Genomic DNA, 72089 nt, shown 5'->3' with positions numbered 1-72089 from the left:
TAGGGCTAGATAGGTCTTCCTTTATGTACTGTCTTCTTTTTAAATATATTATTATTAATGAAAAATGAATGTTTGATTGCATCTAATCTTTTTGGTATGTTGTGTTTTTGAATAATTTATTTTAATCTATTGTGGTTGATTAAGTATAAAAGCCAATGGTATAATCATCGATTGCTATGAAAATAAAAGTCGAAGACGAAAGAAGTAAAAGTTACACAATGGAAATATTTTCATTAATAGAAGCCCGTGATGGGGCGAGGATTACAAGCAAACGACTTAGTAGTCGTTATCAGTTTTATCCCTTAAGAAGGAGTTCTCCATCTTCAACTCCTTCACTTCTTCCTGCAGCTCATCTATTTTGTCTTCAAGGCGGTCGTTTCGCCTTTCAAGCATCCTTATCCTCGCCTGAAGCTCGGTGATGAGGACCTGAAGTTCGCCTAAGGTTGGGCGAGGAGGAGGCGGAGGAACCGCGTTCGGATCTGGCATAAGTGGCGGAGGATCAGACTCCACTGCCCTATCAAACTCGGCGAGAAGATCTTTAGCAGACATGGTGAGATGGTGATGAAGAAGTGAGAAAAAGTAAACTGAGATGAAACTCTATTTATAGAAAACAAGAGACTCTCTGAATTCTGACTTCGTTTTCAGTGAAATACAAAAGAATCATGTTTTGATGAGTAAAGTTAATGTGTTTAAATTCAATTTACTTATGATGCTAAAAGTGAATTACTGACAGCTGTGAAAAACTACCAGGATCCAAAATACTGATGATGTCAAATATGATTCTATAAGAGAATCATGTCTTTAAGGATTAAATACTGATGACGTTTATTTGATTATACAATAGAATCATGTGTTAAGATTTAAATACTGTCAGGATCCAAAAATACTGATGATTTAAATTTGATTCTACAAGAGAATCATGTCTTTTGAACATACAGAATATGTTAAAAATCAATTACTGATGATGTTAGTTTGATTCTATAAGAGAATCATGTCTTAAGGATTAAATACTGTCAGGATTGGAAATACTGATGACATGAATTTCATTCTACAAGGGAATCATGTCTTAAAAGTAAAATACTGATGATGACAATTTGGTTCTACAAGAGAACCATGTGTTAAGAGTTAAAATACATATATGTAATACTGTCAGGATCAAAATACTGATGATTTATAATTTGACAGATTTGAAACACAGTGAGTATCCAAGTACTGTTTGGAATGGACATATTGATGCAACACAATTAACCAAGCTTAAACAAAATATTTTTACAAGCTCAGTCCACTTCTGATTCACAAATTTAATTCTACAAGAGAATTATGTGTTAAGAGTTATTTACATGTATGAAACTGTCAGGATCAATGTAGATTGCATTCTCATATTTAATTAAATGAGAACCAAGTCCAGCTTTTGTGGAATGACTAATCAATTTTAAGTCAGAAATTCTAATCTTTGAGGTTGCTCCTTTAATAGAAGGCATTTCAGTCATCATTCCTCCAGAGATGAAGTTTATTTGTCTCTGAGCCATGCTGTCATTATTCATTTCTCTGTTTCTACGCCTTCTATCTTTTAGTATCTTTTCTGCTCTGGGGCAGTGACTCATTGGGAGGTCAGATTTCAGCCTAGAAGGATCATCCCAGATCTTGCGATTTGATTTCAACACTTTACGCAGATAAAAATTTTCATTCGCCCGAACCTTTCTTTGAATTTCTCTTTCTCGTTTGTCAACTTTCTTCACTTCTACATCATCTTCTTCATAATAGCTTTCTAGATATACATAAGCCACTATGGTCTCAATACTTTTCATGTAGTCAGCATCCTTAATAACACCATGAATATTCCCAGAATCTTTAACATTTTGTTGTACCGCGTCAGTAACTTTGTAGTGAGCAACTGAAGTCACATCTTCAATTACTTTGACAGTTTTTGCCTGTATGACAAGTCCAATTACTAAAACAGTTTCAGCATCAGAAATATTTTTGGGAATTAAATCAGTTACCAAATCATTAGCAAATAAGTTGTCATTAAACGTGCCAAGTTTTAATAATTGTATTTTACCTGAATTTCAGGATCATTGCCCAACTCAGTTTCAGCATGAGGAACATTTTCATGGACAATTTCTTCACCAGCATCCAAAATATCTTTAGAAATTGGCTTTTCAGGATCTGAGGTTATTTCAGGATTGTGAAGAGAAGCATTTTGCTGTACGCCAAGTGCAATGAACAACATATTATTAGTATCAGGAATACTGTCAGGATTGGAAATACTGTTGATGTCAATTTCATTCTATAAGAGAATCATGTCTTAAGAGTGAAATACTGTGAGGATTGAGTGAAGTACTGTCAGGATTGGAAATACTGATGATGTCAATTTGATTATATAAGAGAATTATGTATTAAGAGTTAAATACTGTCAGGATTGAGTGAAATAATGTCAGGACTGAAAATACTGATGATGGTCAATTTGATTTAATAAGAGAATTATGTCTTAAGAGTTAAATACTGATGATTTCAATCTAGTTCTATAAGAGAATCATATCTTAAGAGTTAAATGCATATATAAAATACTCCCAAGATCAAAATACTGATGATCTTAATTTGATAGCTGTGAAACACAGTCAGTATCCAAATACTGTCAGGAAAGGAAATACTGATGATGCTAAATATGATTCTAGAAGATATTCATGTATTATTACTTAAAGGAATGGAATGTTTTCCAAATGACTCTAACACAGAATCATAATTTTTTACAAATCAGCATTGATTCATTATAGTCAATAACCATCTGCTATTTGAAAGTAAAATGAATAATTGGATTTACCTGAATTTTAGGATCATTGCCTAATTCAGTTTCAGCATGAGGAACAATTTCAGGGACAATTTCTTCACCAGCATTCAAAATATCTTTAGAAATTGTCTTCTCAGGATCTGAGTTCATATCAGGATTTTGAAGAGAAGCATTTTGCTGTACGCCAAGTGCAATGAATAACATATTATTAGCATCAGGAATATATTCTAGATTGATATGTCCATTAGTAACTGTCAACTCATCAAGAATTTAAATATTATGGTTTACCTGTTTTGAATCTTTTGATTTTCTATTTCTAATCAATTTATTCTGTTCTTCTTCATCAATTGCAACTTCTAAGGCATCATTATATTGAACAATTTTTGGAATTGGAATTGATGTTGAAGGAATTGGATTTTCTTGAGTTGCGATCTTTATTGTAGTACTTGTTTCCTCATTTGGTTCATTTTCTTCGATCTGTTTTTGACCTCTTCCTCTTCCTTTTCCTCTTCCTCTACCTCTCCCTGAGTCCTCCTGACCTTCTCCAGCTTTCAATTCTTTATACCTTTCTTCTTGAAGTCTCCTATATTCTTCCTCAGTCAAGTCTGCATTATCTTCAGCTATAGCAATAATTGTTGCTCTTTGTTCATTTATATTTAAAGCCTTCTCACTGTTTGCATACAGCAACACTTCTTCTCCATCATTAGTTTTGAATTTCTGAAAATACTTGGCGGCCTCTTCAGCATTATCAATTATCTTGTAATCATCCTTAGTACCTTGAATTTATACACAAACTACGTTAACCTCAACATCAATTTTTAATAAAGGCATGATATACATATGCATCTATCGTAGAAGCACAACTACACAAATTTTGATTGCATTACAGAACATTAATTTAAAAAAAAAAAGCATTAATTTCAGACAAAAATTATATCACAAAAGAACATTAATGCTTCTACCCTGGAACCATAATTTTAAAGAATATGATTAACACCCTAAACTTTTAAATAACACACATAAATCAAATTGATTAGATAATTTGTATATAGAATCTATATTATGAAAAAAATTTCAGTCTTAAAAACATATATGCATGTAGAATCATACCAAACCTATAAAACACATACATACGCATTTATCTTATACAACTTTTCACAAAAATACAAGTCAAAATTCAAGGAATAATTAGTACCTTTGAGGAGAACCTTCTCATTTTCCCCCTCGTCTTTATCAATTTTTTGATCATCATTTTTTTGATAACTGATTAAATCCAAACAAACTGGTTCCTCATTTGAATCATTTTGTTTGATTTGTTTCTGACCTCTTCCTCTTCCTCTTCCTCTTCCTCTCCCTCTCCCTTTCCCTCTTCCTGAATCCTTCTGACCTTCTCCAGCTTGCAATTCATTATACCTTTCTTGTTGAAGTATCCTGTATTCTTCCTCACTCATGTCTGGATTATCTTCAGCCATAGCAACAGTTGTTGCTCTTTGTTCATTTATATTCAGAGCCTTCTCACTGTTTGCATACAGCAAGACTTCTTCTCCATCATTGGTTTTGAATTTTTGAAAATAATTGGCGGCCTCTTCAGTATTATAAATTATCTTGTCATCATCATTAGTACCTTGAATTTATACACAAACTACGTTAACCTCAATATCAATTTTTAATAAAGGCATGATATACATATGCATCTATCGTAGAAGCACAACTACACAAATTTTGAGTGCATTACAGAACATTAATTTAAAAAAAAAAGCATTAATTTCAGACAAAAATTATATCACAAAAGAACATTAATGCTTCTACCCTGGAACCATAATTTTAAAGAATATGATTAACACCCTAAACTTTTAAATAACACACATAAATCAAATTGATTAGATAATTTGTATATAGAATCTATATTATGAAAAAAATTTCAGTCTTAAAAACATATATGCATGTAGAATCATACCAAACCTATAAAACACATACATACGTATATATCTTATACAATTTTTCACAAAAATACAAGTCAAAATTCAAGGAATAATTAGTACCTTTGAGGAGAACCTTCTCATTTTCCCCCTCGTCTTTATCAATTTTTTGATCATCATTTTTTGATAACTGATTAAATCCAAACAAACTGGTTCCTCATTTGAATCATTTTGTTTGATTTGTTTCTGACCTCTTCCTCTTCCTCTTCCTCTTCCTCTCCCTCTCCCTTTCCCTCTTCCTGAATCCTTCTGACCTTCTCCAGCTTGCAATTCATTATACCTTTCTTGTTGAAGTATCCTGTATTCTTCCTCACTCATGTCTGGATCATCTTCAGCCATAGCAACAGTTGTTGCTCTTTGTTCATTTATATTCAGAGCCTTCTCACTGTTTGCATACAGCAAGACTTCTTCTCCATCATTGGTTTTGAATTTTTGAAAATAATTGGCGGCCTCTTCAGTATTATAAATTATCTTGTCATCATCATTAGTTCCTTGAATTTATACACAAACTACGTTAACCTCAATATCAATTTTTAATAAAGGCATGATATACATATGCATCTATTGTAGAAGCACAACTACACAAATTTTGAGTGCATTACTGAACATTAATTTTAAAACAAAAAAAAAACATTAATTTCATACATAAATTATTTCACAAAAGAACATTAATGCCTATACCTTGGAACCATAATTTTAAAATATATGATTCACAACCTAAACTTTTAAATAACACACATAAATCAAATTGATTAGATAATTTGTATATAGAATCTAAATTATGAAAATAATTAAATCTTAAAAACATATATGCATGTAGAACATATCAAACCTATAAAACACATACACACGCATATATCTTCTACAACTTTTCACAATAATACAAGTCAGAATTAAAGGAATGATTAGTACCTTTCTGGACATTTTCATCATTTTCCATAAGCTTCTCATGTTCCCCCTCGTCTTTATTAATTGCTTGATCAGCATTATGTTGATAAGAGAATGGGATTAAATCCCAACAAACTGGTTCAGCAGCATCAGTGTTTATTTCCTTTTCAGTTTGAACTCCTGAATCACGCTTTTCAATGCCCTCTGGAGTAACTACCTTCTTGCCTTTGAGCAATTGAAGAATTTCATCAAGTTTCCCTGTAATATCTGTGAACTTTGATTCAAGACTATCTACTCTCATAGACAAAGTGCTCATCTCACTTTTTGTTGCGAAAGTGTTTTCTGAAGATTTGATATTTTCTTGAAGCTTATCTGTTACAGTATGCAAATCTTTGAGCTCAGACCTAAGACCTTGGTGTAGTATTGTTGTTGCTTCCATTTTTTTCTTTAAGTCTGAGCTGTCAAAAGATATTTGCTCTTGCATAAATTTGCTGCTGCTTCCAGAAATACTTTTCCTTGAAATTCTAAGAACTTCAGCCAACTCTGGGTCAGACTCATCTTCAGAGGAATCAGAATTGTCATGGACATCTTCATCTTCGACAATAGGATTTTTTCCCTTGTCATTTTTGTCCGTTTTTGTTGTAGTTGTAGCTTCATCAGGAACTGACATAGAATGAAATTTATGTTAATGAGATGATTATGTTATAGAATCATATAATACAATCATAATTCTGTATATGAATGCTTCTATTACAGAATCTATAAATTGTTTTTAAATTTTTATTCTCCAATACTGATGATCTGTTAACAGTTCCTGATGATTACTCTCATCAGGACTGACAGAGTGAAATTATCTTAATTAGATGATTATATAATAGAGTCATATGATAGAATCAAAATTCTGTATATGAATGCTTCTATTACAGAATCTATAAATTTTTTTTAAATTTGTATTCTACAATACTGATGAGATGTTAACAATTCCTGATGATTAGTCTCATCAGGAACTGACATAAAATGGAATTATCTTAATTAGATGATTATATTATAGAATCATATGATAGAAATAAAATTCTGTATATGAATGCTTCTATTACAGAATCTATAATTTGTTTATAGATTTGTATTCTCCAATACTGATGAGATGTTAACAGTTGCTGATGATTATTCTCATCAGGAGCTGACATAGAATGAAATTATCTTAATTAGGTGATTATATTATATGATCATATGATAGAATCAAAATTCTTTATATGAATGCTTCTATTACAGAATCTATAAATTGTATATAAATTTTTATTCTCCAAAAGTGATGAGCTGTTACCAGTTCCTGATGAATATCCTCATCAGGAACTGACATAGAATGAAATTATCTTAATGAGATGATTATACTATAGAATCATATGAAAAAATCTATAAATACATATAAAATTTGATACTAATAACGGTTTGGCAAAAAGAGTATGCATTGAATCATATAAAATTATCCATTCTATATAAATAAACCATTTAATGAAAATCATGCTTGATATTTAAATTCTTACTTTGAAGATTTTTCTCTACAGGAACTTCATGAATAGGGTTCACACTGATTAGAGGTTGATAAATGACCATATCCAAATTTCCAGCTGCTTCCTGTAATTGAGTTGAAACCTCTTGCGTCATAATCCGTTCTTCAGTGTCAGCAATTTCAGTTGTCTTGTTCATGTCTTGAATCATCATTTCATCAAGTTCAGGAAGGGGATTGACTTTTTCCTCAACAAGTTCATTGAATTGTAATGTAGGAACGTAGTTTGAGCACTTCACAAGTCTTTTCCTCTTATACACATTGGTCTCTGCCTTTTTCCCAGAATTTGCAGGATCAATCGTTTCTGTATTGCTGATATTCACTGAAGGAGGTGTGCTTTCATCACGATCTGAATCAACATCCAGAATTCTAAGCTTCCTTTTTCTAGGAGGTTTCTGCATTTGTGTATCTGTTGAGTCCATCTCTTTTTTTTTATTATCTGATGCCATTCCTGATGCCACAACCTTCTTTTTTTTTACTTTTGATTTCTGTTTAGTGATGTCCTTGATTTTTCTCTTTGGGCTTTGACGAATTGGTGAACTGTCTAGTGCCATATCAGTAGTTGATGATGGAACACTAGTAGTAACCAAATTATATTTTTCTGCCATGTTTGTGCTAAGAAATTGCCACACTTCTTTAGGAACGAAACATTCACCTTCTAAATTATTTTTCTTATCACCATTTATTATGGCTTTAATCCCTGTTTCTGAAATCTTACTAATAGGTACTAATTCGTCATCAGGAAAATCAGCAGAGGGGCACATATGATTGAAAATCAACTGTAAAAACCTAACATAACAGATATACTTAAGCTTATCCTCTTTTCTAGTACCTATCAAGTTAAGGATGAAATTTCCATAATCAAACACAGTGTTGTAGATAAGAGAATACCCAATTTCAAGTGATCCTGATGGAATAGCATCAAAGTTTGAAACCTTGTTCAAGAAGCATCTAGTGATATAATCAAAGTACAAGTTCCATTGCTTCTTCAGGCGAGATCTCTGCAGTACTCCAATCCTGTCAGGATCACCATTATATCCCAGTAATTTCAAAAACGCAATAAGCACATCAGCTGTAATATATTCTGGAGTTTTTTCTTCTAATTTTGGAAGATGCAGTGCTTCCTCCACCACCTCCGGTGTGATGACATACTCCTTGCCATTGTAATTGAACGTCAATTTTGATTTCTCTGTTTGGCCTCCATTTATAAACTTTAAAGTGCTCCAAATTTGCATTACACTTTTGAAAGTAACCTTAGTAGGTTGAGTCAATGCGTAATAAATTGGACTACAAGTCAAAAAGTCTATAATGATATGAAAATCATCAGGAAACACAGATTTCTCTAAAGGTGCACAGAAATTGTTTGGGGCAAACTCGTACCCTTTTATCGAACACTTGGTGTTCATGAAAGGAGAGGTCTGCATTTTGATGAAGTTAGTGAAATGTGATTTAGATTTTACTAGAATTTGAAGATTGAAGATGTTAATCTGAAAGAGATGAGAAAGCTTAGTTGGAGAATTGAATTTGAAAACCGCCGATTGTGTAGTGGAGTGGAAGTTATGAAAGAGTGTGTTAAGTTGGTTCTGTAGTTTCTGATAAATGCTGATTTGTTTTCCCGCTTCTTTGTTTTTTTAAAATTAGCGCAATTTTGTTTGTTTTGAATTATTTGTTTAGGGGAAAGAAATTCTTAATTTATTACTTAAATTTAAATTTTAAATAAATATTATTTAATGAATTTTTTGTAATAATTATTTTTAGCATTTGGTAAATAAGTTTAGTCTTACAGGCAAGAAACCAGTTTAATAAAATTAATTTAAAATCGTTAACATTTGGGGTTTATGGTTTGGGTTTTAGAATAATTAATTCCTACTGTATATTAAATTGCCCGACGGTTAGGGTTTAGGATTGAGGGTGTAGGGCCGGTAGGCCCTACTCCCTCGAGCCTAAACCCTAATTAAGGCGAGGCTGAAGGGCCGAAGGCCCTGAAGCCGAGACGTAGGCGGAATAAATAAATTTAAAATCGTTAACATTTGGGGTTTATGGTTTGGGTTTTAGAATAATCAATTCCTACTGTATATTAAATTGCCCGACGGTTAGGGTTTAGGATTGAGGGTGTAGGGCCGGTAGGCCCTACTCCCTCGAGCCTAAACCCTAATTAAGGCGAGGCTGAAGGGCCGAAGGCCCTGAAGCCGAGACGTAGGCGGAATAAATTAATTTTAAAATCGTTAACATTTGGGGTTTATGGTTTGGGTTTTAGAATAATCAATTCCTACTGTATATTAAATTGCCCGACGGTTAGGGTTTAGGATTGAGGGTGTAGGGCCGGTAGGCCCTACTCCCTCGAGCCTAAACCCTAATTAAGGCGAGGCTGAAGGGCCGAAGGCCCTGAAGCCGAGACGTAGGCGGAATAAATTAATTTTAAAATCGTTAACATTTGGGGTTTATGGTTTGGGTTTTAGAATAATCAATTCCTACTGTATATTAAATTGCCCGACGGTTAGGGTTTAGGATTGAGGGTGTAGGGCCGGTAGGCCCTACTCCCTCGAGCCTAAACCCTAATTAAGGCGAGGCTGAAGGGCCGAAGGCCCTGAAGCCGAGACGTAGGCGGAATAAATTAATTTTAAAATCGTTAACATTTGGGGTTTATGGTTTGGGTTTTAGAATAATTAATTCCTACTGTATATTTTATTATTTAAATAAAAACATTATTACAATTGTTAATAATTTTTTTTGTTTTTTTTGGTTTTAAGAAAGATAAGTTTTAAAACTAAATAAAATCATACATGGTTTTTATTAAATTAGTTGTTTTATTCATAATTACTAATTTAAATCATAGATAATATAAACGGTCGTTTGGATGAAAATGAAAATCAAAATTTTGCTTCTGTTACGGAATCATAATTACTTGCACCAGTATTCATGTTTCTTCCCAATACGTATTGATTAAATGTTCCTCCTCCTTTTAAATAAATGTCTCTTCAGTTCTTTAATACATTTTTCTATAAAAAGGCATGCATGTAAGCGTACTGTAACACTCATATCAGAAACCCTTTCTTCTCTAAAACCTTTCATCTTCTTCTCCAACCCTTTTGTTTTTTGAAAATGTCTCTCTCTGACGGTTCCGTCCGCATCTGCCAGCGCTGCTTCAGCGTCACTGTTTGGGGTGTTCGCTACCATGTTCTCAGCCTCCCTGATGAGGTTGTTGAAGAAATGGACTTCGAGACACATCTCGAGGTCCAGTTTCTGACAATGAACTGTTACCTTCATGAGGAGCGCCTCCGTGAAGAAGCCGAGGCAAGGAGGCTTGCTGCCATCAGACGCCGCGAATGGATCATTCGATTCGCGGGGATGATGTCCAGTATCCTCCACAAGCAGGAGGAGGAGGAGAAGAAGGCAGAGGAAGAGTCTTCTAGTTGATAGGGCTAGATAGGTCTTCCTTTATGTACTGTCTTCTTTTTTAAATATATTATTATTAATGAAAAATGAATGTTTGATTGCATCTAATCTTTTTTGGTATGTTGTGTTTTTGAATAATTTATTTTAATCTATTGTGGTTGATTAAGTATAAAAGCCAATGGTATAATCATCGATTGCTATGAAAATAAAAGTCGAAGACGAAAGAAGTAAAAGTTACACAATGGAAATATTTTCATTAATAGAAGCCCGTGATGGGGCGAGGATTACAAGCAAACGACTTAGTAGTCGTTATCAGTTTTATCCCTTAAGAAGGAGTTCTCCATCTTCAACTCCTTCACTTCTTCCTGCAGCTCATCTATTTTGTCTTCAAGGCGGTCGTTTCGCCTTTCAAGCATCCTTATCCTCGCCTGAAGCTCGGTGATGAGGACCTGAAGTTCGCCTAAGGTTGGGCGAGGAGGAGGCGGAGGAACCGCGTTCGGATCTGGCATAAGTGGCGGAGGATCAGACTCCACTGCCCTATCAAACTCGGCGAGAAGATCTTTAGCAGACATGGTGAGATGGTGATGAAGAAGTGAGAAAAAGTAAACTGAGATGAAACTCTATTTATAGAAAACAAGAGACTCTCTGAATTCTGACTTCGTTTTCAGTGAAATACAAAAGAATCATGTTTTGATGAGTAAAGTTAATGTGTTTAAATTCAATTTACTTATGATGCTAAAAGTGAATTACTGACAGCTGTGAAAAACTACCAGGATCCAAAATACTGATGATGTCAAATATGATTCTATAAGAGAATCATGTCTTTAAGGATTAAATACTGATGACGTTTATTTGATTATACAATAGAATCATGTGTTAAGATTTAAATACTGTCAGGATCCAAAAATACTGATGATTTAAATTTGATTCTACAAGAGAATCATGTCTTTTGAACATACAGAATATGTTAAAAATCAATTACTGATGATGTTAGTTTGATTCTATAAGAGAATCATGTCTTAAGGATTAAATACTGTCAGGATTGGAAATACTGATGACATGAATTTCATTCTACAAGGGAATCATGTCTTAAAAGTAAAATACTGATGATGACAATTTGGTTCTACAAGAGAACCATGTGTTAAGAGTTAAAATACATATATGTAATACTGTCAGGATCAAAATACTGATGATTTATAATTTGACAGATTTGAAACACAGTGAGTATCCAAGTACTGTTTGGAATGGACATATTGATGCAACACAATTAACCAAGCTTAAACAAAATATTTTTACAAGCTCAGTCCACTTCTGATTCACAAATTTAATTCTACAAGAGAATTATGTGTTAAGAGTTATTTACATGTATGAAACTGTCAGGATCAAAATACTGATGATCTTAATATGACAGATGTGAAACGCAGTCAGTATTCAAATACTTCAGGAACAGAAATACTGATGCAACACAATTATCCAAGATTAATCAATATATTTTTACAAGTTCAGTCTAGTCTAGTTCTGATTAACAAACTTTATCTCTGTTTTCATGTGGTCTTTCAAGATGTTTATTTCTGAGTAGACAATCTTTGCAGCATATATTTTTCTTGCCTTCTCCAATTGCCTTTTCTATTCAATACCCTGTAAATATGATTGTCACAAATGGTCATAAAAGAGAAAAAAACACATATCTAATCCAAACTTGAAATTATTTTAGAAACAAAAGTTAGTTTTGCATCCAACCTCCGCAGCAAATTTGCAATCCCAGTTGCGCAGAGTATATCCCATATATGTTTCCATATGATGCATCACAAACACTCCAGAGTCTACATTCTTATTTGAAGTTCTCCATTTCATTTCTAGACGTTGCACTGGAGCATTATTTAAGAACTTGATTTTCCTTGGGCTTTTCTGTGCCATGTATAACCCAAAGTTCTCTTGCTGAAACGTATAGTTAAAAATATAATAGTTGGTTAATATAATCAAATAAAACATAAATTACTATATTTATTTAAAACTGGAAAAAGTTGCATACCAGGGCTTCAGGTATTCCATCATACATGATATCTACACGGTCTCCACTTCGGTTGTCAATTATGTCAACACAAATCTTCCTTAAATTGAAGCATATCAGGTAGAAGTGGTTTCCAGAGAAGATTGGGAAGAAGATCTTTGGTTGAAAAAAAAACAAATATATTTACTCACAATCTAAATATGAAAATAGGAAATAATCTCACATTGTTATAAATGATAAATATGGATAGAGTATATACCAGATCAACATGATTAATATCAACTCTGTGCTTGAACAAAATTGCATCCATGTTGGATTTGAACTTCATGTATGTTATATTTGGATCAGTACTGTTTGCTACCAATTGGCTTCCTTTAACCACATTTCCCATCTACCATTAAAGTCACATATAACAGTTATTAATAAAAATTCTAAACATATAATATGAGTTCTGCAGATATAATATATAACATGGAATATGAAATAACAGACTGTAGATTATTTGTGATTAACTTACTGTCACCATTGTACTGCAGAAAAACCTATAAGGAGACTCTGCTGCTCTGAATTTTTCATCTTCGTTTAGTATGCTTGTATAAGCATCAACAACATGGAACAACACTTCTTTTCCAATTTGTAGGCTTTGAATGTGATGCTTCAAGCAAGTAACGTTGTTCCAGAGGAATATCTCAATCCTGCATGTTTAAAACAGAGTCAATTATTAGCTTTTGCTTTTGCAAAGTATATTGTCAACCATATTAAATACTGTCAGGATTATATATATATGAAATACTGTCAGGATCAAAATACTGATGATTTTTTATTTGACAGCTGTGAAATACAGTCAGTATCCAAATACTGTCATGTATCATTACTTAAAGGAATGGAATGGTTTCCAAATGACTCTAACACTGAATCATAATATTTTATAAATCACGATTGAGTCATTATAGTCAATAACCATCTGCTATTTGAAACTAAAATGTATACTAAATATATACTCACATTGCTCGGTTCTTTCTTCCATTAATCCAGCTCCATACTTCTTCTTCATCTTTGCTGAACCTTTGTGTGTTGAGATCAATCACTCGGATTTTGAATGGAGACTTCTGATGATCAGTTGGTTTGAGTACCCTTTTCAGATGATTGTTGAGTCCATATGCAGCATAGCTTGGCTCATTCCTAGTAATATGTTTTGTGTAAATATTACTATCAACCACCTGACCCCCTAATTTTAAATCATCTAAAAAGTCATCTATGTCGTGCATCTTATTAAAAGCCCTTTCATTTTCCGGGAGCATTAAAATGTCAAATGTTTTCCAGTCTTTGTATGTGAAAAAATCCCAGCCTTTATCAATACTGTTTTGCCAAAGAGTAAAAAAGAATTCTAAGAATCTATCTAAACAAGTTATGTAGTAAAAGTATTATTTAAATCTTTCACCTTCCTGTTGTCATCTCTTCAAACCTCTGTTCATATTCTTTCATTTTATCACTTTCTGGGAACAGCTGTTTCCCCTTGTCAAGTGTTTCACCAAATTCTTTCTTCAGCTTTTCCATTTGTGATAAATGATGCTGTAATCTTGATGATATCTCCTAGTTTCATTAATGTATGTTAGTACTTGCACATAGTTATGAATCTATAGTAAATTACTTGATTCTAATAAATTTTCTTACATCCTCTGTGAGCACCTCAGTGCTATTGTGATTCTGTTCAACATCTCTTGCAATTGACAATATTGATGCATCAACATTGTCTTGTGGAGAAAACAGCCGACTGGGTCCTACGCCCTTCAATGTTTCTTTAGGTGTGGTGAAGTTGCTATTCCCACCCTGTATTATAGAATAAAAACATCATTTATATTCATTTATTTATGGAAATAAACAAAAACTCAAGTTAAAAAGGATACATGATCAAAAACAGTTATATATAATATGGTGGTTCTACTATAGAATCATCTTCATTTTTTATTATTTTTATACCTTGTACAGTTCAGAGTTCACATGATTTTGATTGCTTTCATCAGGAGTTTCAAATTCTGGAACCTGCATAATTATATAAATTATTGGCATTTTATATATTCATGACTATATGTAGAAAGAATATAGACTATCTACTTACAATATCTCCATAACCAAAATTATTATCAAGACCCTCCCTCTTTGCTCTGTCATCAATGCATGAATTCTTCCAGCCAACAAAGGCAGGCCATGTTTTCTTCACTCTAACATCAGGATGGCTTGCCCTAGCTAGATAAAAGTACTACAGACAAAATAGAAAGTCATAAGAGACGATGGCAGAAGTTATACATATATAGTAAAAAAGAGTATCAAATGTTTCAAGGTGTCTTACAAGAAGAAAAACAAAACAACCAGTGTAGTATTGTGTTTTTGGATCATTCCACCATTGTTCATGAGCCTCTTTCAAATTTTGTATCACAAGTTTGCACCAATTGTAGTCTCTTGCATTGTCAAAATTACCACTGAACCTCAGGATTTTGGGGCAAACAAAGGACGTTTTATCTGTTCTGATGAAAAGGTTAGCCATCAGAATCATGAAGTTCTGCTTGAAATGTTCATCGGCATCACGAGACTCTGCAATCTTTTCACGCAACATCTTTTCAGTGATCCTGCTTGGCTGCCTTTCTTTAAATTGTTTGCCCCAGCTTTGGATTTTATCTTTAGAATCTTCAAGTTTAACATCCAATTTCCCTTGGGGTAGACCAATTATGTCAAAAACATCATCCTCTGTTATTTTAAGATTCCGATTTGGGAATAGACCAAACTCACATTTATTGTGCTCGAACCACCATAAGCAATTAACTATTGTCTTGTGTGGCAGTTCCTCACCAAGAGTAAAATGAAGGAGTGCACCAAACCCAGCAGATTTGACCCACTGCCTTTGAGCTTCAGACAGCCTTGAGATTGTTTTTGAAAATGTTGATGGATAAGCACGGATTAAAATCTTTTTTGGTTTCTCATCATCATCTTTTTCTTCTTCTTCTTCCACTTCTTCATCTTCATTCTCTGCTTCCACCTTTTTCTTCAATTTCTTTTCCTTATTATGTTGTACCTGTATCAAATATTTTTAAAGTTCATGTTAGAACATAGCTCAACAGTTCTACTGTGGAATGTAAACCTGAGATGATTACTATCAGTAATCCTGATGCACTCATCAGTAATCCTGATGCACTCATCAGCAATACTGATGTACTTATTATTAATCATTATGATCCATATGAATCAAGTATTTTTAAAGTTCATCTTAGAATAATAGCTTAACAGTGCTACTACCTGAGATGATGACTATCAGTAATCCTGATGCAGTCATCAGTAATCCTGATGTATTCATTAGTAATCATTAATTTTGCTTCTAAAGTGGAACCAACTATAATTATTAAAAAATTGGCACTATTTTACTTATGTTACAGAATCAGACCATTTAAAATGTTTTTACAAATGTGTAACTGTACAATACAATAGAAACCATGTATATTTTATATGTCTACTGTTGTAAAATGGGATGAACAATGAACAAGTACTGTTATAGTGTAACTATGTACCTCTTCTACGGCTTTCCTTTTATTGACACCTTCATTCTTTGTCGCCCTTACTTTTCTTTGTGCTTTTTCTGCTGGTCCCTTCTCTGCATTTTCTCCTCCCTCAGGGTCGACAATATGAATAGAGAAATCTTCTTCATCTTCTTTTATAGGTTGTAGCCTTGGAGATTTTCTCACAGAAGGTGCAGCAGCAGCCAGCTTTTCCTTGCCATCTTTTTCATGAGTGGCAATTGTTTCAGCTGTTTACAAAAACAAACAGTGTTAGACATAAGAAATCTGGATAGCACTATTTATTATACAATATAAAAAATATTATTCTAATTGAAGTTTACATGCAGGTGGTGTTGGTTGGTTGGGTTCTTGCTGCTCCTGTGAGCTCTCTGGAGTGTACACAACTAGTGAACGAATAGGTTCACATTGTACCACCATCTCAGCCTCTTCTTCATCTTTAGAAAGTTTATCAATTTCTTCAGCAGCAATTTCATTATCGACATTTTGGCCATCAACTTCCATATTACTTGAAAGATCTATGCATCAACAAAGACCACAATTGTAATCCAACACAAACTACCACTACACCATAAGTGGCCTATTGTAACAGTCAAAAAAGTGTGAATAAAGCCCAGAAAGTGTTGCTGAAAGTGAAAAAAAGGGCTATGGTAACACTTTTTCAAGAAACAGGATCGTAACTAAAATCGGTGCTACCATAGGGGTCTAGGGTAACACTTTTTCAATTTTCGGTTACACCTGAAAAAGTGTAACTATATACCTCTATGCCTACACTTTGTTTTGTTTTGATAACACTAAAAGAACTGTAACTATAGACCTATGGTAACAGCACTGTGGTATTTGCAACATCACATATGGTGTAACCATAAGACCTATGGTAACACCTATTATATGAACCATTTACAATAATAGCTACACTTTACAGGACTCTTTGCCAACACTTTATAGAAAAAAAGAAGACAATATAACATTTAAAAATAGCACTTCCCATTTCAAAGTTACCAAACAATATTCAGCAACAAACACAATCAAAATACCAAAAACAAAGGTACAAGCCTATACAAACCAGCAAACACACCAATATAAGTACTAGGACATAAACTAAAACTAACTTAGGTCCTCTACAATTTCCTCCTTTTGGGGCAAAATAAGTTCACTATCAACTAGCAAGTATGCTTGTTCAACCAAAGGAGGGTCGGAGTTTGTCATCTGGAACTAGCTTATCCAACAGGGGCAAGCAAATGCTAGAGCTGGAGAAACAATCTTCGACGTATATTGACAGCCACCCTAACTTAATTCATGTCACCTTCCTCCGTTATTAGCCAAAATAAAAGACTGCCTTCGCAACCTGTGGAGGTTGAGCGTTTGGTAAGAATATTCGCAACCTGTCTATGACTGTGTTTCTGTGCTTTAACGATTTGTCCTTTTATGCAATACTGCAGTGGCTGTCTGGCTGCTACGGCAATGCAGCTCATTGATCACACTGCAGAGATGTAGCAGGAAATCAGAAATATCTTTAAGGCCCACTTATTTAAGAAACACAAAAGGCCATGTAAATTCACAAGTAGTTTAAGCCATTGCCCTATATTATATGTCTGTTATGCAAGAGAAGGTTTCGGCACATACCTGTTGTTTGGAAGACACACCTGCTCTCAAGAAAGAAACAGAGACACCTGTTCTCAAGAAACAACAAGAAACAGTTCAAGGATCAAAGAATCAAAAATTTATTGAGGTAGTAGTTCATTTGCATAATTCCAAATTCTTTCAACTCAGTCTGAATTTCTTAACTTATATGTTAATAACACAGCACACTCTATTTGGTCTGTACAGAAGCTAAAAAGTTTTCAAGAACCTGAGAAAGTACAAGAAGAGAAACTTGTTCTCAAGAAACCGCCGAAAACATCCGAAGAATCCAAAAATAAGAAATTTTTTGAGGTAGTTCCTTTACATGATTCCTTGTGTTCTTAGCTCGCGGAGATAAGCCTGAATTTTCATTAAAACAAGGGTGAGAAGTAACTTCCAGAGCTTTTCTTTTGCACAATGGACACCAACTTCTAGGGGAAGAGCATGTTCCATCATTACCAACATGATAACTAGATCTTTCTGATGAGTTCCCGACATCCTTATTGCACTTGTATAGTCACACACAATATTAACATATTCTGTGCACTCGTGTATAACAATTAAGCTACAATAATCTCTAAAAGAGTAAAAAAGAAACTGCCAAAACAGAGTTTAATACAACTGAGATGCATTTTGCGGATAATGTTATGCCAGAATATTGCCATTTAGTCATACAAAAAAAGGATTTACCTTAGACATTGTCAATGGTATTGTATGATGAGTAAATTTGCATTTTTCTCCCTGTGGAAACAGTAAGAAACTAATCAAGCTCTGAATAAATATATGCATGTGTATTCCTAGATTTGCCATTATAAAATTATAACTAAAGAAGACAAAGAAACTCGTGGCTTTGTCCTTTAATAAAGTGTTCACACTCGACATAAAGAGCCTTAGTTTTCAAAAATCTCAAAAAAAAATAAATAAATCAAAACCTCCGAGTCATTTTGTTTATAAGTACATGCGTCACTAACGCAACACATCTGTAATAATAATCTTAAATTAGAAATATGACCGATATATTAACAGTTAAATGCAAATCATCTGATATAGGATTGTCAACAGAAATTCAATATATAAGCCCGAATAAAAGGCTAGATTGCATAGTGAATCAGTAACTAATTTTTTTCTCTAAGCACTCATAAGTTTTGTCACAAAAAACATAAATAAAACACTAATAAGCTAATTATCAAGCGAAACTTTTACTTAAGTCTCATCACAGCCAGACTCACTAGAAATGGATATTTGGTCAGGGCAATAACAAAGACCAGAGGATAATGAATTAACAATTATGAGGTCACATACTATGAAGATCTACAAAAGTATAGGACACTGAGATCCGATCAGAAGCCTACTCTTCTCTGCATCATTGGTTTTGTACATATATATCGAAATTTACATTAATTACATTCCAAAACTGTAGAACACAAATATGCTATCGACATATATACTTCCCAGAATCTTCTAGAAACAAATAATTCTAAAGTATTCTCAGAGACGCATTTTTATGCATAAACACAAAACAGAGACACATCTCTCTTAAACATCTACTAACACAATTGTCTCAACACAGTAAGAGAGACACAAAACACAGTAAAATAACAAATATCAACTAACAAATCAAAACAAGAACACAAATCAAAACAAAAACATGAAATAAAACAAATATATGAAGAAGCATACCTGATTGAGAATATAAATAAACCACAATACCTAATTGAGATAGGCCTAACAGAATCCCTAAAATGAGAAACACCAAAAACCCTAATCAGAAGACCCTGACAAAAGCCCCAAAATCCCAACGCAGATGCCCGATGGAGAGTTTGAAACACCCGTAATTGAAACCCGCTTGCGTCTTTTAGACCCGATACAAGACCCTATAGAAAACCCAAATGAAAACCCGAATTGAAGACTCGATTCCAGACCTAATTGCAACCCTATTGAGAGTGAAGTTCCGTGTGAGTGTGCAAACCCTGATTGTAGATCCGAATGTAGGCCCGATTGAATGTGTTTGGAGAATGGGCGAGTTGTGTTGAGTGCGTGGGTGGGCGATTTTTAGAGAGATGATGGAGGTGAGTTTGAGGTGGGTGTTTGAGTTTGAGGCGGGGTCGAGAGGTAAGGTGAGGGAGTTGGGTTGTGGTGAGTGAAATGAGAGAGGAGCTGAAGTTTGTGTTTGAGTTTGAATTTTGTTTTTAGTTAGTTTAGATTTAGGACAAGGCACAACTGTGTATTATTTCCCCGACATATTTTGTGTTTAATTATATATTTCTCAATCTCCCGCCCGCTTGTTTTCATTCTAGCCGCTCAAACATTTCACTTTTCAGTTACACTTTTTTTAAAACCAACGGTGACATCAAATAAAATGTTACCATAGATGTCTCATCACATCTACGATTACATTAAAGTTTACCTATGGTTACACTAAAAAACGGTGTAGGTATATGTAGATAAAATTCATTTTAAGGCACTTATGGTAACATTTTATCTTGTAACACCAAAATTTTTTGTTACAATAGGCCACTTATGGTGTAGTGTACAAAGTGATTATATTATTCTAAATTAATGAGATTGAATTTTGCATACTCTTTTCCTTGACCACAATTATGTCTTCTGAAGCTTGCATTTGGTCAGTATGCAATTTCTCTGATGATAGATTGTTGAAAAAGTTGTTCATCTCTTCCTCTGTGAACCAACTGCTATTCATCTGTTAAACATTTTAATTTGGTTGTTATTTGTTAACAAAAATATATTATAAATAGTAGAATTAAATAATAATATATACTTACAAAGCCACCATGTTCATTAATGTTGAAGTTTTCTGGACAAGACATCAAAAACTTGAACATATAGTAAAGAACATAGTATCCACATTTTTCACCGTCATCCTGTTGAGGAACCATTGGAATACTCAAATCGAACTGGAAAACATCATCAGTTCCTTGTACTGACTCATTCTTATACATTTGGTACACAAATCTGCATGAAAAAGTTCCTATTAAAACAACACAGTCGTCATAAATAAATCATTAAATTCTAAAATACTAATCAAATAGAGATTGTACTGTTTGATGCACGGTTCTAGGTTCTTTGGTTCTGCATCTTGAAGTGAGTCCAATAACAGCATACATGGACTTTTTTCATTCATCTCCAAATCTTCTCCCAAGTTACAGAGTATGAGAAGATTCCAATGATTACTGTCAAATGATTAAACCCACATTCTTATAGTTAGTGCATTAGGAGCAGTAAAATAATTTAAAGGTCTTACGTTTTTGTTATATACCTTTGGCAGATGGGAACAAAAACATATCTGCAAGCAAATATCTTTTGCTTCTTTATCCACTTCCACACATTGCTTTTCTCAATTGCAGTACAATCTTTTTTCTTTGCCTTTTTAACTGCATCCATATATGATATGAAGAACATAGGGTCGAAAAACGAACATCCTGTCTTCCTTTCTTCTGGTATAATCTTCAAAATCAACCTATAACAAACATGTTATAGGTTACCAAAATTACCAAACTGCCTAATAGTTATAATGTGCCAAATAATTTACCTCATATACTCATCAAATTTTTTTGTGTCCAGTTGTCCTTCATGACGCGTTCTACAGATTATTCGTAGTCGTTTTCCTTTATTTTTATTCTGTCCTGATGCTTTGCTTCCACTCTTCTTTCCGGATTTTATTTTAAGTCCTGCGATGTATTATACAGTCAGTGTGTTGAAAATATTTAATAGAAACTACTACAGATACATTATAATCCTGATGCATTACAATCCTGATGAATTACAGTGATATGCAATTTACACTATCACAAAATCATTGTTTTCCATATAAAACATAGCTATAATCATTACTAATATAATGACTCCACTGTAGAACCATATCTACAATTCTGTTTCATTATAAAAGCATAGTACAGCAATTCTAATTGACTCTGTTACTGAATCATTGTCTTTCACAAAAAACATAGCTCTGAGGATTACTAATACAATTACTCTATTGTAGAACCAGTTAAACATTTCTGATAATCTTACAAAACAAAAAAACAACAAATCAAATTGACTCTACCACAGAATCCTTTTTTTTCACATAACACATAGCTGTCAGGATTACTGATGTTACTCCAGTGTAGAACCAGATCTAAAGTCCTGATGCTTTCAAAAAAACAAATTACAACATATTACATTGACTCTATCACAGAATCATTTGTTTTTCACATAATACCTAGCTGTCAGGATTACTGATGAAATGACTCCACTGTACAACCAGATCTAAAGTCCTGATGCTTTCAAAAGAACAAATTATAATATATTACATTGACTCTATCACAGAATCATTTGTTTTTCACATAATACCTAGCTCTGAGGATTTCCAATCTAATGACTCTACTTTAGAACCAGTTCTACATTCCTGATGCTTTCAAATAACCAAATTACAACAAATCAAATTGACTCTACCACAGAATCCTTTTTTTTCACATAACACATAGCTGTCAGGATTACTGATGAAATGACTCCAGTGTAGAACCAGATCTAAAGTCCTGATGCTTTCAAAAGAACAAATTACAATATATTACATTGACTCTATCACAGAATCATTTGTTTTTCACATAATACCTAGCTCTGAGGATTTCCAATCTAATGACTCTACTTTAGAACCAGTTCTACATTCCTGATGCTTTCAAATAACCAAATTACAACAAATCAAATTGACTCTACCACAGAATCCTTTTTTTTCACATAACACATAGCTGTCAGGATTACTGATGAAATGACTCCAGTGTAGAACCAGATCTAGAGTCCTGATGCTTTCAAAAAAACAAATTACAACATATTACATTGACTCTATCACAGAATCATTTGTTTTTCACATAATACCTAGCTCTGAGGATTTCTAATCTAATGAATCTACAGTAGAACCAGTTCTACATTCCTGATGCTTTTGACAAAAGTGAAGCATATTTAAATTGACTCTATAGCTTAAAAAATTATAGAATCATTATGTTAATTAGGTATTAATGATTAAACACTTAATATATCTGTGTTTCTATAATAGAATCATAGCTTCTTAAACCTAAACTTATAAATTCCTTAATCGACTCGATTTTAGAAGCATAAACACACATGCAACATCAAATCAAAGTCAAATCAAGCTCAAATTATAACAAAACATTCGAAAAATTATTATGCTGAGGTTCTATTACAGAATCAGTAAAAACATTACAATCGAGTGTAAAAACAAGCTGAAATCGTCAATTTCGGTTACCTTTTCCCAGCATTCTGTATCGTGTTTGTGATTCGTAATCTCTGATTGAAATTCGCCTTCTCTTGCTTGCCAGAAATCACGCGCTCGGTCGAATTTCCTTTGTTCTCTTTCTCTTGCTCTCTCTCTCTCTCTCTTCAGTCGTGTGTATAGGTGTGTGTATAACGGTCACGCTGTGTTTGTTTTTGGCTAGTTGATTTCTGTTTTTATATGTTATATCAAAATTAATATCAGCCGTTGGATTAATATTAAAATTTTAAGGGCTGGATAAGGGGTCTCCATGGTTCTCCACATAAACTGATTCTCCATAGAGTGGGACTCATATATATATATATATATATATATATATATATATATATATATATATATATATATATATATATATAAACACATACCATAAACTTTGGAAGAGCAAACGGATGGAGAAAGAATAACCAATAATACACACACATCTATTAAATGGATAATACAATCATTCCAATAAGGATCAATTGATAGAGGAAGAATAACAAATAACCCACACATTTGAATGTTTTTGATAGTGGTGTTAAAACTAAAAAAATAAGAAGAGAAAAGTTTATATAACTTTTTTTTTTTTGAACAAAAAAGTTTATATAACTTAATTTAGTGTTTACAATATTATATCCATCACCTATAAAGTGGAATGTTTATATAGATACAATAAGAAATTTCTGGAACAAACCTGAAGGTGCTAGGAGGTGGATAAGTGACTCAGAGCCCAACCAACCCAACTACATAATGCACAAGTCAAACTAGGCTCAAAAGTTTGAGGTCCATTACATATTCCACATGATTTAGGTGCATTTTATACTTTTTTTTAGTTTAGTGGTGTGTGAAAATTAATATTATTATAAACAAATTATTATACTATACTTGTCTTAAATATAAGTGAATCATAAGTAGTTAATTTTAAATTAATAATTTGTTCACATTTATAATCTTAGTATACTTGTGGCATATACATTGATGAGTTTATAAATTCACAAGTAATTTATAAAAATTTATTACTAAATAATATTTCAACAATATATATATATATGTGTGTACACTTCAAACACTTACTTATAATTCAATAAAAAAGTAGAAATCTTAATTTTGCAAACAAATATATTTATACAAATTTTTGATTATAAATATTAATATTTAAATTGATTAATATGTGTGTGTATGACGTTAGCACGTGCATGTGATAATTCAACAAATAATCCTTCTACATATATTAGGAATAAATATTCGTGATTTACCAATAAATAAATAAAATTTTAGCTTTTATCTAACTATATAAAATATATTAAGTACATAGATACATAAGAAATTTCTTGAACTCACCCGAAGGTGCTAGAGGTGGGTGAATAAGGGAGAGCCTATACAACCCAACTACATAATGCACATGTAAAATTAAGCCCCAAAATTTTTAGGGCCATTACACACAGACATATTAGTTTAGTTAGTGTGTTAAAAATAATATTATTATAAACAAATTATTTGATTATACTTGTTTTGGAAAATAAATGAATTACAAGTAGTTATTTTTTAAATTATTAATGTGTTCACATTTATTAACACTTATGATCTTAGTATATATGTGGTATATACATGGATGAGTTTATAAATTCACAAGTAATTTATATAGTTTGTTACTAAATAATTTTTTTACAATATGTATGTGTGTGTGTGTACGTACTTCAAATATTTATTTAATAATTCAATAAAAAAGTAGAACTCTTACTTTTGCATACAAATATTTTTAGATAAATTTTTGTTTATAAATATTAACAAAAATTTAAATTGATTAATATGGCATGTTCATAATTTAATATTGAATATAATTTTAGTTTCAAACCTCCAAAATTTTACATGGTGTACAATGAATGTATATATATATATAGATATGTATATGTGTGTGTGTGATGTTAGCAAGTGCATGTGATAATTCAACAAATAATCATTGTGCATACTATTAGGAATAAATATTTCTCATTTACAAATAAATAAATAAAAGTTTAGCTTGATTCTAACTATATAAACTAAATTAAGTACATAGAGACTTGTTTTAATTTAATGGAATGAATTTGCATTTTGTCAAAAAAAATAATTTAAATACATAGAATTTTATTGTTGTGTTTTCGAAGATGGGCAAGTCTTAGTGAGGATAGTCTTGTATTCAGGGGCCTATCTTGGGAAATTTTTTTATAGCCCACTTAATTAGTAGTATTGATATAAATTCAGCCCTGTTAAAAATAAAAATTAAAAGCCCCGTTATTCTTTAAGTCCACCCACCACAATCTAGTACAACCCAAATTGTAGAGCCCGGCCATATTAATAAACAAAGCAAAGCAGGAATTCAGGAAACACAAAACAAGCTATGCGCCCCTGATCAAAACTAAAAAGTAAAGCCTGTTAGTTTGCTAAGTAAAAAAAATTTCCACGAGACAAAATTCGAGCATGTGCTTGACCGTTCCCAATTTTCAATTTTAGCTGTATTTCAACGACGCTCCTGGTTCTAACTATATTAACTAAATTAACTATATTAGGAATAAATATTTCTCATTTACAAATAAATAATTTAGCTTGATTCTAACTATATTAACTAAATTAAGTACATAGAATTTTATTGATGTGTTTTCGAAGATATATATGGGCAAGTCTTAGTGAGGATAGTCTTGTAGTTGTATTATCTTTTTATCTTACATTTGGCTTGTATCAATTAGACTATGATATTGTGGAAGTTGTGTGGGTTATAAAGTTCAGGTCAACTGCTCCTGTGCACTAGCAATAGCAATGGTGTTAGGCCGATGTTGTACATGTATTACTTAAACCACCGTTACTAATAGAAATCTGAAGCCCCCTTAAATAGTCTCCTAGCAAATATAAAGGGATCTGCATCTAGGGTTGCACACCCTTTCATTAGAAGTGGTTAGGGGTACTGTGCATTGGTCAATGAAATCGAAATCTAATTTTTTTTTGGTTAATCAAAACTTAATTTTATCAAATTTTCTACTAAATACTGAACCGAATTTATTTCGATTTTATAACCGAACCGAAATTTAAATTTTGGTTATTACTGAAAACCTAATTTATAAACCAATTTTTTTTAAAGTATTCGAAATGTGAAAATCTCCTTCACAAATATGAAATCCACACTTTCACATTATTAGAGATTGAAGTAGAGCAAGTAACAACAAAGCTATTTATTAATTTTATACCAAGACATGCATACTTAAAGACTGTTTTTAAGAGCAGCCTACTGCCTTTAGCATCAAAGCTTTGCCAATTTTATCAATTTGTATATAGCAGACCAGCCTATACTGTCTTTAGCATCACAGCTTTGCCAATTTTATCAATTTGTATATAGCAGATGAGGTCAATTGATTCAATTTTGTTTATTACTTTATACATAAAGATAATTATTATTTAATCAGTTCGTGTAAAACACTAAACACACACACATATTATATATAAACCGAATTTCCTAATCTCTTATAGCTATATAATATTTATATTATCACTTAAAACACTAAATTTCTTATAAGTTATATAGAAATTCCGTTAACTATTCGGTTTTCGGTTAACCGTGATTAATAGACCCGAAAACCGGATGAAGGTAGAAGAGTTTAGGTTTGTATATCTATTCCTGCATAACCATGAATTTGAATCATGCTTTGTCAAGAATAATTTGTCGGAGCCTATGTACCAAAAAACATTGATGGTGAGCGCATATATTAGTTAGACAAGATATGTTATCATTACGAGGTGGAAAGGGTAAGATGACAAGATATCATAGATTACCAGTAGGAAAGAGGTGGTGTACCCAAAAGATTACACCTTATGGTTTATATTTTTATTATATCATTCATAAAGATTCTTTAAATTGATCTTTGTTGTAATTTTTTCATCAGTTGTTTTAATCAAAAGTTTTCTAAACTGTTCTTGGGTTCTTAGAGTAGTATGAAGTTGGTATTATTTCAAATATCATCGATTTGTTGAGTGTTGAAATGAATCTATATATGGAAGGAGCCAGCTGTGTCCTCGACTATGAGATATGTAATGCATCGCCACCAACATTTCGACTATCAAGCAAGCAGACGAGCGATGATGCTCGAATAAGTAGCTCTTCCCGAAGATGTATTACCAGGAATTCTGACCCAACCATATCTCTGGAAAGATATGTTGATGAAGTGTGAGAAAGCTCTATGGAAGATATAAGAGTGGACTTCAGACTAGGAGCTAGTCTAAGGTAAACGACACTGAACCATTGGTAATTGAGTTCAGGACTGTTAATTGAATCATAAACTAAGCATTGCGGAGAGCTCAACTTTTTCTAATGAATGCAATGATTCTGGGTAATTTCCGACTTTAATGAAAAATGAAGAATCGCTCATTAAAGTTGTGGAAGAATGTTCAGAGAAAGGGATGTGTATGCGTGACCAACCCTAGTTCTGAGGTAAAACTGAACTTGCATTTTGAACTTCCTACAAAAGAAGAAAAATATATCCCCGGGTTGGAGACAACTAAATAGCCCTAGTCTCATGTAAGACAACTAAATGCTGAGGGACCAATAGAGCTAGCCTATTTGTTACGGGAAATAAATGCTCCCGACCATATAACTTTGAGAACCTCCCTTTCATTACATCTAAGAGCAAGTCCAAGAGTGTCTTAATGGGTGCCTTATAATAATAATAAAATATGATGTCCTAGTAGTTTAGGACATCACTTTCATACATTCACTCCAACAAGAAGCCTTATCCACAAGCTCTATTATTAAAATAGTAATATATTTAAATGATTATTGGAGGGAAATGAAAAGGAGGGGAAGAGAGAGATGAAATGAAACTAATTTTTTATTGATTGGCATGATTTAGGGCATGCATAGTGGTGCCTCATTAATAGGGCACTTCTTAGTTGTCCTAGTGTTTTAAGGCACCACTAGGACACTGTTGGATCAATAATTTTAGTCAAGTGCTTTATATTATGACTTAGGACACTATATATGGCAGCTGTTGGACTTGCTCTAAGGATCTTAATCATTTATTTTAAGATATTATGGTCATGATTATTTTGATGGTTAACATGACCAACTTATAAACAAACCAGTGTCTAGGGGTGGCAATATTGGACCCGACCCAACAACCCGACACGAATTCGACCCGTAAAGTACGAATTCGGGTTGACCCAAAATCAACCCGGAAAAAAGGGTCATTTTCGGGTTACCCGAAATTACCCGAAAATTAATATATAATAATATAAATATTATATATATATTTATATAAAATACATATATTTTATGTTATTTTTGTAATATTTATTACTTAAATTTAATAAAAAATTATTTAATTTAATATAAATTAATTTATTTGAATTAAAAATAATATTTATTTATTATTTAAAAAATATTTTTATTAATAAATATTATTTTCGGGTCGGGTTTGGGTTTCCCGCGGGTAACGCGGATCGGGTTCGGGTTGGGTATTTTGACCCATTAAAATTTCGGGTCGGGTTCGGGTTGGATAAAATTTTTGACCCGCGACTGTCAACCCGACCTGAAACCCGAAATTATCAGCCCTACCCGTGCCAAGCACGGGCGGGTATATAGCTCGTAATTTATTATTTATAATTTAAATTTTAACATCATTTTACAGTAAAATACAAAGTGTGAGAAAGCTCTATGGAAGATATAAGAGTGGACTTCACACTAGTAGCTAGTCTAAGGTAAACGACACTGAACCATTGGTAATTGAGTTCAGGACTGTTAATTGAATCATAAACTAAGCATTGTGAAGAGCTCAACTTTCTCTAATGAATGCAATGATTCTGGGTAATTTCCGACTTTAATAAAAAACGGAGAATCGCCCATTAAAGTTGTGGAAGAATGTTTAGAGAAAGAGATGTGTATGCGTGACCAGCCCTAGTTCTAAGGTAAAACTGAACTTGCATTTTGAACTTCCTACAAAAGAAGAAAAATATATCCCCCGGTTGGAGACAGCTAAATAGCCCTAGTCTCATGTAAGACAACTAAATGCTGAGGGACCAATAGAGCTAGCCTATTTGTTACGGGAAATAAATGCTCCGACCATATAACTTTGAGAACCTCCCTTTCATTACATCTAAGGATCTTAATCATTTATTTTAAGATATTATGGTCATGATTACTTTGATGGTTAACATGACCAACTTATAAACAAAACCGTGCCTAGGGGTGGCAATATTGGACCCGACCCAACAATTGGACACCAATTCGACCCGTAAAATACGAATTCAGGTTGGAGTTTTTCGGGTTCGGGTCGAATTCGGGTTGACCCAAAATCAACCCGAAAAAAAAGGTCATTTTCGGGTTGAATTCGGGTTACCCGAAATTGATCCGAAATTATCCGAAAATTAATATATAATATAAATATTATATATAGTTATATAAAATACATATATTTTATGTTATTTTTGTAATATTTATTACTTAAATTTAATAAAAATTATTTAATTTAATATAAATTAATTTATTTGAATTAAAAATAATATTTATTTATTATTTAAAAAATATATTTATTAATAATTAATAAATATATTACTTATTATTTATCATTTAAATTTCCAGCCCTACCCGTGCCAAGCACGGGCGGGTATATAGTTCGTAATTTATTATTTATAATTTAAATTTTAACATCATTTTATTAGTATTTTAGTATTAACGGATTGAATTTTATAAATTAAATTATATTATTCAACTGACTATATTTTCTCCCGATTACTTGAAAATGACAAACCCGAATAAATATAAATATAGCCGATCGTGTAATACCTTTGAAAGATTCAGTAATCTAATTTTGTAATCTTGGTTTTTTTGACAACAATAACTTTTTAGATTAGAGTTAGAAAGGGTTATGTAATTTTTTTAATGAAATATTATATGATAATGGATTATTATGAGTGTTTTTAGTACTTGAAACTGTTTAACAATATAATACTAATAGACTCCACATTTGTAGACTTGTAGTACCAAAATGAGAGTACTAAACCAAAAAATATAACTAATACTTGGACTACAAATTATAACCTATAGTATAGATATGGTATAAAATTGTTTAATATAATAAATCTGTCTAGATAAGATTTTTTTATGAATAGGTAAAAGTTTTTTTAATATGTATGAAAGTTGTGTGCATGCATTGTGTAACTTTATATATTGGTAATGCCGTACATTACGAAGACTCTCATAATTTTGACGGATTTTTTTTTTTTAAAATCAGCTAATTTCAATATATTTCTGTCAAATATATATATATTTTTGACACAATAGAGGATATCGAAATTAAGGACATCAATATTAGTCAATCTGTCAAAAATAACTATGTTTGACTTTTAATTTTGACAGAATACCATAGAAACTAAATTTTGATAAATTTTCTCTTAAATATCCAAAATTTGGACATAATTTTTAAATGGATGTCCAAATTAATTTAAACTTTCTCGCTTATCTAAATATTTTCTACTCTATATTGTCAAGATTAAATTCCGTCAAAAATGGGCTGTCGTAATTAACCGTCAATGTTTATATATCAACTTGCAAGATTTCAAAATTCAGAATTAGAAGTTATGCTCATGCATACTTTTTTGTCCGATGACCATATGCATGCATATATAGCTCCCAAGTTCCCAGAACAAATTAAAAGTAACTTTTTGTTTAATATAACCAGACTTTCTATATGGGTACACAGATAATTGATGCATGCTAGTGTACAAGAATGGTGCTAATAGAGTGTTTCACATGGGGTGAAGAATATTATACATGTGCAGCCCCTCCATTTTTCTTCATATACGTAAATGAGTTCCCATAGTGCAAGTACTTGGAGAGTTTATTTTTGTTGTTTAAACCTTTCAACTTTAAGAACCTTATTCAAAATTGACTCATGTGTTTTCTTGTTCTAATAATTTAATAAAGCTAAGTTGATAACATGAGAACATTAAAGCATTCAGTGAACACTCCTATAAATAGTGATCCATAGATCCAAGTTATTTACAAATTATCTAAACCTCGTCTGCATCCTTTCGTGTTTTACAGTAAAGCTGTATTCAATGCAATAAATATATCAATGGCCTCAATCAGTCCCAGATCCCCAGCATTCATTTTTAAGTTTTAGCATCTTGTGTGTTGTTATTTTGTTAAGCTGTATTATTGGGTCCGGCCACTTTGCATGCAATTTATACCGGTATTTTTTTACATTTGTATAACTAGATTTTTTAGAAGAATAAAGGATACAAAATGTTAGAAGAAAAGATTTTGAATTCAAAACATATATCTCTGAAATGAAAAGACTACGGAGAGAGTAGTCTAAACTAGTTTCCATATACATATAACAATGCAATATGAACACTAAGGAGGTGTAATCTAAACATTAGTACTCACAAAATATATTGTTGATTTCAAATATTATATTTAACTTTGAATTATCTCTGTCTCATGTTAATTTTAGTTTTTTTTTAATTTTCTTATCATCGGTGCCTCAATGATGAAAAAAGACTTGTCAAATACTATGTTTTATTATATATATATATATATATATATATATATATAATATTTAAATATGACCGATTAATACTCCAATTTATATCATTCCGATTAATCCATAAATCGTCAATAAATCGCTCGAAGGTACCTTCACCGTCCTAGGACGCCTAGCGATTTTTAGAACACCGCTTTTACATGGATGACTCGATTTGCGTTTAGAAACATTTATTTCATTTCAAATTTTAGATTTAAAATGACATGATTTAAGGTTTTAGTTCAAAGTCTCTAACTTTACACTTGTATTTGAATGTCCTGAATTTCAAATGAAATGCAAATTAAACTTATTCTTAATCTAAACATGTTTTTTGATCAAATACAAAATTTGATATAAGATTCAAATTTACAATAAGCCTTTACAATTTTTGTCTATTATATAATAATAAAACAAAAGTTTTCACAAACCTGAAATACTTTACCAACTTTAATTTTCAGTTAACTTGAATATAATTTCTAAATGTTTATATATAGATGGGTTCATGATCAAATAGAAACCACTCTTAGAATAAAAACTAGAAATCAATACAAGTTAGTGATATTCTCAGTATAATTTAGTGATATTCTTTTTAGGATTTAGTGATATGTGTTGCAGGATTTAGTGAAAACTTACAGAAACTGCTAAGAATCTCCAGAAATGTTCCAGAAACTGCTAAGAATCTCCAGATCTGTTCACATTTTCGATTCTGATGGTGGTGACGGTGGTGGAGATGGTGGAGGTGAAGGTGGAGATGGAGGAAGGATGATTGTAGCGGAGGTCTGGGCGGCTTGAAGTAGGGGGTTGTAGCGTTGCCGGAATAGTGGCGGCTCCGCCGCGTTTTGAAGTTGAGCCGAGGTGGAGAAGGAAGTACGAACGTCGAACGGGGTGAAGGAGGTTGAAGCAGCGACCAAGATGGGGCTGGTGAAGATGGAGGTGGAGATTATGTTGTTAGAGAAATAGTGGAGGTGGTGGTTATCGAAGGGGCCAGCGGCATGGAGGTGGTGGCAGTGGCGATGTGGAGGTGGGGTTGGTGAAGATGGAGGTGGAGATGGGGTTGTTTAAGAATTTAGTGCTATTTACTTTAGGATTTAGTGATATTTCAGCTTGGTTTTTAGTTTCTAGAATAAGAAGGTTTCTATTGGAGTAAGACTCTAGATATATATATGCACTCTCGACTGCCGAAGCCGAATCTTTAGGAGGATATGTCAAGCACTTTGTATGGAATGGGTACTACATGAACTTAAGCAATTCTCTAAAGTGTGTGCAGCTATCTATTTTGACAATAATGCTACAATTACCACAAGTAAAGATCCAGTTCTCAGAGAAGAACCAAGCATATACGCACCAAATATCACTTCATTAAGGACTTAATAAAGAATAAGAAGATTTGTATTAAATATTGCAAGACTCATGAACAAGTTGCACATCTTTACAAAAGCTCTTAAAATGTGACGTGTTTAAGGATTTCAAGATGAAGCTCGACGTCACAACAATTTAGCTTAAAGGGGCTGTTAAAATTATAAGTAAGAATGTTCCTGATTTTTTCATTGTAAAAGAATTAAATTCCATAGGCTCTTGACCTTTAGTATCCCATAGTCGCAAATGAGTATCAATTGAGAGTCTTTTGTAATCTTGTAAGGGTTTGTCTAGTGTGTGCCAATGAGCACATGCTAAGCACTAAATTTTATAGGTTTGAAACATTTTGATTGGTGTGGTTGTTGCATTTGCAGAGGGTCCATCATTATTAAAAAATATGGACCAATCAAAATGAATTAAACTTATAAGTTTTAGTACTTAGTGTGTGCTCATGGGCACACACAAACTGATCCTGTAAATATATATGAAGTACTTTGGAGGAATATATATATATATAGGGGAGGGTTCTCGTACAAACTTACAAACTTACAAACTTTTTTTGTTCAACACATATATAACTTGAGTTTAACATTTTTTTAACATAATTTGTTGAACATCGAATAAAATAGTGGTGGAGAAGTACGTAAACCAATTTTTAAATGTAAGAACTAAGGTAAACATGTTATATAACTAATATTTATGTTTCTAGACCCTACCCAAACCCCAGAGGTATAGTTTAAACATCTTTTTAGATATATTCAACACAATGATAATTAGTGTTCAACACCTGATGTTGAACCCCAGTTATAAATGTGTTGAAAACGCGATTTATTTATGCGTTATTTTTAAAAATTGTGATTTTTTTTGAAGAATTTTCAACATAGATACTTTATATAACTAAGGATTAACACGATTGGAGAATAAAAAAAAGTTTGTAAGTTTGTAACTTAAAAAAGTTTTTATTTGATCCTATCCCTATATATATATATATAACATTCAGACAACAAGTTTCTTCTCTGCATTTGAACTTTTCTCTCTACCAGTTACTTTTCTTCTTTAATTTTTATCTGCACTTCTAATCCTTCAGTATATAACTATTACATTCGTGAATGTTGCTAACGGAATTTAAAATATGCAGCCCCTATAATTTTCTTCATTTGCGTAGTTGAGTTCCCTGATGTATGTACTGGGACAATTTATTTCAACTCTCCTGTATCTTTTCAAAATTGATGTGTTACATTAATTTATTATTCCTAACATAATTGTTTTTGGAACCATTATATTATATGGATTTCTGATAAAAATTATATATCTTTTCTCTTAGTTTACACTATTTATTATATTTGTAACTTTAATTAAAACTATTATTCAAAAGTTTACTATTTATAAATTATATGTGTAAGTTTGTATATAATATTTTTATATTATTTAAATATTAGTAAATAGTACTCCCATTTTAGTTGTCACATTTCTATTTTTGTTGGTTAAATTGACTAATTTTTTTATCTAAGATTATAAGTCACTTTTTCATCATTTTAAAAAACTGAAAATTACATCTTAAAGTAGATTAAAAATTATTTCCGATGACATATTTTTCTTATTTTTTCAATTGATAAAATATTAGTAAATTTCAGTCAAACTTTGGTCAATTTGACGGTTACAATACCAAATGTGATAACTAAAATGGGACGGAGGGAGTATCACATTTCTAAATGACTGCCATACTCGATAACAGTATTAAGTATACCTTCTTTCTTGGTTAAACAAGTCTTCTGAGTACTGGTAATAGATGGCGCACCATTCTCGATTATGGCAAATGAAATCATTTTTTGATCATATTTCTTGGTATTTTGATTTTATTGCCATAGAAAGAGTAGAGTCGTTTTTGGTGAAAAATTAATTACTCTTGTCTTCTAGGTTTTTTCGGTGCACCTACATTTATTTATAATTTTTGTTTGAAAAGGTTTCTTGTAAATTACATGTTAAATTTATTAATATTTCTAGAAAAGTATACAAAATTTTAGTAAGATTGTCTAGTTTGATTATGAGGTGGAAAAAGATAATAGATTACCCAAGATAACAATTACTGAAACAGAACATCAGCTGCCCAGAAGAGAATAACTATATTTTACTGCAAGTGCGATTGAACCATTGCAATTTTGTGCTCAGCTACTCTTAGGTATTTTAGCTTCCGCAACTGGAGCCTCAGGTGAAGTAGCCTACTTAGGACTTGAAGGAAACTCATGTTGGAATTATATTCTAATAATCTAAACTTAGAAAAATAAATTAGTATAATTACTAATTGTTTTACTAGTAGAGGACAAGTTAGAGAAATTGTGGGAGAGTATTGGATTAATATTGGATTAGTAATGAGTGTTTTTAGGATCGTGGAGTAGTAGAGTTTAGTTTCAGGTGGACACTAGTTAGTTGCTATCACTTTGTTGGGTAGTCTTTATATATTATGTGATGTATCTCTTTTAATATATCAGGATACAATGTAGTCTTTGGAGTTCATTTGCTCTTGTACATATATATTCATCTTGTTTAATTTAAAGTCATCAGTTTTATAGTTTAATTTTAACAACTCAAATGTAGGATGGCACAAGATCTGCAATGTCTATGATTCCTACTGTCGACACATTGGATTCTCCGTTTTAACCTCAATCTTTTCCTCCATGGTGCTATCATTCCTGATCATCCTCTACATCATTACTGTATCACCAAGATAAACAAATGACCATGCCACCGACTCATCAAAAATACTGAGATTGGTTTCTTGGCAGGCTCCCTGTATCTTGTATGCATTGTATTACTTTTCACGTTCTTATGCAGTACGTAAAGGAAATTAGTATGCATTAATGTTTTCCATAATAAGTTATTCTTCAAGCTAAGTGAGACATACGTGCACAGGTAGGGGGATATGATATGCCGCAATATATTTTATTAAAAGAGTTAGTACATCCATATTATTGTTTAACACCACCCAAATAAGATAAGGTGCATGCTAACAATGGGTAAAGAATCTGATCATTTTTGATAACCAAACTAATTAATAGTTTTAAAAATGTAAACGGTATTGTTCAGCACTACCAAAATGAACTAATATCCCAAACCCTCAATGAAATATTTGAGCTCGCACAATTGTCCCCTCGGATAATTAAGAAGATCATTATTATATATTATTTAACTTAAATTGTAGTATTCTGGCTTGCAATTCAAACTAGCAATGTCAATCATATAATTTTCATATATGCTAGTATCCGACCATATGGAAGCAACATAATTCATAAATTTTAGCTCTACCAAATGGACTTATTTATTCTCTAGTTTCGATCATCAAAGAATTTTTCAACATCAATCTGCCACTTTAAAAACTCATCCACTTCAAAATTTTAGGGAATTACCCATGCTTCATGATAAAATGAAGTTATGACCAGTATGCAATCATGAACATGTTTACAAATGTAACATATAATATTCATGCACTTTTAATATAATGTTTATGGTCGCCATTCTTCCCATCTTCGTAGAAAATTCTAAAACCTTCTTGTTTGTACCTTTATAAATTCTCATCCTTGTCTTCTTATTGAGTCGTATGATCAAGTTTATTCGAATCTCTAGTCATATAATTTTCCCATGATGATATCATCACCGATGAAAATACTCGAGCCTTTGTTGGATTTCCTCTCAAAATTTATAACATAGTTTATATGGAACTAAAATATGGGATTGTGAAGATTATACTTCTTCAAGAATTTGGTAACATTGTTATATACAAAACATAAAATTGTACCATAATAAATATGTAAATTGGTGTCTTCAATTTACCATAACTATATTTGCTTATATAAGTGAGAATTTTTCTCAGCTGAAATAAAATAGTATGAGCGCGTACAAAGTAAACAAACTTAAGAAAGAGATATACAAAACAGCTACTGAAAATGCTAAATTGGTTTACAACTATTTAGCCATTCCCAGAATCCTATGTGTAATATCTTGAAAAATAGCACTCCCATTGGTTGTGTGGGAATATGATATTCTGCCGCAATCTGAAATATAAATACATAATACAATGATAATTAATAAATATATAATTGTACATAGCTGAGTTAAAAATATACACTAATCAGATTTGTTATACCAGTAGCCCCGCCGTGTGTTCTCCCACACTTAACATATCCAGTGCAAGAGCTCTGGCAACATCACTGAGGATTCATCTAGTATCATGAAAAAGAAAGAACTTAGATGATTATTATTTAGATAATGCATATATAAAATTTTATTACGAGTTTATATATATATATGTGTTTATATATATATATATATATATATATATATGAATGATTCTACTATATACAAAGTCAAAACTAATTTTAATTTTTTATTGAAATTTATATATTAATATGCACATCATTAAAATTAGTATCCATACCTGATATTGATGGGAGCATATTCTTCATTGTTTATAAAGATTGTAATGGAAGGTTATAGTTATATACCTGAAAAAAATATCAATTATAATTTTGTTTAACATATTCGGTAAGTAATGTAATGACAATAAAAAAGTTTTAAATATAAAATTTTTGAACTGAATAGTAATAATTATAAAAATTTTAGATTCATAATTATAGGCTCATTGATAATATCAATATGATATTTTCACATAATTTAACAAAATTGTGACAATATATTTATATTTTCACTAATATCTTACCTAAGCTAAGAAGCAAAATTGACCGTTTTTATCTATCAAGAATTAATATTATATTTCCTCAAGAAAATGACAAAAAACATTTTAAAAAAGGGTTTTTAAGAACTTTTGTTAGAATAAGCACTATTTCTTTCTTAATATGAATGTTCATATACAGACTTCTATCATTGGATAATACAATCATAATCATATATAAACACATAACATAGACTTTTGAAGAGCAAATGGATGGAGAAAGAATAACAAATAATACACACCATCATGAATAATACAATCATTCCAATAGGGATCAATGGATGGAGGAGAAAGAATAACAAATAATCCACACACGTTTGAATGTTTCTGATAGTGGTGTTAAAACTGAAAACGATAATGAGAGAAAAGTTTATATAACTTAATTTAATGTTTAATATTATATCAATCACCTATGAAATGGAGTGTTTATATAGATACATAAGAAGTTTCTCGAACACACCTGAAGGTGCTAGGAGGTACCTGAAGGTGCTAGGAGGTGGATAAATGGAGAGCCCAAACAACCCAACTACATAATGTACAATTCAAATTAGCTAGGCCCAAAATTTTTAGGTCCATTAATAATTACATATCCCATAATAGTTAGGCCCATTATATATTTTTCTATAGTTTAGTTAGTGTGTGAAAAATAATATTATTATAAATAAATATTATATTATACTTGTCTTGGAAAATAGATGAATTATAATTAGTTATGTTTGAAATTATTAATTTGTTCAAATTTATTCACATTCATAATATTAGTATACTGGTGGCATATACATGGATGAGTTTGCAAATTTACACATAATTTATAAAATTCATTACTAGACAATATTTTTACACTATATATATATGTGTATGTATAATTCAAACACTTATTTACTAATTCAATCAAAAAGTAGAAATCTTAATTTTGCATATATACATTTTTAAAAAAAAATTTGTTTAACAAATTTTTGTACCCACATTAAAAAAAACACCATCTTTAGTGACTTGTAAACACTGCAAAAATCATACGAGTTTGTTTGTGTTGATATCTCGATCCCTCACCTCTAAGCAATTTTATCAGAAGGTACCAATATATACATTTTCAACCTCAAAATATTACGTGCTGCATACTTGTTAATATATTAACTTTCAAGATTTCAAAAATTAGAATTAGAAGTCATGCATACTTTTTTGTCCGATGACCAAATGCATAGCTCCCAAGTCCCCTGAACAAAAAGTAATTTTGTTTAATATAACCAGACTTTTCTATAATTGATGCTAGTGTACGTGAATGGTGCTAATAGAGTGTTTCACATGGTGATTAAACATGTGCAGCCCCTCCATTTTTCTTCACATACGTAAATGAGTTCCCTAATGTGAGTACTTGGAGAGTTTATATCTATTGTTTAAACATTTCAACTTTTAGAACAATGTTCAAAATTGATATGCTAAGTGGGTTTCTTCTTATTAAGAAAATATTTCTGGGACCGTTATATTTTATGGATTTTTGACTAAAATTTTAATATGGTTTAAACAGAACAAATTCAGCTGCCAGAAGCGAATTAGTTTACTCCTAGCTAGTGCGATTGAACCATGAAATTATTATAGTCATACAATTGACTCATGTGATTTAATAAAGCTAAACATTCGCTGTCTAGGCATCCAGAGAACACTCCTATAAGTACTGATCCATAGCTCCAAGTTATTCACAAATCTTCTCAGCCTCATTTGCATCCATTCTTGTTTTACAGTAAAATATCCATGGCCTCAATCAGCCCAGCAGTGGTACTAGAGCTTGAGAAGAATAGTGAGGCCAGTACTACAACTAGCAAATTTGTGTTGCATGATGTGATATTGAGGGTCTTCTTGTTTGCAACATCCCTAACATCACTTGTAGCTCTAGTGACCAGTAAGCAAACCGAAACGATTCCCGTGCCTTTCCCACCTTACGGAGCATCTGTTGCAGCTGAATTCACTGATTTACCAGCCTTCATGTAAGTGCAGTTTTTGTTTTGCACAGCAAATTAAGTTAATGCAAATGTTTCTTGCCTAAGACCCTAACATGGAAATATTTTCAGATATTCGTCAGCTGTTCTCTCAGTGACTTGCTTCTACAGCATAATTACCACCATCTTATCTTTCTCCGCACTGGTGAAACGTTCTACAACATCATCAAAGTTGATGTCATGTGTTTTCTCGGTAGATGTGGTAAGTGATGGAAAATCTCCATGTCCCTACACCGTTATAAGACATCATGTATAATATTTATTAACAATTGCATTTTTGTGCTCAGCTACTCTTGGGTATTTTAGCTTCCGCAACTGGAGCCTCAGGTGAAGTAGCCTACTTAGGACTCAAAGGAAACTCAAATGTAGGATGGCACAAGATCTGCAATGTCTATGATTCCTACTGTCGACACATTGGATTCTCCGTTTTAACCTCAATCTTTTCCTCCATGGTGCTATCATTCCTGATCATCCTCTACATCATTACTGTATCACGAAGATAAACAAATGACCATGCCACCGACTCATCAAAATATTGAGATTGGTTTCTGGGCAGGCTCCCTGTATAACTTTTTTATACATTGTATTACTTTTCACTTTTCACGTTCTTATGCAGTATGTAAAGGACGTTAGTTTGCATTAATGTTTTCCATAATTAGGGTGCCCATAAGTTCTTAACGAACCGAGCCGAACCGAGCTTTTATTGAGCCGAGCTCGAGCTTGTTCGCGAACAGCTCGGTTCACGAACAGCTCTACTAGGGGGTATTCGACCATCTTCAAGATATTAATTAAAAATTTATAAATAATTTTTTTATAGAACTAATTATCCATGTGCATTTTTTTTCAAAATGTACACGTAAAAGGGGACCGAGGGAGTATATTCTAAGTACACTATGACCTCAATTTTTTATTAATAATTAAATAACGATCGATTTCCACCGTTATAAATTTTGGTCCTCTCAGCTATCTCATTGTGTTTTTGCGACTCAACTCTTTTATTTCTCTTCCTTACCGAGGTAATGACGATTAGATACTTGTAATGAAGAAGGGATTCTTTTTTAGTAGAAGATAATTATGATTCTCCTTTTGTTAGTGAACTAACACTACACCAATTCTGGTCATTTACGACGGATATCTTACGACGGAACACAAACATTCGTCGTATTTTCTCGTCAATATTTACGACGTAACAACCTTCCGTCGTATGTTTTGCTAGAATTCAGGCGCCCTCTAATAAAAAATAATAAATATTTTTCCCGCGAAAAAACCGTCGTAATTTAACCGTCGTAAGTTAATATATCTACCCAATTAAAGGCAAAAAATAAATGAAAATAAATTGATTTTCTCTTCCGTCGTAAATAAGCCGTCGTAAGTTCATATACTTATATAAGTAAATCTGTTTTAAAAAAGGAAAATAAATAAGAATTATAAATTTTAATTTTTCGTCGTAATTTAACCGTCGTAAGTTAACATATCTACCTAAATAAAGACAAAAAATAAATGAAAATGAAGTATTTTCTTTTCCGTCGTAAATATGCCGTCGTAAGTTAACATATCTACCTAATTAAAGGAAAAAAATAAATGAAAATAAATTGATTTTCTCTTCCGTCGTAAATAAGCCGTCGTAAGTTCGTATAATTATATAAGTAAATCTGTTTTAAAAAAGGAAAATAAATAAGAATTATAAATTTTAATTTTTCGTCGTAATTTAACCGTCGTAAGTTAACATATCTACCTAAATAAAGACAAAAAATAAATGAAAATAAAGTATTTTCTTTTCCGTCGTAAATACGCCGTCGTAAGTTAACATATCTACCTAATTAAAGACAAAAAATAAATGAAAATAAAATGAATTTTGTTTCCGTCGTAAATAAACCGTCGTACGTTCATATAATTATATAATTAAATCTGTTTTAAAAAAGGAAAATAAATAAGAATTATAAATTTTAATTTTTCGTCGTAATTTAACCGTCGTAAGTTAACATATCTACCTAAACAAAGACAAAAAATAAATGAAAATAAAGTATTTTCTTTTTCCGTCGTAAATACGCCGTCGTAAGTTAACATATCTACCTAATTAAAGACAAAAAATAAATGAAAATAAAATGAATTTTGTTTCCGTCGTAATATAACCGTCGTAATTTACCTAACGCATTAACTCCCACCTTCCCACATTAAAATCAAACGGCAGGATATTCATTTTTAAACAGAACTTACGACGGATACGATAATTCCGTCGTAAGTTACCATATATCCCTCAGAAGCTACTGCCTCTTTCTCCCCAACATCATTTCTATATGCTCCTAACCAAAACCAAAAAATATGCTCCTGATCGAATAAATGTGATATAGCAAATTACACTCAACACTTGCATCAATCGTTCTTGTAAGTATTTATTTTCTATCTTTCCAATTAAATTGTAGAAATTTTGATCTTCCATATTTTATTTAGATTAATATAATTTTTCAATATTTGTATGTGGGCTTGTGTGCATATTTATAATTGAAATTTTGTTATTTATTATTCATAGATGTCTCCGGATCGTAGTTGGATCACTAAGCGAATAAAACCCGGTGGATATGGTTTTACGGATGAATATAATGAGGGGGTTAAATATTTTTTGGCATTTGCGCGAAGTAATTCTAGTAAGCCGAATGATCCGAATCTTTTGATTAATTGTCCTTGCAATACATGTCGGAATGCATTATACCAACTCATTCCCGATGTCGAGTTCCATTTATTTGCAACCGGTTTTCTTGAGAGTTATACTATATGGAGCTTTCACGGTGAAGCTAGTGCATCAAGAAATGAACAAATGGATGATCGGGAAGATGTGTTTGACGAGTATGAAATGTTTATGGATGCTATTGGTGGGGGTGCATTTGGAGCGGAAAATAGTAGCCACGAGGACCCGAATGAGCAAGCATCAACCTTCTTAGATAACGTGAATAAAGTTGGTGAGCCAATATACCCGGGCAATCTCAAATATTCTCAATTGAAGTTTGTTACGAAATTACTCCATTGGAAGAATCGCAACAAATGTAGTGATAAAGCTTTTGATGAGTTGCTCCTTTTGCTTGGAGATGTGTTCCCGGATAAACATAAGCTTCCTCTCAACTATTATGCTGTTAAGAAGATGGTTAAACGGTTGAGTTTGGGATATGAAAAAATACATGCATGCGAGAATGATTGTATGTTGTTCTATGGCGGTGATAAAGATCTAAGAAATTGCAAGTATTGTAAATTGAGTCGATATAAAGCTACAACAAATGCTGGGAATAATACTGTTCCAAGAAAGGTTTTGAGACATTTCAAAATCACTGACCGTTTGCAGCGTTTGTACATGTCTACCCGCACGGCTGCACATATGAAGTATCACAAGAACAGAATTGTGACTGAAGGGATTCTCACTCATCCTGCAGATGGAGAAGAATGGAAAGAGTTCGATAAGAATTATCCTGATTTTTCAGCAGAGATTCGTAATGTCAGACTTGGCCTTGCAACCGATGGATTTCCCCCGTACAGCAATGCTACCTCTACTGTTTACTCAGTATGGCCTGTTGTGCTACTTGTGTACAACCTTCCACACACTATGGTTACAAAGGATCCATATATGTTTATGACACTGCTGGTACCCGGGCCGAATGATCCAGGAAAGAATTTGAATGTTTATCTCAGGCCTCTAATTGATGAGTTGATCACTTTATGAAATGTTGGTGTGGAGACATTTGATGCTTCTGCGAAGACTAATTTTATGATGCGAGCAGCCCTATTATGGACTATAAGTGACTTTCCTGGGTTGGGAATGGTTAGTGGATGGTCAACTCACGGGAAAATGGCTTGTCATGTGTGTATGGGTGGAGTTAAAGCTAAACAACTGCCACATAGTAGGAAGTCAAGTTTTTATGGGTTGCATAAGGGGTTTTTAGATAAACGACGAAAAAATCGGATGAAAGGTTGTGTTATTCGCAACAAACTTGATAGTATAACTTTTCCACAACCTGGGAAACCACATTCCAAGGAAAGGGCAATTGGCTTTGGAGATTGGCATAATTGGACGCATGTCACTTGCTTTTTTGACTTGCCATATTGGGATTCCTTGCGTCTTCGTCATTGCATTGATGTCATGCACACGGAGAAAAATGTATTTGATAACATTTTTCACACTATTCTCGATAGCGTAAAAACAAAGGATACCATAAGATCGAGAAAGGACTTGGAAGCAATGGGCATCATGCAAGAGTTATGGCTTAATGGTACACGCAAGCCAAAAGCTAGATATAGCCTAACCCGGGATCAGTTGAAATTGCTATGTAATTGGGTTCATCGAGTGAAACTCCCGGATGGTTGTTCATCAAACTTGAAGAGGTGTTGTAAGAGATCCCAGTTAAAATTTCAAGGCATGAAGTCACATGATTGTCATGTATTTATGCAGAAGTTATTGCCTTCTGCTTTTCGTGAACTTCTTCCAGATGATGTGCATAAAGTACTATGTGACCTATCAAATTTTTTCAAAGACTTATGCTCAACTACACTTCTTGCATCAGATTTGAAACAAATGGATAAAAACATAGCTGGGATTGTTTGTACTTTGGAGACTATATTCCCTCCGGCTCTTTTTGATCCGATGGAGCATCTTCTTGTTCATTTGCCGGAGGAGTGCAGACTAGGTGGCCCTGTCCCAGAAAGATGGATGTATCATGTTGAAAGACTACAAGGCAGAATGAAACATAAAGTAGGGAACAAAGCACGTGTTGAAGGATCCATTGCAGAAAAATACGTATATGAGGAGTTAACACATTTCTGTTCCATGTACTTTGAGTCTGAAGTTGATACAGTGCACAACATGCTAGGTCGTAATATGGTTCATGATATTTCAAGGGATCCAGAAAAACTTGTGGCATTCACATATCCGGTAGAGCCGTTAGGAGCATGTACTGGTTATCATTTAGATCTGAATTCATTGAGTACTGCAGCATATTACATCCTCACTAACATGCAAGAAGTGGCACCTTATATTCTGTAAGCATCTAAACTTTTCATTACTAACCAGCACCATTTAATTTTGTGCACTAACATGTATCGATAACTTTTCAGTATGTTCGAAGCAGAGATTCGCAACCATACTCCACACGTATTGAGTGATAGTGAGATGGATACAATGATGAAGGATAATTTTGCAAAGTGGTTGCAAGTCAAGGTATTTTACTTAAAGTTCACATTATCATATGTTTGACATTATCATATTATCATATTTTTGAAAAGACTATTTCATTTCAGGCACAACACAACAACAAACAGTTGCAATATTTGTTGGGAGGCCCAGCTTCTTATGTGATTTCTTATAAAAGATGTAGGGTGAATGGGTATTCATTCAACTTAGGAAAATCAAGTTCGGGGATACTTGTCAAGGGAAGTTGTTACGGTGATAGTGGAAGCAATTATTATGGAAGTTTGCTGGAAATTCTGAAAATAACATATGGTGGTGGAAATCAAGTGTTTCTAATGAAATGTCATTGGTATGACCATGTTAGGGGCGTGAAGAAAGACAAAAATGGAGTGCTTTTAATTGATCTCAATTCAAAACTGAAAGGAGATGATGTTTACATTCTAGCAAGTCAAGCCACTCAAGTGTACTATGCTCCTAGTGTAAAGAATCCAAATAGTAATATTCATACAATAATCACATGTAGACCTCAAGTGTTAAGTGGAAGAGCTATTGATGCTAACATGGAACCCCTTCAAGAAGATGTGTCAAATACCACACCCATAGAATTTTCTTCAAGGTCGTTATTTGTCGACTTCTCCATTTATGAAATGGAAGATGAACAAGAGCAACAAAATGAAGTGGAAAGTGAAGAAGATGAAGAAAATGAAATGGAGGCGGGGGAGGATCACGAGGAGGAGGATGACGAAGAAGAAGAAGAAGAAGAAGAAGAAGAAGAAGAAGAAGAAGAAGATGGTTATGATAGCATCGAAGTGGATAGTGGAGAAGAATATTGATTGATGTTGTGTTTCTTGCAAATTTTCTATTTTAGTTGAATTAAAATGATTTTCCGGGTAATTTTAGCTACTTTAATTAGTGTTTTTTCACAATTCCATGGTTTTAGCCGATTCCATGGTTTTGGAATCTTACTAATGCTAAATGTGTTGTGTTGGTGCAAGAATATTGATTGATGTTGTGATTCTAGCCAATTTTCTATTTTAGTTGAATTAAAATGATTTTCCGGGTAATTTTAGCTACTTTAATTAGTGTTTTTTCACAATTCCATGGTTTTAGCCGATTCCATGGTTTTGAAATCTTACTAATGCTAAATGTGTTGTGTTGGTGCAAGAATATTGATTGATGTTGTGATTCTAGCCAATTTTCTATTTTAGTTGAATTAAAATGATTTTCCGGGTAATTTTAGCTACTTTAATTAGTGTTTTTTCACAATTCCATGGTTTTAGCCGATTCCATGGTTTTGGAATCTTACTAGTGCTAAATGTGTTGTGTTGGTGCAAGAATATTGATTGATGTTGTGATTCTAGCCAATTTTCTATTTTAGTTGAATTAAAATGATTTTCCGGGTAATTTTAGCTACTTTAATTAGTGTTTTTTCACAATTCCATGGTTTTAGCCGATTCCATGGTTTTGGAATCTTACTAATGCTAAATGTGTTGTGTTGGTGTAAGAATATTGATTGATATTTTAGTTTGATGTATTATAAGCCATCAACACACCTCATTCTGTTACTAAAATGAAGTTAAGTCTAGCTCTATAGCCTCGGCAAACAACGTTCTAATTAGTCAGTGCTGATTAGTTGCAACTTAAATATATATATATATATATTTATAGACCACTGGGAAATAGAACTTTTTATATCTGTCTAGTATCACCTATAATGTTTGACAATATTTCAGGATTGACTGTTCAAAGGCGTTGCGGAATTTACTGGCAATAATGCGTGTGTACTGGCCAGATGGTTGTGTAGGCGCAAAAGACGTTGATAGAAAAAATCCAAACTTTTGGAGTCAGTGCATATCTGAATTCTTAGTAAGTATATTAACTTCATACTTTATATTTTCATGTTATTCTCGAGTGACATATTTAACTTTATTATTGTAGCGCTACAACACATGGGATCCGAGATTTGCCAATGAGGAGGAGGCAAGGGATTCCATACGTAATCACATGCGTGACAACATGCGTCGTACACTGGCTGATGATAAAAGGAGGGCTGATAAAGCAATAAAGGAAAAAGGTGGGACTTACAAGGACCACAGGCCCAAGTACGTGAAACCTGGTGTGTGGTCTAGGCTATGTGAGTACTGGGTATCCGAAGGATTTAAAAAGAAATCTGAAGCTGGCAAGGCTGCCCGGGCTGCAGTCAAAATGCCTCACACTTCTGGCGCGCGTTCATTTGATCATCGTCGTCGGGTATGCTAAGTAATGTATAGAATTAATTAAATATATAGAATTAGTTAATATATATAATTAGTGTCATTAATTTCGTTCCGCGTAGTTACAGGAGTTGATTCATTAAACTTCCTTGTTTGAAAAACAGGATTATATGGACAAACATGGCAAGCTGGATTATACTGTTGTCTATAAGGACTGCCATACCTTGAAAGACGACGAGAGGAAGGGCAACTGGATTACCGAGGAAGCCAAAAAAATCATTGTAAGTATCTGATTTTATTTTTCATTGTAGCACTCATTTTGATTTACAACAAAATTGAATTTCATAGTTATGGGATGTAACCAAGTTTGTTCTCAGGGCATGGTATTATATGTACATTGAACAGCAATATAGTTTACTCCTGTTTTTCTTTTCTTTGTTAATTCCCAGGAGAATGTTTCTCAAACAGCTTCAAAATTTAAAGTATGCCCCAAAAATAAATGAAGCTAAATGAGAGATAAGTGCTTATCACATGGAGAACACTGATATTTTTCAAAAAAATTCTCATATATATGTATTTACTTTAATTTTATTCCATTCCATTCTGATCTATTCTTCTCAACCAAAAACAACAAAATCGGCATTCTTGAATATGATATTATGTGTAATTGAGAAGAAAAAGAAAGAACAATCATAATTTGGTCCCGAACATGAATTGCTGGTATATCTTACTTTCTATCCCGCCACACAGAGAAAGAAGAATAAAATGTTGGTCCAATGTACAGGAGTAATGAGTTCAAGCATCAACTGGTTGTATCATGTATTTAATGACTACTTCATTTCTTTCTATCTTTTTTCTTCAAATGCTCTTCGGCTATCATTAATTTGCTTATTTGGCTTTATAGGTCAATTATACATATAACATTTAGAACATCTCTGTTATATATTGCTTAGTGCAACTCCAACAATCTCTTAAAATATTTGCTAAAAATGATATAATGATTCAGTCACCCTTATTTTCTCCCATTTGATAGTTTTTATGTAACTAATGATGGAGTGAATCATAATTTTAGTGCAAGAGCTTATATTAGTATATGTACATTACTAATTGCTATCTGTCCTCTCTTTCTGCATATATAAAATATGAATGTCTACTTCAGGATTTATTAGCCTATCCCACATTACAAGATGTGTTTATTGATAAGTAATACTATGGATGCATGTGGCATGTTAGTGTTTAGATTGGAATGTAATGTATCCTGATTGTTTAATGATTGATATATCCAAGTTGGTTAGAGGTTAGATTATAACTAATCTGCCTTGCTATATAGATTATCAGTAACTTTCACATTGAGGTCTACCTACCTTGATTTATTTGGTAGGTTATGGTGATACACCTCATCAGTTCATTTTCATTTCTTAGTTTGATATGAAATCTGGTAAATTTGCTTGATATTAGAAAACTTGTAATGGTTTAGAAAAGTCCTTAAAAGTTTCAAGCACGGACAGAGTGACGTGCCTCCAGCATTCACATTAAAATCTCGTGTTAACTCTATTAGGTATAAACTATATAATTTACTTTGCCTGGCATACTGGTAAATGGCTAACATAGATTGAAAGTTATATAATTGCAACATGTCTTAGAGTAACTGATCCGTCACAATGCTCCTTTTTTCTACTCTTTTTGTTTAATAACTATGTGAAATTGTTATATCCAAAAAATCATTGTAAGTATATGATTTTATTCTTCATTGTAGCACTGCTAATTTCAGTATGATTTTTAATCAGATTTTGGTAACCTTTTCTTCTACATAATACTCCTATTTGTATGCAAAAAATCTATTTTTTAGGAGCGGTATGTTGCTATATGTTCAGAGAAAGGGATAGATCCTAAGGAGTCTAACATCCAGACTTGGCTAGAGGCGGCAGGTGGTGCTCGCAAGAACACAATTCTTGGACATCCGCGTATTCGGCCTGCTGATGTTCCAGGTACAGTTTTGTTATATAGTTGAATTGTTTCGCATATAAAATCGAATTGTTTGGTACACATGTTTCTAATTAATGAAACATACTTGTATACATATAGGTCTAGAATTGGATTCATCGCGGCCTCGAAAAGGTGAGGGCTCTGGTAGATCTTCCATGGCTCGCATACAAGATGATATGTTTTTGCGAGTTGTGGATGAGACCCTAAACCAGGCCCGAGCACATCCGGAGGAGTAGACACTCACACCCGAGGAAGTCCAGATTTTAGCAAGGAATGTTATTGGAGGATATTCTGATTTGCCTCAAGACCATCCCACGATGAGAGAGATAAGAAATTCTATTATTCGGGTGGCGATAGAGGTACTGAACAATCTATACAAGACACACGGACCAGGAAAAGCAAAGGTAAATAATTAATTATTGCTCATAAGTTAGTACGTTACAAAATTCTGATGTTAGTACTGCTTATAATCAACTGATGACAAATAGAGAACAAATAGAGCTCTAATAATTACTGCACACTTTAAGTGAAAGATAATTGATAATGTTAATAAAAGATAACTGATAATTGATAATTGATAATTGATCATGATAATCCCTGTTTCACTAACAGGGCTCTAAATAAAATAAAATAATATAATATAAAATAAAAAGAACACACCTATTAGATGGAGAGGATTGTCCTGATTTGATTAACTCTTGTTCCTAATGAATCAATTGCTGGGAACCAAATTTAATCCCGAGTATGTACACATGCATACTCAGGCTTGAGAACAACAAGTTTTAGTTTTAATTTTTCCATCTGATTTGCCAAGTAATTCTTCTAAGATTTATCTAATTTTATAGTCAAATTTTAACTGAGCAGATACAGTGACAGACTGAGCATCCAATATCCATGCTATATTTAATACTTCCACATTACCCAGGCTATTGATAAAATAGACTGAAAAGCATATGTGGTCCAATTTCAGGATACTATAAACAACTTGCAGGTTACTCTGCAACATTAACTTCTTCCTAAATTTTGTTTTTCTCAGAAGCCTAGAGTTCTCTCAGAAATAGCCTCTCCTCATAGGATTCGAGATACATAAGCTGTGTAAAACTCATCACCCTTCCCAGACCCTGCTGAATGATTTTGGCTTGGTTCCTTGTCTGCACTCACACTAGTAGCAATTAGATGGAATGAATGAGAGAATGAAGAATTGATTATTACTAGCCACTACCTATCGAGTTTTTATTCGTTAAAACCAGTTTGAGGTTTTTATTGGTAAGTAAACTTTGTAAAAAGACTATAAAGTATAGAGGAAGGGCGGGTACACTTAATTTCTTATTGAAGCATGTCTAGTGCTAATGATACAGTATATACAGCTAATGATATAAGAGAAGAAAATTAAATTGATGAAAAGTAGTTAAAATATCTTTTAGACTGGATTTATAGAATTTGATTTTAGGTGGCAAACTTGATCCTTGCTGTTTGCTTGGAAAAACAGAGCAACAGACATTCAGTTTGTAAACATTTCAAAATCTTCCCTGTCTAATCTGCACCTCTAGGCGATAGTTATAATGTCAATGCTTGTCAACTGTGATGTGGAATAATAGCTTCTTATCCCGTGAATTAATAGGACTTTAATCGACAAAGCCAGGAAAAATTATGCACCTCTTGACATGATATGTAACTCTGGATCATCCATTTATGGTCCACTCAATTAACTGATATTTCCCTCTGCCAATGTTATTAATATAGGCTATTAGGCTCTTTGGGTATAATTCTGAAGTTCTTTAAAAATCAATAAACACACATCAGTGTGATGTGTAGTTTAGCTATAACTGATTGAAATTACCGGATTCTTTTTATTTATGCCACCATTTAAAATTTGATTTCATAATTACTATATATGATCCTTTAGAAGCAACAATATTAATTAACATTACAACTTTAAAAATATGCCGCTTATGACTTATGATTGTCTTTTCTTCTATGTACAGGGAAAGGCCCCCGCTGAAGATGATGGCAACAATGACAAAGCCAGGGACTTTGACGAGGATTGGAGCACAGAATCTGAAGATGGTGAAACTCGGCCACCACCTAATGTAAGGTCTAAAGGTGGCCCGGTGATCAAGGGCTAATTTCCAGTATATAGTTGGTTGAACCTTGGAAAGAAGTCGAACAAAACTTTTGCTTAACTATGTAGTACTAAGTTTATGGCAGACTTTTGCTTAATTATGTAGTACTAAGCTAATGGCAGAATGATTGGTACTAATGGATGGCCTTAAAGATACTTTTGGCGCCAATGATTGGCCTTTTTGATATAAAAACTTTAGTATTTTATCTAATATATATTTTTTGTGATAATTGATTTTGGATGGAGTTTTGGTTGTATGATATTGGCAGGTTTATTTGCATATAATTTTGTATGCCAGAATAATGGCTGGGAACTGGAAAAACAAAATATTTTATATTAAAGCTGCGGTTATTTACGACGGAAAAATCTGTCACATTTTATGGTTGATAATATGGGCATTGGGGTCCACATGATAAACATACGACGGAATATTTTCGTCGAAGATTACAGTCCTGTGGCTGAACTAACGACGTAAACTTTCGTCATATATTGTCGTTCAGCCGTGTGCCCACGCTTAAAATACGACGGTTTTTTCGTCATATATTGTAGTTGATGAATTGAGCAGCGGGTTCCACGTGGCTGAATTTACGACGATTTTTCCGTCGTAACTAGGTAGGCCCCACGATGTAAATACGACGGTTTTGTTTTGTCATATATTGTGATCTAATAAATTGAGCAGTGGGGTCCACATGGCTGAACTTACGACGGAAGTGATAACTTGCGACACAATTTAAATTACCGACCATTTTTTAAACTTCAGACGCCAGCAAAAACGACGAAAATTTTCCGTCGTAAATGGCACTAATTACGACGGAATAAGTGTTAAAAATCCGTCGTAAATGGCCAAAATTGGTGTAGTGTAAGTAAATTCTCAAATTTTAGACAAAATTTATTTTACAATTAATCTTCTAGGTTTTGATTATAGGCTACTTAGGACTCAAAGGAAACTCAAACATTGGATGGCACAAGATCCGCAATGTATATGATTCCTACTGTCAACACATTGGATTCTGGGTTTTAACCTCAATCTTTTCCTCCATGGTGCTATAATTCCTGATCATCCTATACATCATTACTTATGACGAAGATAAAAAAATGTCCATTCCATTGATTCATCAAAATATTGAGATTGTGTTTTAGGGCGGCCTCCCGGTATGTTTTATGCATTGTATTAGACTTCTTCAAGAATTGGGTAATATTGTTAAAAAATAAAAAATAAATTTGCACAATATTAAATATTTTAATTGGTTTCTTATTAGGAGGGGAAGAAATAGCCTTGTTAGGGACCTTGATCTAGAAAAGTTAAGCCAAGAGGTCAACATGCCTTGTTAGGGACCTCCCACTTGAGCATTTTTGAGAAAACATCTCCAAACTCATCAAAAAGATCTCTTATGCTCAGTACAATTGCGTGCACAAGAGATTTCCGGCCTAGTGATGGACCCATGGCTACTCCATTCTTCTTTGATTGGCCGAAGGGAGACTGTCATAGCTAGAAGAGCCGGCATCTCCCATTGATAAAAGAAAGATTTCAAAAGCTAAAGAAATCTTGGGGTCATGGCAATTAAATATGACTTGGATTTGTTTGGATATAAGCAAGGAGTTTGGTTATAACTTCTTTGCACAAAGAGTATGAATAAGCTCTTTATGACTTGTAAGCCGAAAGTCGGCTAGAGAAGCTTTAGCCAAACAGGGGCTTAAACAGGTGGTTGTGATGCTGTATAGCAACTAGTCTATATATAAAAGTTAAGCTACAAGGTATCTGGAGTATTTTGTATACAAGAACACATGTAAAATATAAATTTATCCATCCCCGGCTCTCGAGAACCCAAAAACAGAACCTCCAAGTAAATTATACAGAGTTCAACTAGAATATAATAATCAAAACATTTTTTAGCTAATTAATATATTTTTCTTATTTTGTATATACAAAAATAAGTTATCATAAAAAGAGAAAATGTCCTAAATAACTAAAATTTTAGTACTGCATGCCCATAATGCCGAGACTCTGTAACACCATCCTTTTTACCCACTGCCACATGCATTTTCTGAATGCGCATACTAGACTTACTGATTCATCTTTTAACCTGGTATATCTACAAAAACAAATCTTCGATTGAACACAAAAAGGGACTGGGTTATAAAAAAAATGGGTTAGGGTTTTATATTTCATCAATCAAATTGAATGTATTTATCGATTGGGTTATGATTTGGGATGGCTTCTATATATTTGTGGGGGTGTATGGTGATTAATAGAGTGGCAATGGTGTTTGTGTAGCTGCTGGCGGCGTCCAGGTGGAGGTATGTGGCGTGTGTAATGGTAGGCACGAGAAATTGCGACCGTGTTGATTGGATATTTCTATTGGGAGTGTATTGAAAGGATGATAACGTTTGGTTGGAGAGGACGGAGATGTGGTGGTTGGAGGCTGCAGGAGACAACGATAGTCTAGAGGCTGTGTGTATCTTTTTGTTCAACTGGTTTGCGACGAGGAAGTTGGCTTTGCCACAGTGATGTGCAGAAAAGTAACAGACGACATGTTGCAGATCGAGAAGGCTGAGATAGGGAGCTGGTGGAGGTGGGTTTGCAGGAAACCACCTGTGCAAATAGAAGAAAAGTAGTAGTAGCATACGTATAAGGTGTATGCGTATTTGTCTATTATTTGATGTATTTGCGCATCCATCAGATGCGTGTACGGAACTAGTTGAAAAGATATATGTAAAATAGTTGTATAGCTGCAGGCAGATTTCCAACACTCGCAAATGAGAGATGCGTAATTAACATATACGCATGATCAAAATGCGTGTTTAATTAGTTATTTTGGACACCAGTTCATTCCGTTGTTATTTTGGACACGCTTTCTTTAAATATAGTTAGATAGGGCCTTCACCCTCATAAAAATAGTTTATAAACTTGGTGTGTAACAATGATTGCATGATGTGATATTAGGGCCTTCTTGTTTGCAACATTCCTAACGTCACTTGTAGCTCTAGTGACCAGTAAGCAAACCGAAACGATTCACATGCCTTTCCCACCTTCCGGAGCATCTGTTTCAGCTGAATTCACAGATTTACCAGCCTTCACGTAAGTGGAGTTTTTGTTTTGCACAGTACAATTAATGCAAATGTTTCTTGCCTATGACCCTCTACCAACATGGATTTTTCTTTATCTTTTTTTTTTTTCAGATATTCGTCAACAGCCCTTTCAGTGACTCGCTTCTGCAGCATAACTACTACCATTTTATCTTAATCTACACTCATGAAACGTTCTGGTACATCAATAAAGTTGATATCATGTGTTTTCGCCGTAGATGTGGTAAGCAATGGAAATATATATTCTATATCCCTACACTGTTATACGACACCATGTATAATAATTAAATAACCATTGCATTAATTTTGTGCTCAGCTACTCTTAGGGATTTTAGCGGCAACTGGAGCCTCAGGTGAAGTAGCCTACTTAGGACTCAAAGGAAACTCAAATGTAGGATGGCACAAGATCTGCGATGTCTATGATTCCTTCTGTCGACACATTGGATTCTCGGTTTTAACCTCAATCTTTTCCTCCATGGTGCTAGTATTCCTGATCATCCTCTACATCAGTACTGTATCACGAAGATAAACAAAATGACCACGCCATTGATTCATCAAAATATTGAGATTGGTCGTAGGCTCCCTGTATGTTTTATGCATTGTATTACTTTTCAGGTTCTTGTGCAGCGTGTGTGACTCATCTCTGTAAGGACCTCAGTTTGCATTAATTTTTATGTAATTAAGCTGTCCATGAGTCATACATGAATGTATTTTAACTTCTACACCGCCAATTTTTTTTATTGAACACCATATTCTCCTAAAATTTGAATTGAGTTCAAAAACCAACCGGTTGCTTTTATGGGTGGTGGCTTTAGTTGCCGACTTTTGACCAGTTTTCCTGTAATGAAGCTAAGAGAGATTGGTGTTAGGGCAGGCTCCCTTTATCTTTTATGCATTTCATTACTTTCCATGTTCTTATGCAATACTACTATCAGTGGCGGAACCAGGATTAATTTTGACCCCGGGCTGAACTATTATTGAAATTTCAGCAAAAAAATTAAAAGTAAATATGCATACCTTAATTGGTTAAGTGGTGACATCTTTACTGTTTTTTTTTAGAAAGGAATGGATGACAACTGAATTCTACGATCTGAATTCTACGATTTTGCATATTTTGATAGCGTTGTAAGATAACTTCATCATCTATGTCTTTAAATATGGTCTTCTCGATATAAACCATCATGTTAAGTGGGCTATTTATATATATATATATATATATATATATATATAATCATTTTTAAATTTCTCCCCGGGCTAAAAATTTAAAATAGATAAATTATACTTATTATTTTTTTCTCAGCCGGGGCTGGCGCCGGTGCTAGCCCCCCCTTGGTTCCGCCCCTGCTACTATGTGACTCACCTATGTAAGGACACTAGTTTGCATTAATGTTTATCATAACTAGGATGCCCATAGTTATTCTTCAAGCTAAGAGAGAGGTGGGTGCAAGTTATATTATCTCCATGCAAACTCAAAAAATGGATAGGGAATTTTGGTTTAAAGATGTTTGCAAAATATTATGGTTTTGATATCTATCAAGTAGCACTATGAATGTTGAAGGTTGACTAGACATCACTACAACACATCCTGCTTTTTTTGACGGCCTTCTTTTGACGGATTGAGCTGGAACCAAACCATTTGACGGAGCCGACCTTATGACGGACAACTTTAGACGGCTCAAGGACATCCGTCCAAAGATATATATTATATTCATTTTTTTTGGCGCTTGACATATCATAATTCTGAAACAAGCAATACTTTTGACTGCCCGTTGACAGTCCGTCTAATGTTAGGAACAAATGACGGATTCTGTAACATCGTCAAAAGCTCCAGAAGTTTAAGAATTAAAAATATTCTATTGTCATCCAATACTTTTGACAGCATGTTGACCTTTAGTCAAAAGGTCCATTCTTCTGACGAAGTTGAGATTGCTGTCAAAAGCTCACCTAATGCTATTAATACACTCACCAACAAAAACGGATATAATATTCTTGTAAGTATCTTTGGACGGATTGTCCGTCAAAAGGACCGCCTGACTTATATTCCTACTGCATTTCAAGCTTCTGTCTTCTTTTTTCAAATTTGTTCCTTCATTCCATTTTCTCTCCTTTTTCAAAGTTGATGAGCTCCGACCATAACATATCCTGAATCAATGTGAGTATTATTTTTTAGTCCATATTTCATTTTATTAGTGTGTAATTTATGTTTTATTAAGTATATATATATGTATGTATCTCTCTTTAGGTTTATATATGGGTACATTTATGAGAAAGTATGAATCTCTAAGATATGTGTAATTTTTGTTAGGATTAGCATTATTATGTGCAGATTTATCATTCTTATAAAAGTAGATGATGATTTTTGCTTTTATTTGGTGTAAAACTATATTTTATGAATTAAATAGTGATTCTTACATAAGTATATAATCCATGTCATATTGTAGATGTCAAATGATCGTAGTTGGATCAAGCGAAGAACTAATCCCGGTGGATATGGTTGGACCGATGAATATTGTGAAGGTGTCAAATTTTTTTTAGCATTTGCACAAAAGAATTGCAAGCAAGCAAATGGTGAAATTAGTTGTCCATGTAAAACATGTAAAAATATGCACTTCAAGAGCATTGAGGATGTCGAATTTGACTTGTTTGCCACCGGTTTTCTTGAGAGTTACATTGTATGGCATTTTCACGGCGAAACAAGTGGGTCAAGAAATCAACAAATGGATGTCGATCATGAAGATGTGTTTGATCAATATGAAATGTTGAGGGATGCTTTTGGTGTACAAGATCAAAGTGGCCCCGAGGAGCCGAACTCTGAAGCAAGTACATTTTACAATAATTTACACAATCTCGATGCTTCTATATATCTGGGAAATACCAAATTCACCAAGCTCACATTTGTCATGAGACTATTGCACTTTAAAAGTCGTCATAATTGCAGTGATAGAGGATTTGATGAGTTGCTAAGTCTTATTGCTGAAGTGCTGCCCGAAGAGCACACACTTCCATTGAAGTACCAAGACATCAAAAAGATGGTTAAGAAGTTGAATTTAGGCTACGAAAAAATTCATGCATGTGAGAATGACTGCATGTTATTCTATGGTGATGACAAAGATAGTTCATATTGCAAGTATTGTGGAGTTAGTCGATACAAAGTTGCCAAAGAGGGTGGGAGTAACACTATCCCAAGAAAGATTTTGAGATATTTTTCACTCACAAAGCGTCTACAGCGGTTGTATATGTCTTCGCATACTGCTGAGCACATGAAATGGTACAAGAACCGAGTGGTCACTGAAGGGGTTCTTACTCACCCGGCAGATGGGGAGGAATGGAAAGAATTTGACCAAAATCATCCTGATTTTGCACAAGAGATTCGCAATGTCAGGCTTGGCCTTGCAACAGATGGATTTCCCCCTTATAGTAATGCTACTTCGAGCATTTATTCAGTTTGGCCAGTTGTAATTTTTGTGTATAATCTTCCTCCTTCTATGTGCATGAAGGATCCATACATGTTCATGACACTACTCGTACCTGGGCCAAATGATCCTGGCAAGAATCTTAACGTCTATCTCAGGCCTTTAATTGATGAGTTGATACAGTTATGGCAGATTGGTGTAGAGACCTATGATGCTTCAACGCAGACCAATTTTATGTTAAGGGCGGCTTTGTTATGGACCATCTCAGACTATCCGGGTTTAGCCATGGTTAGTGGGTGGTCAACCAAGGGGAAGCTAGCTTGTCATGTTTGCATGGGAAAAGTCAAAGCTAAACAGTTACCTCATAGCAGGAAGAGCAGTTTCTATGGATTGCACAAGGGGTTCCTAAATAGACGTCCACGTCGTCCAACAGGTTTTGTTGTACGGAGAAAGTTTGCAGAGTTAAATTTTCCACCACCGGGAAAGCCTCACAGCAAAGAAAGGGCAGATGGATATGGGGTTACACATAATTGGACACATGTCACCAGTTTCTTTGATTTGCCATATTGGGATACATTACGTCTCCGTCATTGTATCGATGTGATGCACACAGAGAAGAATGTTTTTGAAAACTTTTTTCACACTGTGATAAATGGTTCAAAATCAAAGGATACCATAAATGCAAGAAAGGATTTGAAAGCACTTAACATCATGCCAGAGTTGTGGCTAAATGGCACTCGTAAACCTCGGGCTAAATACACCCTTACTCGAGAGCAGCTCAAACTCCTATGTGATTGGGTTAGTCAATTGAAATTGCCGGAAGGTTGTTCTTCAAATATTGCAAGGTGTTGCAAGGTAGCAAAATTGAAGTTCCAAGGGATGAAGTCACATGATTGTCACGTATTTATGCAAAAGTTGTTGCCTTCTGCTTTCCGAGAACTTCTTCCGGATGATGTCCACAAGGTACTTTGTGACCTGTCTATTTTTTTTAAGGGATTGTGCTCGAAGGAGTTACTTGTATCTGATTTGGTGAAAATGCAAAAAAACATAGCGGGCATAGTTTGCACTTTAGAGACCATATTTCCTCCAAGTTTATTTGATCCAATGGAGCATCTTCTTATTCATCTAGTTGAGGAATGTAGACTTGCCGGGCCTGTCCACAAAAGGTGGATGTATCCGGCTGAAAGATTGCAACGTAGAATGAAGCAGAAAGTGGGGAACAAAGCACGTGTTGAAGGTTCCATTGCTGAACGGTACACACATGAAGAACTTGCACATTTCTGTTCTATGTACTTTCAGTCTTCAGTCCAAACACATCATAACATGTTGGGACGTAATGAGGTAGTAGAAGATAGCACTCGCAATCCAGAAAGTTTGGAGGCTTTTACATATCCAGTAAAGCTCAAAGGTGCATTCACTAGTTATTGTTTGGATGAGAATTCACTGAAAGTTGCAGCCCATTATGTGCTAACCAACATGTCTGAGGTATCACCATATATTACGTAAGTGTTCAAATTATTTTGTCAAAATTCATTTCTATGTTCTTTAATTATGAAACATGCTAAATGTTGCAAATTTTTAGGATCTTTGAAAATGAGGTACGTAGTCGAACTCCTTTATTATTAAGTGATGCAGAGATGGATATATTGCTCAAGAATGAACTCCTTATATGGCTGGAACAGAAGGTAATATATTTTGCTAAATTTGGCCACATCTTATATGGCTCCTGTTTTCTAGTGTTTTTTAGAATTTATGTATGTGCACAGATTTAATTGCTAGTCCATGTTCCTTAAATGTATTTGGAGCAGAACAAGCCAAAAATTTGCAGTAAAAAATAGTTCTCCGCTATTTGATCCTTTTTAGTGTGTTTTTAGAGCATTTTACCTAATTTAGCCACTAACAAGTATGAACATATAAAATATCCGTTCTGGAAACATTTTTGTAAAGCATAATGTAACATAAATGTAATTCGATAACTCAACACATCAAAAGACAGGAAACAATACGTAAGTATAATACAGGAATCTACAGGTTGGAGATTCGATACGAACAGACAAAGACAATCAAGATATCTGAGACGAGCATCCGTCCACTGGAAGAAGTTCATTTACATGTTCAAGCCTCAGTGAAGAATAAAGTTCAATATGTTTCTGCTATCAAGATTGCCTGAAGATCAAGTATCAAAGACCAGAAGATTCCAGTATATTTAATTTGATTATTTATAATCAAATTTATCGAAGCAACATCTAACCCGGAATGACTGATCAAGTATATTATCAAGTAAAGAATTCAAGGGATTATTTCAGTTCGAGTCGTTCGTGAACCAGACCAGTGCACAGGACGTCAGGACGTACGAAAGTATTCAATGGATTCGATCAACGAATTAATTGATCAAGTCAATCGAGCTGCTCCAGGATTTATTGCCAAAGGAAATTATTAATTAGATATATATATATATATATATATATATTAATTGTGAATTATTTGAGTTTAAATAATTCAAGTAATTAACTTAACACAATTAATTGTATATATATGTATATTTAATTATTGCACAAATGAAAGACCTGTAAAAATGTCTAAGTACATCACAGGGAACTCAGTTGCATTTAGGCGCAAACTTTGACCATGAAAAGTCAAAGCTTGCGCTTCATACAAATGCACAAGACTTATGTGCTAGAATTTCTAAGTATGATACAGGGACACAGGGGAACCGCTCTTGAGCGCAACCTTTGACCAAGTCAAAGGTTGCGACTACAAAAGTTCATCTAGCGCAAGTTCACTTAAAAGTTTCTAAGTCACAGGGGTTCACTTCCTGAAGGGGCGCAAAGTTTGACTATGTCAAAGCGCAAGGTTTGACTTAGTCAAAACTTGCGCTTGACAATCAACTCTGTTTTGTGGCTAAGTGGAGATGTACACTCTCATCCTCCTGTATGGCGCAACCATTGACTAAAGTGGCGCCAAGTTTGACCACAGGTGTGTATACATGCATTTTGGGGCGCAACTTTGATATATATATATATACTCACATATATGTATATGAAAGTGGCGCCACTCCTAATACATTCTGTGTTAGATTTATTTTTGTAAATCTAAGTCGTCATGGACGAACTCGTTAACCATGGTTAGTTGTTGGAAAGTCTATAAATAGGGCTTTGTGTTTTCATTTGAAAACAACTACACACTTTGTAAGTGCACACACTATACACGTTCTCGAGAGTTCAATTAGAAGATCGTATTTATCGAGAGTTTGTAATAGAGTGATTGTAGTCTCTGCAGCCGACACTTGTGTTGGAATTTGTAGCACCCGAGGATTATTTCTAATATAAGAATATTCCCCGACTTGCTGGAGTTATTTATTTACGATTGATTTAACATGGACTGAAACAGATTATCCGCAATTAAATTAGATCGAAGAAATTGGTACGACGTATTCAACCCCCCCCTTCTACGTCTGATTGGACCTAACAATTGGTATCAGAGCTTAGCTGATCGATATACAGATCTGAGATCCGTAACCAATCTGAAAAGCTAGCTGTCCGTACAATCGTAATTTTATCTGATAACAATGTCGACGCACAAGTTAGGAATCAAAGTACCTCCATTTGACAAGGATGACTACAACAACTGGAAGATGAAGATGTTGCTGTACATCAGAGTTGCTAATCCCATGTTCATTGGGATTCTGGAAAATGGTCCATTTGTGCCTATGAAGATTATTCCTGAATCTGTTGAAAATGGTGTTCGTATTCCACAGAAGTCTGTTCCTAAAGAGAAAAGTGAATACACTGACACTGATAAGGAATATGTTGCACAGGATCATAATCTGCAACTCATAATTGTTGAATCAATGACCAAGACAATGACACATCTGATACTAAGTCTGAAAACTTCAAAGCAGATGTGGGACACTATTGAGGCATTGATGGAGGGATCTGAAGAAGTCAGGGAAAACAGATACGATATGCTAATTGCCAGATATGAAGCATTTCAGGCAATACCTGGAGAGAACATTTCTCAAATCTACGAGAGGTTCATGTTGTTACTGAATGAACTCACCCTGCATGGAAAGACTTATCCACAGAAAGAGATTAACAGAAAGTTCTCATTTGTGATGCCACCCCATCTAGTTGTAAAGACAGAGACCATCCGGGAAAGAAGCGACTTCAGGACTATGACTTTGGAAAAGCTGTTTGGAAAACTGAAGACGTTTGAGATGGAACTTGAACAGAGAAAGATCATATATGGTGGTGGATCAACAGAATCCAAGAGTATGGCCTTACAGAAGACCACTGCACTGATTGCTGATCAACCATACTTTGGTTATCAACAATTAGTTGAATATGGTATCAATGATCACACTGTTGCTCAGAGTGATTGTTCATCCATCAAAGCTGACTATCCTTCTACCATTACTGAGATTGTAGAAGCTGAAGTTGATGAAGTTTCTGAAGAACCGGAGGATGAGTTCTACACTCAAGAAGAGCTGGAGCAGCTGGAAGATAAGTCAATGGCTTATATGGCTGCAAGGTTCAAGCATATCAAGTTCAGGAAGAACCCCCGGTACAAGAAAACTTCAGGGAACAAGTTTCAGGGTAAAGGAGGATACTCAGGCTCAGGGTCAAAGACTACTGGCAGTTTCAAACCAAACATGTATGACAAGAGCAAGGTCAGATGCTACAACTGCAATGACTTAGGGCACTTTGCAACAGAGTGCAGGAAACCCAAAGCTGCTCCTGTCAGAAGCAACTCATATGATAAGAAGAATTCTTATGAGGATCTGAAGAAAGAGAATGAGAAGCTGAAAGCTAAGTTGGAAGCAATGGTGGCCAAGCACAAAGGAAAGGCTTACATTGCTGAGGGAAAAAGCTAGGATGACACAGATTCTGATGATGAACCTGTCCAGAGCAATTATGCATTTGCATTAATGGCTGACACTGTCGAGGAATCTCCATCTCAGGTATCTCCTGAAATTTCTGTTGATGACATGACTACTGCTGATTATAAAAAGACTATAAATGAACTAGGTCAAGAGATGTATAACTTGCACACTAGTTTATTAGCTTCAGAATCAGATAACAGTAGTCTTTCTCTAAAGATAGCTAAACTTGAAGAAAGAGTAGATGAATTAGCTTTAGAGAAACTCATAAACACTAACCTTAAAGATAGAATTGAATATCTAGAGAATAAGGAGAAGTGTAGTGCAGAAATTGAGGAGTCTCTTAGGTCTCAGATTGCTGACCTAGAAACTAAGCTTAGGGCCTATCAGAATTCTGCCTTTCTACAGAAAGAAATCTTGGATAGTCAAAGGGTTGATAAGAAGGTTGCTATTGGCCTTGACTATAGTTCTTTGGAAAGAGCTAAAAGAAAGAAAAGAAAAGAGAATGAAGGCATATTTGTTTCAGCAGGAACTGAGAATGCTCCTGAAGGAACAAATATACCTAAAATTCTGAAGAACACCAAGACCCCTATCTTTAGAATGGCACAAACAGAACCTCTGATAGAAGAAGATCTTGTAATCAAAGAAGAGTTGAAAAATGAGGAAGTTGTTAAGCCTCAAGTAAAACAGGAATCACAAGATGTACCTTCTAATTCCCATGTCAGAGATGACTCAGATAAAACTGGATTAGGAAGTACTAGTTCCAACAAAAAGAAGAACAACAGGAATGGCAAGTTAGATCCTAAGAACACCAACTCTAGGAATTCTAATGCTAGAAAGGTTTGTAATAATTGCAATTCTACTAATCATCTTACTCATGCATGTAAAGTGATTAAAGTAGATAATTCTGTTTCTAGCATGCCTAATACTGTTAACATGAATGCTGTTCATTTGCCATGTGGTAGAGTAGGTTGCATGCAATGTGCCATGAATATGATGTCTGCATGCTTTACCATGTTGAATGCATCTTTTTCTGCACCATCTGCCATGAATATGAATATGCCTGCACCTTCTGTTGCCCCTGTGGCAAAGACTGCTAGTCCTTCTAAGAAGAAGGAAACTCCCAACTCCAAGTCTAAAAGCACTTCTGCTAAGACTACAAAGGAGAAGAGTCCAGTCATCCCTGAACAAGCACATGTTAAACCAGTTTCTGTTGATAATCCTGTTTCTACTAAATCACCTGGACCCAAGAACGTCTGGGTACCAAAGAAAGTTTAATCCATTTGTGAATGCAGGGCACAGGAAGGAAAAGAAAAGTTGTGTGGGTTCTTGATAGTGGTTGTTCAAGACACATGACTGGTGAAAGGTCCCTGCTCACAGATGTGGTGATGAGAACCGGCCCAATTGTAATCTTTGGAGATGACAGCAAAGGTTTTACAACGGGATATGGTAAGCTGAAAGTTGGAAATGTCATAATTGAAGATATCTCTCTGGTGGAAGGACTCAAGCATAATTTACTAAGTATCAGTCAGTTCTGTGACAAAGGATACGACGTAATCTTTCAGAAGGAAGTTTGCTTAATCCAGAACCGGAAGAACAAGGATCTTACACTCCGTGGTGTAAGAAAATCAAGTTTGTTTATAGCCGACATAGACTCAGCAAGTAAGGGGGAGGTCAAGTGTTTTTACACCAAAGCCTCTGCTGATGATAGTTGGTTATGGCATCGGAAGCTCTCACACTTGAACTTTAAAACTATGAACTCTTTAGTCAAAAGGGAACTTGTGAGAGGATTGCCACAGAAAGAATTCTGTCAAGAAGGACTCTGTGATGCATGTGAAAAAGGGAAGTCAAAGAAAGCATCACACAGGAGCAAAGGCATGACTGACATTGGTTCACCCCTTCAACTGATTCATATGGATCTGTTTGGACCAGTCAACATTCCTTCTATATCAAGGAAAAGATATGCTCTTGTGATCGTCGATGACTACTCAAAATACACATGGGTATTATTCTTACATTCAAAAGATGAAGCAGCACTCGTCATCATTGATCATATCAAGAAGATTGAAAAGGAAGCAGATCTGCCAGTAAGGGCAATCAGATCAGATAATGGAACAGAATTTCGTAATGCTGTTCTTAATGACTTCTGTACTGATAAGGGCATCTCTCGTCAGTATTCAGCTCCAAGGACTCCACAACAAAATGGTGTCGTAGAAAGGAAGAACAGAACCTTGATTGAAGCAGCAAGGACTATGATTAGTCAATCAAGACTTCCAATCTATTTTTGGGCTGAAGCTGTAAGCACTGCTTGCTACACTCAAAATCGTACCCTGATTAACAAGGATTTGGATAAGACTCCTTATGAAGTAATGGCCAACAGAAAACCATCACTAAGTTACTTTCATGTGTTTGGTGCAAAATGCTTTGTGTTAAAAGAAGAGCATCTGGGAAAGTTTGATGCCAAAGCTGAAGAAGGCATTTTTCTGGGTTATTCTTTGGAGTCTAAGGCCTACAGGGTTTATCTGATCAATGACGACAAGCTGATTGAAAGCATCAATGTAAGATTTGATGATACCAGACTCCCAAGTCTTCAAAAGGAAAATGAATCTGATTCTCTGGAGTTTGAGAATTTAGAAGACATCTACTTAGGAGAAGATGAACCTGAAGCTGATGTAAGAGATCCTAATGCAAATCAAGAGAATGCTGATCCTGAACCATCTGGAGGAAGTATTGGCAACAATACAAATGATCATCATGGTCACAGTGGTCAAAGTGGAGGATCATCAAATAGGATATACATCAGCTCAGGGGGAGTAAGTCAAAGTGGATCCACTAGTCATCACACTCAACACAACTATGATTTTGGTGAATCATCAAGATTGAATCTGCCAAGACAAAGGGTATGGAGTAGAGACCATCCTGTTGAACAAATCATTGGTGATCCAGACACAGGAGTGCAGACTAGAAGAGCAACTCAGAATGAATGCAACTTTGCTGGATTCTTGTCTCAGACAGAACCAAAGAAAGTTGAAGAGGCTCTAAGTGATCCAGATTGGGTATCTGCAATGCAGGAAGAACTCAATCAATTCGAAAGGCAGAAAGTTTGGAAGCTGGTGCCAAGACCTAAAGGAAAATCTATAGTTGGCACCAGATGGGTTTTTAGAAACAAACTGGATGAAGATGGTATTGTTACGAGGAACAAGGCAAGACTGGTTGCAAAGGGTTATTCACAAGAAGAAGGAATTGATTATGATGAAACCTACGCTCCAGTTGCTAGGCTTGAAGCAATCAGGATGTTCTTAGCATTTGCTGCACACTCCAACTTCAAAGTATATCAGATGGATGTGAAAAGTGCATTCCTGAATGGTGATCTGGAAGAGGAAGTCTATGTTGAACAACCCCCTGGGTTTGAAGACAAAGAATTTGAAGACTTCGTTTACTTTCTCTTCAAAGCACTCTATGGCCTGAAGCAAGCCCCTCGAACCTGGTATGACACTCTTTCCAAGTTCTTACTTGAAAATGGTTTCACCAGAGGTATCATCGATAAAACTCTTTTCCATAAAAAGCATAAGGATGATATAATTCTTGTACAAGTATATGTCGATGACATTATATTTGGTTCTACTAATGATCTTTTGTGTGAAAGATTTGCTAAGTTAATGCAGAGCAAGTATGAGATGAGCATGATGGGAGAATTGTCCTTCTTCCTAGGACTTCAAGTCATTCAGAAGCCTGACGGTATTTTTATCTGCCAATCTAAATACATCAAGGATCTTCTGAAGAAATATGGAATGGAAGAAGCATCTACTGCCAAAACCCCTATGCCAACTGCTGTCAAACTTGATCAGGACAAATCTGGTAAGTCAGTTGACATCACGAAGTATCGAGGTATGATTGGCTCTCTCTTATACTTAACTGCAAGTAGACCAGATATCATGTTCGCAACTTGTTTATGTGCTAGATTCCAGGCTGATCCTAAAGAGTCACATCTTATAGCTGTTAAGCGTATTTTTAGGTATCTTAAGGGAACCCCCAATCTAGGGATTTGGTACCCTAAAGATACAGGTTTTAATCTAGTTGGCTATACAGATTCTGACTTTGCAGGATGTAAGATTGATAGGAAAAGTACTTCAGGAAGCTGTCAGTTTCTTGGACGAAGGTTGGTGTCATGGTATAGCAAGAAGCAACACTCCGTGTCTACGTCTACAGCGGAAGCTGAATACATAGCTGCTGGAAGTTGCTGTGCTCAAATCTTGTGGATGAGGAATCAACTACAAGATTATGGACTCATGTTGAATAAAATTCCGATTCTGTGTGATAACACGAGTGCCATTGCCATTGCCAACAATCCTGTTCAACACTCCAGGACAAAGCATATTGATATCAGGTATCATTTCCTTCGCGAGCATGTCATGAATGGAATAGTAGAGTTACACTTCGTACCTACTGATCAACAAATTGCAGACATCTTCACTAAACCACTAGACGAATCCACTTTCTCTAGACTGGTTGGTGAACTTGGGATGTTAAATATGTCTAATTAATTAGACAAGAAATAACTGCAATTTGTTCGTAAGTTCACAAGTTTTAAAATGTACATATTTTCAGGACTTGTGAATTTACAAAGAGCATCCAGTATTTTACATAATTTTCTGATAATTAGTTTTAATTATTTGCCATGATTTATATGATTTGCATGATTTATGTGATTATGTGATTAATTGCTAAGTGGTAGATATTTAGAATTAATTTTCTTGAATTATTTAAGTGCTTATATTCAATTAATGAATATTAGTGTTTATTTAATTCATATTTTAATTATATTTGATTAATGGATTTGAAGCAATTCAAATCATGTTAAGTTATCCATTAATTAAATGATAATTAAATTACTTGCAGCATAATTACTTAAATTTGTCTAACTGAATCTTATTCGGTTAAATTTTATTTAAGTTATTGTGATTTTAGCTTGATAATTTACAAAATTGTTTTATTTCGAAACAAATATGTCAGATTATCAAACTCAATCCGTTTTACAGTCTATATTGAATTGTAGCGCAACCTTTGACTTAGTCAAAAGTTGCGCCACTATTCATATAGCTGTGCCTGTATGAGAAATTCTTTCAAATTTCTCTAAGTCTTGTTGAATGAGGGGGGCGCAACTTTTGACTCGGTCAAAAGTTGCGCCTATGCGCTGTAGATATGTATATGTTTTTAGTCCTCTGAAATAATTCTAAGTGTGAGTTTGCGCCTCATACATTCGTGTATGGAGGGTAAACTTGTCCTTTCCATACGTGCGCCAGGACTGTTTCCCTGTATTCAGTATGGAGGGCAACTTGGTAAATAACCAAGTTGCGCCTCCCCTTCTCCTGACCATATATATGGAACACTTAGGCCTTTTTCTCGTTATTTCTAATATATACACAGCATATACACACAAGTTCAAAACCCTCCTCTGCCATATTCAACTCACGAACTCGTGGTTTTTGGATCAACAAAACACCATCAAATCTTTGCCCATTTTTGATTGTGAGACCAGTTTTGGAATCCCTGAGTCTAGAGCTTTCCATACATACCAGTTTCATCACGATCCATAACTGTTTTTCGAAAAGTTTTTTCGAAACCCTTCACATTCTAGGACTGATTTGTACGTGTTTTTGGCATCGATAATTTGCGAAACCGATACCATTATTCTTAGAATTTCAAGAAGTATAACATACTGTAATTTCATCAAAATCTGAAATTCTTGAATTTAGGGTTTTTCGGAGCGTTATTAATTAATTATTTTCGTGACAAAAAGTGAATATTTGTTCGTGTTTATTCGTGAAACGAAATTTATAATCATTTTTAATTTTAATTAAAAATGGCTGCAAATTTTGATATTCCGAAGACAAATTTCACAATTGTTGAGAATAATAATTTAATTACGCAAGCGAATTATCGACGCTGGGTTCGATATATGTCAGAATTTTCTTTTGCTAGGTTTGCTATGACAGAATCAGTTATCCTTAACAAATCTCTTCTACGAGAGTTTTTGTCTTCTCTTTCTGTTGTGAATGCAGGACAAGTACTTGGACTTACTTGCACAATTCAGGGACGTACACTTTCTATCACTGAGAATACCCTGAACACTGCACTCCAGCTACCTACAGAGAATTTTGAAGCTGTTCCTGACAGAGCTGAACGAACTAATTTTTTCTATGCTATCCACTGTCAGAGGGAGCCAAATGGTGATCTTCCAGCGAAGATGTATGTAAAGCACCTGCCTAGGGAATGGAATTTCTTCTTTAATTCCATCTCCCATGTATTTGCCCCTAAAACTGGAGGATTCCATGGGATTACCAACTTTAATCAGGAGATTGGGATTGCCATTGCTCAAAACTCAAGAATCAATCTAGGACATCTGATTATGGGAGCTTTTCAGGACTCTCTGAGGAAGAACAGACATGTACTTCTATATCCTCGTTTCTTCCAGATTGTGCTGAATCAGATGTTGACACCTGCTGAGAGAGCTGTCTATCCAAATATAGACAATGTCATCTGTTCCTTCATGACTACAAGGGTGATATCAATGCTGGAGAATCATCAAGGATACACCAACAATGAACCAGTGGTGTTCACTGAGGCCATGCAAGCTTTTCTGAATCAAAATGTGCCTCCACCACCAATTCAACCTGTTGCTGCCCCTGTTGTTGCTGAAGCAGTCCCTGAAGAACATGATGAACCAATTCCTGAGCCACTCATTCAAGAAAATGTTCCTGAGGCTCAACATATTCCTGTAGAGGAAGAAGTGATTGTGGAAGATGCTGCAGATGACTCCTCTGAAGCTAATGATCAATCTGATGGAGAGGATTCACTACAGGACAACTCTACTGATTCTGAAGATGACGTGGATGCTCCTGTTCAAGTCACTGTAGCTGCACCTTCTGATGATGCAATGGTGGATGTTGATGAACTCTTCTCTAACACTTATAATCCACTGCTACAGTCAGGTATTCCTTCTGACTCTGACAACTTGTCCTTTGATGCACCTGATTGGGTTCAGAATCTTTTGGATTCCAATCAGCTTTCACCACCTATCACAAGTACCAATGAATTTGAAATCCCCCAAATTCATAACCAAGGCACCACTTCACAACCATCTGAAGCAGAAACTACTCAACCCCTCAGCCAACCACTTATTATTTCTGAGAGAGAGGGAGAAAGTGCCTTAAGTGCACCACACAAGGAGTCTGTTTCTGAAACTGCAGCTCTGTCTCCTAGTCAAGAAAGGAGATTAGAACCTGAGACAACTGCAGATGTGTCTATTTCTTCACCACCTCAGCCAAATACTATTCCAATGCACAGTGAGGTTGCACACACAGTTGAAGAATTGACGGTTGCGAACACTTTGTCGTCCATGTCAGGGATAGACACTGTTGTTTCTGATCCTTTTCAGGGTCAAGTGCCTTCACAGGCTTCTGGGGGAAACTTGGATGAAATGCCACTTTCTACATCCTTGTCTACCCCCCTGGGAGGAACATTCCCAGATCCTTTAAAGGACTCTTCACCTCTCGAAGGTGAACGGCAATCTGTTTCTGAGCCCTTCGTATCAGGAAGTGTGCCAGTTACAGAGGACTTGTCACAAAGTCTTTCGCCGTCAAAGGCAGTTGTGGGAAACCAGGGTGCTTCGCCAATTCAAGGATCACATCCTTCGAGCCCTGTGTCTACCCACCCTGAGATTCCAACTCAGGATCCAACAAAGGACTCACCACTTTCAAGTGGTCGGCAACTTGTTTCTTATGACTCAGATTCATCTGACGAGGAAACCGAGGACGAAGGCTTACGAACCTTCATTGCACCTTCTGTGACCTCTCTAGAAGAGGCTAAGAAGATTTCTTCTGCAGGTACATCTCAGGATGCTGGAACTTCTTTGAGTGAGAGGGAAACACTTACAGAACCAGTTATACAGAAACCCTCTGACCCACTGAGTGTTCTAGCTTTGAGTGAAATGAGAGAAACACCTGCAGAACGTACTAGTGAGAACCCCACATCCCAACCTACAATTGAATCTGCAATTCCAACTGTATCTGTGACAGAATTTGAAGCTCTGAAATTCAAAGTTCAACACTTAGAAGCTGAGAATCTTGTTCTACGGGAGGAGTTGGTAGAAATCAAATCAACAATGGAGCAAAGGTTGGCTGCCCTGGAGGCTAAATTGCTGGCATCTCAACCTTCCAGAGAGGATTACTCAACTGAGGGGGAGAGAGCAGCAGAAAAAGCAAAAGGAAAGAGGGTGATAACAGGGGTGTCTGAAGAACTGATTGATTCTGCTCTTAGGCATCAATTCAGTTACAGTCATCATGATGAATACATCCCTGAGTTCGTGGATGACCGGGTGATTAGGATGGTTGGTGCTGAGAATGAAGATCTTGAAGAAGGAGAAATCCCAGATGCTGAAGTCTTTGCTGATGAACTTGCATATCACAATGACATCTTTCCTGCTGAAGAGTTTGAAATTGCAAATCCACAAGACATTGCTAATGTTGCTAGGGATTTTGCTGAGCAAAAGAGAGCAAGGGAGAAGTTAGAAAACCAAAGACGGATTCGAAGGGAAAGGAGACTTGCCAACTTACATAAAGATGGAGCTGAATGGGATGCTGCTAGATCTGTGTTTGATTTTCCAGAGGTCACTCAAGACAATGATGATGACGAAGTAAAAGATATCTTTGACTCCTTCAGGAACAACTACAAGGATTTACATGATTATCACGAGGTGTTAAATGATATCATTTCTACTGTGTCTGTTGCTGTTCTTCCCAGGAGAGGATGGATGGTGAACATATCATTTGAGCTACAGAGAGAAGGCCATGGACTCAAGCATGTGTCAAGTCAGTTTCTCAGAGATCTTTCTTTAACTGAGCTGTTTGTGGTAAGAAACAAGATCATTTCAACCGGCAGAAAGCATAATGAAATATTCAGAGATATGGTGGAAGGTTGGATATCTGATATTGGAGTTGAAATTCATGACAAGCCCTCAGTTATTAAGTACTTCAAGGATGGTATGATTCAGAGTATAGGACTCACTGATGAAGCACTATCAACATACAATCCTCGTATACTGAAATATCTGGAAGCTCAAGTCAGGGAGAAGTGCTCAAGGACTAGCAAGGGAAGACTAACTGCTGAACTGCTATATGCCTATCGTCTGAACTTTGCTGCTCTGAGAGAATTAGACTTATCAGCCATCAATCGTCAACCACCATATCCACTACCTCCACTAGACCCTGAAGTTCCTGAAATTCCTAATGCACCTGTTGTTACTTACAATCCTACATCTGTAATATTCAAGAAGAAGAAAGACTCTGAAGTCACTGCTATACCACTTACAGAGATTGGAAAACTCAATTCCAAAAGAATCACTCGTGCAGTTGCAGCTGTTAAGTGGTCAGTGGTAAAGGAAGACAAGAGTGTGCTCAAAGATTTGGTTGATCTTCTGGAGATAAGAAAAGCTGTAGAGACTGTCCACAA

The 72089-nt window shown here is 34.3% G+C and overlaps 4 protein-coding genes and 2 long non-coding RNA genes across 7 annotated transcripts; 3 read left to right on the top strand and 3 right to left on the bottom strand.

Annotated features, from left to right (window-relative positions):
• Positions 1 to 13137: 13137 nt before the first annotated feature.
• On the bottom strand, positions 13138 to 16707 carry LOC108201622 (uncharacterized). Its single transcript, XM_017369910.2, has 9 exons — positions 16519 to 16707; positions 16190 to 16425; positions 14980 to 15699; positions 14749 to 14889; positions 14610 to 14672; positions 14304 to 14459; positions 14071 to 14222; positions 13635 to 13988; positions 13138 to 13324 (listed from the first exon to the last, which is right to left on the bottom strand). The coding sequence occupies exons 1-9, from the start codon at positions 16697 to 16699 to the stop codon at positions 13138 to 13140; spliced, it is 2190 nt and encodes a 729-aa protein (XP_017225399.2). The 5' UTR covers positions 16700 to 16707.
• A 472-nt stretch (positions 16708 to 17179) lies between these two features.
• LOC108202396 (uncharacterized) lies at positions 17180 to 20183 on the bottom strand. Of its 2 annotated transcripts, XR_010287506.1 has the most exons (5): positions 19499 to 20180; positions 18509 to 18559; positions 18048 to 18178; positions 17822 to 17868; positions 17180 to 17678 (listed from the first exon to the last, which is right to left on the bottom strand). It is a non-coding gene; the product is annotated as an uncharacterized LOC108202396 (long non-coding RNA). The 2 variants fall into 2 exon arrangements; XR_001803097.2 differs by having other exon boundaries at positions 17822 to 18178; positions 19499 to 20183.
• A 215-nt stretch (positions 20184 to 20398) lies between these two features.
• Positions 20399 to 20912, bottom strand: LOC135149225 (uncharacterized). The gene is made up of 3 exons (XR_010287497.1): positions 20878 to 20912; positions 20602 to 20791; positions 20399 to 20519 (listed from the first exon to the last, which is right to left on the bottom strand). It is a non-coding gene; the product is annotated as an uncharacterized LOC135149225 (long non-coding RNA).
• Positions 20913 to 39406: 18494 nt separating this feature from the next.
• Positions 39407 to 40352, top strand: LOC108204106 (CASP-like protein 1). Its single transcript, XM_017373406.2, has 3 exons — positions 39407 to 39697; positions 39782 to 39911; positions 39997 to 40352. Exons 1-3 carry the CDS (start codon positions 39465 to 39467, stop codon positions 40210 to 40212), a joined length of 579 nt encoding a protein of 192 aa, XP_017228895.1. The 5' UTR covers positions 39407 to 39464; the 3' UTR covers positions 40213 to 40352.
• Positions 40353 to 43466: 3114 nt separating this feature from the next.
• Positions 43467 to 45712, top strand: LOC135149679 (uncharacterized). The gene is made up of 3 exons (XM_064085464.1): positions 43467 to 44731; positions 44807 to 44909; positions 44990 to 45712. The coding sequence occupies exons 1-3, from the start codon at positions 43467 to 43469 to the stop codon at positions 45710 to 45712; spliced, it is 2091 nt and encodes a 696-aa protein (XP_063941534.1).
• Positions 45713 to 56728: 11016 nt separating this feature from the next.
• Positions 56729 to 59206, top strand: LOC108201621 (uncharacterized). Its single transcript, XM_017369909.2, has one exon. It carries the CDS (start codon positions 56729 to 56731, stop codon positions 59204 to 59206), a length of 2478 nt encoding a protein of 825 aa, XP_017225398.2.
• The last annotated feature ends 12883 nt before the right edge of the window (positions 59207 to 72089 follow it).

The sequence above is a fragment of the Daucus carota genome, chromosome 9 (assembly GCF_001625215.2).
Source record: "Daucus carota subsp. sativus chromosome 9, DH1 v3.0, whole genome shotgun sequence".
Lineage (NCBI taxonomy): Eukaryota > Viridiplantae > Streptophyta > Magnoliopsida > Apiales > Apiaceae > Daucus > Daucus carota.
Note: the sequence above shows the minus strand (reverse complement) of the source record. Positions and strands in the feature narration are given on the sequence as shown.

Bases quoted from the DNA above. Each gene is read 5' to 3' on its own strand.
- LOC108201622 (XM_017369910.2), bottom strand. From the start codon at position 16,699: ATGGAAGTTGATGGCCAAAATGTCGATAATGAAATTGCTGCTGAAGAA. The intron at 14,890-14,979 runs GTAAGACACCTT...TTTTGTCTGTAG, and splicing joins GTTGTTTTGTTTTTCTTCTT to TACTTTTATCTAGCTAGGGC. The intron at 13,989-14,070 runs GTGAAAGATTTA...TTGGCAAAACAG, and splicing joins GAAGAGATGACAACAGGAAG to TATTGATAAAGGCTGGGATT.
- LOC108204106 (XM_017373406.2), top strand. From the start codon at position 39,465: ATGGCCTCAATCAGCCCAGCAGTGGTACTAGAGCTTGAGAAGAATAGT. The intron at 39,698-39,781 runs GTAAGTGCAGTT...AAATATTTTCAG, and splicing joins ACTGATTTACCAGCCTTCAT to ATATTCGTCAGCTGTTCTCT. The intron at 39,912-39,996 runs GTAAGTGATGGA...TTTTGTGCTCAG, and splicing joins GTGTTTTCTCGGTAGATGTG to CTACTCTTGGGTATTTTAGC.
- LOC135149679 (XM_064085464.1), top strand. From the start codon at position 43,467: ATGCGAGCAGCCCTATTATGGACTATAAGTGACTTTCCTGGGTTGGGA. The intron at 44,732-44,806 runs GTAAGCATCTAA...ATAACTTTTCAG, and splicing joins GAAGTGGCACCTTATATTCT to TATGTTCGAAGCAGAGATTC. The intron at 44,910-44,989 runs GTATTTTACTTA...ATTTCATTTCAG, and splicing joins CAAAGTGGTTGCAAGTCAAG to GCACAACACAACAACAAACA.
- LOC108201621 (XM_017369909.2), top strand. From the start codon at position 56,729: ATGTCAAATGATCGTAGTTGGATCAAGCGAAGAACTAATCCCGGTGGA.